The sequence below is a fragment of the Rhodamnia argentea genome, chromosome 6 (genome assembly GCF_020921035.1).
Source record: "Rhodamnia argentea isolate NSW1041297 chromosome 6, ASM2092103v1, whole genome shotgun sequence".
In the NCBI taxonomy this organism is placed as follows: Eukaryota; Viridiplantae; Streptophyta; class Magnoliopsida; order Myrtales; family Myrtaceae; genus Rhodamnia; species Rhodamnia argentea.
Window position 1 is genome coordinate 1,511,866 of NC_063155.1, and position 71,270 is coordinate 1,583,135.

General features: G+C 39.6%; 5 protein-coding genes across 9 annotated transcripts; 1 reads left to right on the top strand and 4 right to left on the bottom strand.

Moving 5' to 3' along the window:
• Nucleotides 1–17,861: 17,861 nt before the first annotated feature.
• LOC115726325 lies at nt 17,862–21,527 on the bottom strand. The gene is made up of 4 exons (XM_030656147.2): nt 20,210–21,527; nt 19,734–19,999; nt 18,818–19,021; nt 17,862–18,548 (listed from the first exon to the last, which is right to left on the bottom strand). The coding sequence occupies exons 1-4, from the start codon at nt 21,396–21,398 to the stop codon at nt 18,408–18,410; spliced, it is 1,800 nt and encodes a 599-aa protein (XP_030512007.1). The 5' UTR covers nt 21,399–21,527; the 3' UTR covers nt 17,862–18,407.
• Nucleotides 21,528–29,046: 7,519 nt separating this feature from the next.
• Nucleotides 29,047–31,628, top strand: LOC115726324 (translocase of chloroplast 159, chloroplastic-like). Of its 3 annotated transcripts, none has more exons than XM_048280178.1 (2): nt 29,047–29,740; nt 30,242–31,628. In XM_048280178.1, exons 1-2 carry the CDS (start codon nt 29,057–29,059, stop codon nt 30,695–30,697), a joined length of 1,140 nt encoding a protein of 379 aa, XP_048136135.1. In that variant the 5' UTR covers nt 29,047–29,056; the 3' UTR covers nt 30,698–31,628. The 3 variants fall into 3 exon arrangements, with proteins under 3 accessions (XP_048136135.1, XP_030512006.1, XP_030512005.1); XM_030656146.2 differs by having other exon boundaries at nt 29,047–29,312; nt 29,352–31,628; XM_030656145.2 differs by having other exon boundaries at nt 29,047–29,309; nt 29,349–31,628.
• Nucleotides 31,629–35,069: 3,441 nt separating this feature from the next.
• Nucleotides 35,070–44,263, bottom strand: LOC115726316 (probable histone-arginine methyltransferase 1.3). Of its 3 annotated transcripts, none has more exons than XM_048280165.1 (15): nt 43,841–44,263; nt 43,360–43,422; nt 43,036–43,138; nt 41,887–42,030; nt 40,802–40,905; nt 40,586–40,684; nt 40,428–40,497; nt 39,950–40,046; nt 39,039–39,093; nt 38,315–38,398; nt 36,820–36,897; nt 36,352–36,455; nt 36,057–36,229; nt 35,815–35,966; nt 35,070–35,687 (listed from the first exon to the last, which is right to left on the bottom strand). In XM_048280165.1, exons 1-15 carry the CDS (start codon nt 44,060–44,062, stop codon nt 35,625–35,627), a joined length of 1,611 nt encoding a protein of 536 aa, XP_048136122.1. In that variant the 5' UTR covers nt 44,063–44,263; the 3' UTR covers nt 35,070–35,624. The 3 variants fall into 3 exon arrangements, with proteins under 3 accessions (XP_048136122.1, XP_048136121.1, XP_048136120.1); XM_048280164.1 differs by having other exon boundaries at nt 35,070–35,708; nt 43,036–43,135; nt 43,841–44,262; XM_048280163.1 differs by having other exon boundaries at nt 35,070–35,708; nt 43,841–44,262.
• Nucleotides 44,264–49,161: 4,898 nt separating this feature from the next.
• LOC115726320 (xyloglucan 6-xylosyltransferase 2) lies at nt 49,162–51,097 on the bottom strand. Its single transcript, XM_030656140.2, has one exon. It carries the CDS (start codon nt 50,840–50,842, stop codon nt 49,457–49,459), a length of 1,386 nt encoding a protein of 461 aa, XP_030512000.1. The 5' UTR covers nt 50,843–51,097; the 3' UTR covers nt 49,162–49,456.
• A 12,922-nt stretch (nt 51,098–64,019) lies between these two features.
• LOC115726315 (translocator protein homolog) lies at nt 64,020–64,655 on the bottom strand. Its single transcript, XM_030656130.2, has one exon. It carries the CDS (start codon nt 64,653–64,655, stop codon nt 64,065–64,067), a length of 591 nt encoding a protein of 196 aa, XP_030511990.1. The 3' UTR covers nt 64,020–64,064.
• Nucleotides 64,656–71,270: the final 6,615 nt, after the last annotated feature.

The following is a 71,270-nucleotide window of genomic DNA, read 5'->3' on the forward strand; positions in this document are numbered from 1 at the left end:
CTGTTGAGGAATCGTTGTAATAGTCAACTTTCTATTCATTTTTCATCACATAAACATTTGAACTAATCGGATAGATTTTCTCGACCTCGATTGGATCCCTTCTTCTTCTTACTTTTTCTTTTTTACCGGGCTCATAAATTTCTCAAAGAAACTTATGCCTTAGATTTATGAGAAATAAAATATAACATATCCGAATAGAGTGTAATCATCTATCAATATGATGAAATAAATAGCCTCATGCCTTGCTCTCACATTATCGAACTATATATGTCCGAATGGATCAACTGTAAAGGAAACTCAACTCTTGTTCCTTTTCCAAATGGTTTCCTCATTTTTTTTTTTTTTGCGAGGTAATGCTCACAAATAAGCAAATTGAATTTTTTAATATTGCCCAATAAGCCCTTTTTTGGCTTATGTAAATATTAGTTGTAAGCCAATATGACTCACATATCATGCCATTTATTCACATCATTACAAAAGATGTAAATAGGGAATAACAAACATTCATGTTATTGTACTCAATAATCAGCACAATAAAACCATCTAGAAAAAGTCCGGAACCATAATAACTTGTTCACAATGACAAGTCATCACCATCGTTATGAAAGTTCAAACTGAAACTAAGTTTAACCAGTCCTCACATGGAAACTAAATTCCATCGAGTTTTTGGAGCATATAACACATCATGTAAGAACAAGGTGTGATCAGCACGCATATTGAACTGGCAAGTACCAATTCCTTTAACTTCTACTCATGAATTATTTTTCACATTTACCCACTTTGTTTCATGTGGAACTCGTTGAAATTCCACAGCACGCATATTGAACTGGCAAGTACCAATTCGTTTAACTTCTACTCATGAATTATTTTTCACATTTATCCACTTTGTTTCATGTGGAACTCGTTGAAATTCCATGAAAACATTTATGTCTTTTGTTACATGGTCTATGCCCCTAAGTCTACAATCCACAAAGGATGAGATTCAATTACGAAAATTAAACTAAAAACATAAGTAACACTCTCGAGTGCACAAAGGATTTCTAACTTCTTTGGCTCACCAAAGTCATGAGCAAAGTGACCCTTCTTGCCACAGTTAAAATATTTATTCAAATAGCATGTATATGCTTTCATATGGATCTGAATAGATCCTAAAAAAAGGCTCAAGGGGAAACAAGTGAAGGAACTCCTCGGTATGAAGGAGGAACTTTCTCCGTAAGTTATCTCCGTATTCCCTCTCACATTGACCAAGGAAGAATAAATTGGAGAGAACTTAAGATCACAGTAGGGAAGGTAGACTTCACATTATCTTCGGAAGGCTACCAGCGGGTAGGGTCATATAGTGACATCCCACGCATGGGGTGAGTGGTCTGAGCTTTGGCTCCTACATGGTTGACCCGTAGCGTCCCATGCATGATGTGAGTGGTCGAAGCTTCGATTCCCGCTTTGTTGACCTGTGCTTCGTACAATGTCATATAACCAACTTGTCAATAATGTACCCCTAGTTGTAATACACGTTATTCAAATAGCATATATATGCTTTCATAGAGTGCCTTGTTCTCTCTCCAAAAGATTATTTTCAAGTGAAAACCAAAATATTTCCTAAAATTCTAAAAAATTATCGAAGCAATGCGATTGGTGCTTCACAAAAAATAAAAAGCATATTTCAAAGGATAAATGACACAAATAATCCATGAACTTTAGCTCGATGTATAATATGGTCCATGAATTTCAATTTTGTTCAATGTGGTCTGTGACATTTAGCTCAATATGCAATATTGTCCCTAAACATTTAATATGTTCAATGTGGTCAATGAACTTTTGATACATGTACACTTTAGTACATGAATTGTATGCATGAAAATAATCAATATTGTTCCCGGACTTGAATTAAGAAATAACAACATTGAAAATATTCGTATAGTCGGACAAAATTGAGTATGTATTAAAAGTTTAGGAACCACATTGGGCAAATTAAAAGTCCAAAAACGACATTGCACATTGAGTTAAAGTTCATGAATCATATTGAACAAATTTAAAGTTCAAGGATCAGGAAAAATTACCCAAAAAAGTGATGGATCTATTACAATTACGCCAACTCGGTTCTAACTCTTTTTTATTTGTGTCAATTCAATCCTTTCAGTCTATCTTGGTCGTTTGGCGATGACGTGATTAATTTTTAATAAAATTACAACATTATCATTTTTCTTTTTCTTTTTTTTTTTTATCTTCTTTCTTCCTCTAGCCGGCCATCGAGCCCGACGACTAACTAGACGCTAGGGTTAGTGAGGCATGACATTGCCGTTACCCAAAGACGTGGCGAGGTCAAGCCTCTCCGGATCTAGTCACCGATGAGTTCCACCTCGCTAGCTCTCACCTTTGGCTAGTCAATCATAGTTGGCTGGAGGAAGAAAGAAGAAAAAAGGAGAAAGGAAAAAAAATCAAAAATCAAAAAAAGTATTAAATATACTTTTAAAAATTGATCACGTCAGCATTAGCGGCATCACGTCAATGTCGCCTAGCCAAAATTGGCAAAAAAATGGTTTATCACAAATGCAAAAGGTTTAAAATTGAATTGACAAAAAAAAATGACTTATCACAAAATTGGCACAATTATAATAGTTTTATGACTTTTTTGGTAATTTTTTTTAAGGGTCATATTGCATATTAGGTAAAGTTTATGAAACATTTGTGTGATTATCTCTTGACGTCCTGCTCGTAACTCCCGTTGCTCGTATGGTTAGGAAAAGAATAACATGAAGATAAAGATGAAGGGGATGAGGATTTGAAGGGAATTTGTGTTTATCAACTAGTTATATTGGCTCTATTTCTTTTGCAAAAAAATGAATGATTTAGCAAAATATATTTTTAAAATAATCTCTTGTATCGCTTATAAATATGAACGGATAAAAAAAGGTTCATCGTTCACAAAAACTTATAAACATTAATTGTTATTGATAATTGAAACATTTTCTATTGACTAATTTTTGCAAGTGAGTCCAGCAATCATTTTTAGGAAGTTGTGTACCGAATTATTGATTTTTCACAAAACAGATGGATTGTTGTGCCTCCAACTTAGCCAGGTTGTTGCGAGCATAGAGCCGGAGAAACTCTTTTGTATTGATTGGCTTAGTTGCTTATAATTATGGAATTGCTGAAACAATAATTGTTCATAATTAGTTAGGAGGAACCAGACCTTCAACATTTGCTTCATCCAGTTCCACATTCAGATGAAAGCTTTTTCTTGTCGTCTTCGAGTCGGCTATGCCTGTTCCCACCAGGCCGAGGCGCCGCCCTTCAACTTTTATGCCGCCAGTTTTACTTAGTGGCCCTCTTCGATGCGACTACCTCCCAAACTCGCCACCTGCTTGCTAATCACATTCTACTTTAATCTGATGTTAGATATATATAACAGAGGGCACATGTGGAAGGCGATACAAAACCTCACGGCCATACGGACATACAAGTGCATTCAAAAGACGTAGGCACGACACCTAAAAGTATGACCTTAATAGGAGTATCCTACTTTCACGCAATTCACGGGGTTCAATAAGCAATCGATATTTCACTATCAAGGGTGTAGTACTATTTGTAATAGCGGTCCTTATATATCGTATTAACAATCGAAATATGGTCGAAAGAAAAAAAAATCTCTATTTGACATGGCTTCTTCCTATACTTATGAATTCCATTGGATATGTCCCTTTTGATCTTTTCTTCGCATGTACCCGTAGTAGCATTCAGGTAATGCCCTTTGATTTCACCTCTTTCAACCTGTGTTTCTTCAGCACAAAATAAAATAAAAACGGTTCTCTTTAAGACATAAATGTTTATGAGTTCACTATCAGCACCCCGAGAATAACACTGTCAATATATAGATTATGAGAATATTAACTTTATAGTAGTTTTATATATTTTCCATTCCTATAACCAAAACAATAAGTGGGAGACGACGACAAAAAGCTAATTGCTCCTGTCCTAATCATTACCCCTGACGTGCTTCATCAACGCCATCCGTGCCCACTACTTTTCAAAAGGCTAGCTTATATGAAAAATGGTTAAATCCATAGGAGTGAGTTAATGCTAAGCAAATAAATGTCTAACCAAACCATTAGGCAATCCACTATTTCAATCCATCAAGCAAATCTTAGCAAACTACAGTACAACAGGATACCAAATAAAAAGCAACAGGAAACACAAGCACGAAAGGTTCACAAGACACAAAAAAAGGAACATGAAGGAGCTGCATGAATCCATTGGACCTTACTTCCCCATCTTATGGTCGAAGCTCATGTAGTCTCAATTAATGATAGTAGACGACAGTCGATCTACAACTTCCAAATAGAGCTCCTCGAGGTTTACGGCCAACACCCATCTCCAACTCAATCCTCCCTCCTCGTCCAAACCACGGTAGCCATAACAATCCGTGCATCAATAATGACTACTCAGGGCCTTGAGGTGCTAGACTATCTACCATAGCCGATATGCACTCAACATAACTTAATGAACTCTTCTAACTGTCAATGATCGAACACCCTCCCAAAAACTCAGTTTTCAATTCATGTCAATCCAAAAAAAAATCAAGACGTTTAAACCACATATGCGGTTTACCCATGTCCTATCAGTACTATTATGAGCATCAGATCAAACATGCATCACGTTCGCTCGTCCCCACAAAGACATCTACAACTTGGCATACTACCTTCAAAATACATCATCCCGAGTCGAATCGAACAACTAATGGACAGTCTAGTGAAAAGAGTAGAAATCTAATTGCCTGGGATCGAAGCTCGGCGAAGACGAGAGTCGAATCGACGATGAAACGGGCTTAAACGGACGTTTTCTTCTTGCCTAGCGCTGCGGCCACGAGAACTTGGGCTCATCCTTCCTCCTTCACACGAACACAAGCAAGAGCGAGGGAAAAAGATGGCATTGATGAGAGGTACCACTAAGAGAAAGGGAGCCATCGGGACGGGGGAGTAGCCGTCGCAAGAGAAAAAAAAATGAGGGTGAGCAAGAAGGTATCAAGGGAGTGAATGTCCTTGAAGGAAGAGGTGAGGCGGTGGGGTAAAAAAACAATAGGTTGAAGACACGTTGGGGGCACGTGGCCTGGGAAAAACGCTGGTACCAATTAAAATGCTTCGTGGTTCAACCGCGAGCCAAATTCACTCCAGAATCATTTCGTACTCTCATGTTCCATCAAATAAAACACGAGTCATCCAATATTGTCGTGAAATAAAATCCCCCAACGTCACTTTCGTTACTAATCTAGCCCGATAAATACTAATCCGCTCATAACTCAAACTGGTGAAAATTCGGGTCATCACATTCGATCTCCATCGCATCGAAGAATTTCTCAACTTCTCATAGCCACTCGAGAATGTCGAGAGCTCTTGGGCCTCTCTCATCCCAAAAATTAGCTCAAAAGATGAGGCTTTCCCTCACACTTATAAACCGATCACCAGCTCCTTCCACAACCGATGCGGGATAATCCCAACAATCTCCCCCTCACACATCGAGCCATGGTTTGGAGGCGTAGACAACCCGTATCTCTCCCATGTGACTGTTGGGTTCGGACTTATTAGTAACCTAGGCTGTGACACCGGTATTGGTTAGTCTTGGGCCACTCTCATCCCAAAGACTAGCTCTGATACCATTTGTCACGGGCCAACAGATCTCAATCGTAGAATTAGCCCGTGCAGCGTTTAGCAAGCCACGCCAAGCCAGCCTTCCCCCATATAGTTGTTCCATAGAATAGGCAAATAGTTTTCCCGTATTGGATCATACCATACCCAACTTAGCTCGGGTATCCTTTGTACGAGCGATAGTGAACTACAGTAGGCACTACAATTGGTTTCAACCTGCCATGACCTCATCGGGAAAATGGTATCAGCTCCCGATCGGTTTATACATAAGAGGCCAACCCCGCATTCAAAGCACCTAAGGGTATTTTCTATCTAACCTAGAACTCCTAGTACAAACCCATCCCGATACCACTCCTAGGGATCCAGTTATCTCTTCCCCTCTACAACGCTCACTCCCCATGAAGATACCACAAACTTCACCCATAAGGGGACCCGAGTACGGGAGAACTTGCCCACACGGGACACGGAACACATGGCCTGTGTCATTCTCCCCCACTCAATCTGCAAACGCCCTCGTTGCGGGCTGTTCTGTCACTTCCTTGCATCCTTCCCAACCATCAACGCTGCTTACATGAATGGCGGACGCTCAGCCGACAAAACAACAACACTCCACTGGCGGTTTCCCTCGATCAAAGCTGTTCGCAAATCTCCAGTTACTTATACCCCCTCGTCAAGTGTGACACCCCTCGCCAACCGCACACCCTTGACAGCACCTTTTTTCGCCTACTAGGCTTCTCTTGACCTCAACGGATCAATGGAGGTTCCCCCTTGGCCCCGGAGATCACTCTTCGCCCTCAAAGGACCGGGAAGACCATAGAATTTCCCCGAATCACTCACCTACTAGAGGGATCAAGCTCTTATACCATTTATTGGGTGGTCTTGGGCTCTCTCATCCCAAAAGTTAGCTTAAAGGATGAGGTTTTTCCTCACACTTATAGATCGACCACCAGCCCCTTCCACAACCGATGCGGAATAACCACAACAATCTCCCCATCACATCTGGCCATGGGTCGGAGGCAGCGACAACCCGTATCTCTCCCGCATGAATACTGGATTTAAACTTGTTGGTAACCTAGGCTCTAATACCGGTTGTAGGTGGTCTTGGGCCTCTCTCATCCGAAAAGCTAGCTCAAAGGATGAGACTTTTCCTCACACTTATAAACCGACCACTAGCCCCTTCCATAACCGATGTGGGATAACCCCAACAATCTTCTCCTCACACATCGGATCTTAGGTCGGAAGTAATGACAACCCGTATCTCTCCCTTGTGACTCTTGGATCAAGACTTGTTAGCTTTTGGGATGAGAGAAGCCCAAGACCACTCAATAGAGAAAGTCATTGATATTCAAGTTGAGATCAACTTTCAATTGATATTATTTGGGGTCTCGTCGATATTCTCCGTTCCGACGGCCTCCATGAACTGGCTTGTCTAGAAACTCTTCTTCTTCTTGGGAGTCCTTAACATAGGCTTGTTGCCTCTGTTGGGGATTTGCCCCACGTTTCATAGCTACTTTTAAAACTCGAATGGCCTGAACACGCTCGGCCAAAAGATTACCAAGTATAGGGTTGGTGGACAAATGCTGAATGGAGAAAAGTAAGTCTTGAGACCTTCATTCATTTGCTTCGCAAAGCGGTTAAACTCAACCTGTGTAATAGGCTTAATTCATAGCCTTCAACTACGAGGAAATTGACATTGACGTCATCAGTCATCATCACAAGAGAGATCTGCTCTGACACCAAACGATGAAGAGAAAAATATATAGACTTGAAAAAGGGTTCAAAACGGATAATGTTTATTCTGAATAATGAGCGCATTTACAATGTTTTAGGCAATAAATAGGTCACTCTTTGGGAAACAATAAAATCAAATGACATAATTAAGGAAAAGATGTATCAAGGGGAAAGTCTTCAAAACGCATGTGAAATCTCTAGATGCCCGAAAATCAAGGAAACGTGTGAATTTGGAGAGCAAACATTGCCCAAATCAACATTTTGCAACTTCAAAGATCTCGCACTACTCTTTGATTTGATATGTTATCCGCTCTTACGATGCTCGAAGATTTCCTTATAAGTATTTGCTAGCAGTTCTACGTCACTACCTTTGTCAAAGTGGTGCCATGGATTTGAAAGAGTTAAAAAGACAATATGATGCAATGATCTAGCAAATAAAAGGAGGAACCTTCTAACAACAATGGTAAAAACAATGGTGTCGGAGTCTTTTTGTGCGTCAAGTGTTTATAGCAAGCTAATTAACTTGTGTTTGCAGCTCTAAGAGAAGCAATGAGGCCTGAACATGGAGACTAGGCTAATTCTACTGCAAAGGTCGTTGCCTCCGTTGATTATATAGCTAAATCAAGATGTAAGGATGTTTGCATTGAGTTTTAGCTAACATAATTAATGGAGACAATGATTTCAAAATCTCTGCATCAGAATTGGTTAGTCTCCTTTGTTGCCGCCGTTGATTATATAGCTAAATCAAGATGTAAGGATGTTTGCATTGAGTTTTAGCTAACATAATCGATGGAGACAATGATTTCAAAATCTCAGCAACAGAATTGGTTAGTCTCCATGTTCAGGCCTCAATGCTTCTCTTAGAGCTGCGAACACAAGTTAATTAACTTGCTATAAGCCCTTGGACTTACAAATCATTGTTGTCAGAAGGTTGCTCCTTTTATTGGCTAGATCATTGCATCATATCGTCTTTTTACCTCTTTCAACTCCATGGCACCGCTTTGACAAAGGTAGCCCCAACAAGCTCCTGACACGCTCTCCACGTATGCCATAATCCTGGCTCTCTGCAAAAACCTGATCAACATGTTTATAGGATCAACTATCCATCAAGTAAGAAAACTATAGCTCCTCCCAAAATGGGCAACAAAAGCATGTCTTCTATACCTGATAGGCTAGAGTTTGAGGTCCACAGTTCAGATATAATGAAGTCTGCGCATATTGCACACAGACCCTGCAGAGCATCATGACGTTATAACTAATATGTAAAGTGAACCCAACAAAAGCATTTAACCACGCATTCTAAACAATATATATGGAAGTAGAATGCCCATAACAGCAAATCCGTGAAATAGGATGACAATTCTATTTACATGGAAACCCTTGAATGTGGAAAATTTACACTTGCTTTGACTTGTTAATCTATCAATCACAAATTTCTTCATAATAACAATCTCGAAACAGATTAGTTGTACGTTAGGCAAATTGGCATCAATTAGATAGCACCAAAGGATTCTTAATAAATGGTTTTTAAAATTGAAACGTTAGGTTCACTTGGTGTAAATATGGAGAACACCAAAGTGTGTGACGTACGAAGAACGGTAGGTGCCCAAGTAAATTACAATTGCAGATTGACAAGTAAAAAAGGAAATGAAATCTACAATAAAACCGAAGAGCAGTAGGTGCCCATACAATTACCCGAAGATCAAGAAAGGAAGCGGCCGCAAGAACACGGAATGCCTCATTAACATTAAGCTTGGGATGGTGCCCATACAAAAAACCTAATGACATTGCGCATGCCTCAGGGTTAACATTCTTGTCATCGACACGCAAGGTCACAACTGGAGCACCGACTACTTTCCAAGGACCATGCAGCATGTTTCTGAAAAGAGTAAACCAAGATAAAGCTGAGCACCAAATCATGCACTTTTTAGCTAAACTAAGTCAATTAGTACAGTAAAACTTATATATGCAAGACCGTTTGGGTTCGGTTACTCCGCATAAGATATACAACAATCACTGCATTCTCTGTTCATTCTATGCAACTCCATTGGTTGGCAAGTCCTTCAAAGGAGAAAATAACATATAAAGCTTGATTCCCAGACAGCAACGCAAATTTTAACATTCAACTCCACGGGAAAAGAAGAATAGCCAAAAGCATCACAGATGGGCCAAAAAAAAGCCAAGAGGACCAAAATGTCTAGCTACATAACCCGAAATGAATGGATAATGTATAGCATGGAACGAATGGAGGCACAAAGCAACTCAACCCATGAGTCTCATCTGTATAATGTGAGATGAAAGGGAGACGTATCGGGTTCGCTCATTCTAGGGCACGGTATAAAAATTAAGGTTCACTGGTAAACAGACAAGAAATCGGGATAAGTACACTATCGGTACCACAACTTTTGTGCAGCGTTCACTTGAGTGTCATAACTTTTAAAACGTTCACTTAAGTGCCATAACTTTCAAAAATCGTTCACTTAAGTACCATCGCCGACGTGGACATTGGAAAAGATGACATGCATGCCCGAAAAGCTAATGTGGCGTCGGCAAATCGATTTTTTTAATATTTAATGTACATGTGGAAATTTTCATTAATTTGTTTTTTTTTTTACAAATTTTATTTTTCTGATTTGTTTAATTATCGAAAACTTCAAAAAAAAAATGGCCAAACCCTTGATTTCTCGATGGTGGCCGGCGAGACCCTCGCTGGTGACCTCGCCGGCCACTACCGAGAAACCTAAGGGTTCCTATTTTTTAAAAATATTATATAATTAAAACATCAAAATGAATAAAAAAAATAAAAAAAAGTTTCATAAAATATTAGAAAATGTAAAGAAAATCCACGTGGCAATGATAAAATGATAAAATAATAGCAAAAAGTCCACATCAACTTTTCTGGCAAAAATGGCACTCAAGTGAACGATTTTGATCCGACATGACACTCAAGTAAACATTTTCAAAATTATAGCACTTAAGTGAACGCCGTACAAAAGTTATGGCACTTCTACCGTACTTATCCCCAAGAAATCAAAATCAAAGCAGAAAGGAACAAGACAACCGAAGTCACAAAACCTCGGAACCAATGTCTACACCGTTCAAACACGTTCCCCTCAAGTAAATACAAGAAACCGAGCTTGAAAATAAAAATGCAAATCAATTCAGGAAAATCAACGGAATGGGAAACCTCAAGCACCTGAAGTAGGAACCGCGAGAGAGGATGAGGCCATAGAGGTGGTAGGTGGAGCCCATGGTGTGGACGGCGATATCGGAGGAGGAGCCGGGGTTGAAGCCTTCGATCTGGACGCATTTACACGGGACGGAGAGGTTGCGGTCGAGGGTGTGGAGCTTAACGCCGCTTCGATCACTGTCGGAGTGCTGCGGCAGCGGTTTGGCCGCGGCGCCGGTTTGGCCGCTATCTTTGGATTGTTGAACTAGTCAAAAAGCATTTGTTTGATTTTTCCAATAAAGCCTAGTTAGTTGTCCTAGTTTATAGGAATCTGTTGCAGCATGTTGTTGCACACACGTTCAGCATAGTGGGTCAATAGTTGTTGCTATTTTTTTGGGATTGTCGGTTGGTGTATGGCCTATTTAAAAAGGCTAAGTTATTAGTTCAATAGAAAACATGAATGCGATAAACATTTTTCACTATCGTGTACTCTCTTTCTCTTGGCTTTTTAGTGCTTACAAAGCACAGCTAGCTTCCGCAAGTTTTCTGTAATAGTGGTATCAGAGCCTACTATGTTTTGAGAGTGTTGAGAGTTCAAACACGTGAGGAAAAGTGAGCCACAAAAGATTGAGAGCCAAAAAAAAAAAAAAAAAAAAAGAGTACATGAGAATACCACAGTATTGAAATCTATGGCCTCAGAAACATTTGTGCAACCAGCTATTCCACGTTTTGATGGTCACTATCATCATTGGAGCATGTTGATGGAAAATTTTCTCAAGTCCAAGGAGTATTGAGATGTTGTTACTTCGGGAGTTGTCGAACCTCAAGAAGGAGCTGTGTTAACAGCAACACAAAGAACAGCTCTAGATGCATCAAAATTGAAGGATCTCAAGGCCAAAAACTACCTTTTCCAAGCAATTGACAGGACCATCTTGGAGACAATTCTTTGCAATGATGCCTCCAAGCAAATTTGGGACTCCATGAAGAAGAAGTACCAAGGCTCAGCAAGAGCAAAGAGGCAGTAGCTTCAAACGCTTCGTTCGGAGTTTGAAATGCTATGAATGAAGTCGGGAGAGACAATCATAGATTTCTTCTCCCGGACAATGGCAATTGTTAATAAGATCCAAATTCATGGAGACAAGACGAAGGATGTCACGGTTGTTGAGAAGATTCTTCGATCTCTAACACCAAAGTTCAACTTTGTTGTCTGTTCCATATAAGAAGCCAAGGATATTGAAGAACTCTCCATTGATGAGTTGTAAGGATCCTTCTTGGTTCATGAACAAAAACTCCCACAGCAAGAAATGGAAAAGCAAGCTTTAAAGGCCTCAACTGGAGACCATTCTTTATCAGCAGCTAGGGCTAATCGAGGAAGAGGCAGAGGAAGAGAGAACAACGATCGCAGCAGCTTCAGCTTTGATCAAAAGCCTAAAAGCCATTCCTATCATGATCCTCAAGGGAGAGGAAGAGGTCGTGGAGGACGACATTCAACTGGTTTTAGGCCAAGGTTAGCAGACAAATCCGAAGTGGAGTGTTTCGGATGCCATAGGTATATATATTATAAATCTGAATGTCAAACTAATTTGAATAGACAAAGTGTGGAAAAAACTAACTTTGTAGAAAAAGAGGAAGAAGTGTCTCTTTGATGGTGTGCCATGAGAAGGAAGAAACTCAACCAAACATGTGGTATCTTGACACTGGCTGTAGCAACCACATGTGTGGAGACAAGAAGATGTTTTCCGATCTAGACGAGTTGTTCCATAACACCGTGAAGTTTAGAGATAATTCCACTATTTATGTTATGGGAAAAGGGAAGGTAACAATTCACACAAAGGGAAATTTTGTGTAAACCATTTCAAATGTTTTTTACGTTCCTGAGTTAAAAACCAATTGGCCGAGCGTTGGCCAACTACTATAGAAGGGATATGAAATCTCTATCAAAGGTGGTATGTGAAGAATAGAAGATGAAAAATTGGGCTTAATTGCCGAAGTCAGTATGACAAACAATCGGATGTTTCCACTGTAACTCCATAATACTACAAATTCATGTTTCTCTGCAAGATTGAAGGAGGAAGCTTGGCTATGGCCTTTTCGCTATGGCCATCTCAATTTCGGTGGGTTGCGAACACTACATCAAAAAAGGATGGTGGAAGGTCTTCCTCAAATCTCTGCTCCTTCGGAAATCTATGAAGATTGTGTTGTTAGCAAGCAACATCGTGCTCAATTTCCACAAGGAAAATCATGGAGAGCAAAGAACTTGCTGGCGTTGGTCCATTTAGATATCTGCAGTCCAATATCTCCAATTTCCAATGGAGGTAAACGGTATATCATTACCTTCATTCATGATTTTAGCCGACGGATTTGGGTGTATTTCTTGCAGGAAAAATTTGAGGCTTTTGCAGCCTTCAAGAACTTCAAAGCACTTGTTGAAAAAGATGGAGGAAATCAAATAAAGATCCTCTACACGGATCGTGGTGGAGCGTACAACTCACTTGAGTTTGTAGATTTTTATGTGAAGCATAGCATCAAGAGACAATTTGCAGCAGCCTATACACCACAACAAAATGGTGTATGTGAGGGGAAGAATCGTACCATTCTGAATATGGTGCGAAGTCTCTTAAGGAGAAGTAGAATTCCAAAGAGTTTCTGGCCCGAAGCGGTCAATTGGAGCATTCATATTTTGAGAAGAAGCCCCATCCTCACTGTTTTAAATATGACATCTAAAGAAGCTTGGAGCGAACGAAGACCCGCAATTGATTACTTTAGAATTTTGGGTGTATTACCTATGCCCATGTTCCAGACCAAAAAAGGAAGAAACTAGATGACAAGGGAGTCAAATGTATTTTTCTTGGCATTAGTGATCAATCAAAAGCCTATAAGCTTTATGATCCTATAACCAAGAAAATCATCATCAGCCATGATGTGATTTTTGATAAAGAACAAAGATGGCCGTGGAGTGAGCAAGGTGTTGGTGAGCAAATTCCAATGAATTTTGAAGATGAAGATGTGCTGGTGCAGCAACTCACGACAACCCGAATCACCATAGGTAGTGCCCAAAGTACAATTGCGATTGTTGAACTTGAAGATCGGCCTCATCATGTTCGTCGGAGGCCTGCATGGATAAGTGACTATGAAGTAACAGGAGTTGATCAATCTAAAGGTCCACTTACCCATTTTGCTTTGTTTTCATACTGTGATCCAACAACCTTTGATGAAGCAATACAAATGGAAAATTAGAAGATAGCAATGGATGAAGAAATTGCAGCTATTGAGAGGAATAACACTAGGAGTTGACAAAACTTCCCAAAAGGACACAAAACAATCGGGGTCAAGTGGCTGTTTAAGACAAAACTGAACAAGAATGGTGAAGTTGACGAGTACAAGGCGCGCTTGGTAGGGAAAGTTTACAAGCAAGAGTTTGGTGTGGACTACAAAGAAGTATTTGCGCCTGTAGCAAGACTTGTCACAATCAGATTGGTGATTGCATTAGCAGCATAGAATTCATGGTCTATCTTCCAATTGGATGTGAAGTATTCATTCTTGCATGGCGACCTCCAAGAACAGGTATTTGTTGATCAACCTTCCGGTTATGTGAAGCTTGGTAGTGAACATAAAGTTTATAGATTGAAAAAGGCACTATATGGATTAAAACAAGCTCCCCAAGCTTGGTGTAGTCGCATTGATGCCTATTTTTTGAAGGAAGGATTTAGAAAATGTCCATATGAGCATACTCTTTATTAAAATGGGTGATGGTGGAAAGTTGCTTCTTGTATGCTTATATGTGGATGATCTTATTTTTACTGGGAATGATAATGCCATGTTTGACAAATTCAAGGAGTCTATGATGGATGAATTTGAAATGATTGATCTTGGATTGATGCACTATTTTCTAGGCATATAAGTGATTCAATCTGCAGCTAGAATCTTTATGCCCCGAAAGAAGTATGTTCAAGAGATTTTGGACAGGTTTCAAATGAAGAATTGCAACCCTATGACTACTCCAACTAAATTTGGATTGAAGCTCTTGAAGGATCCTAATGGAAGCAAAGTGGATAGCACTCTCTACAAGCAAATTGTTGGAAGCCTAATGTATTTGATGGGGACAAGGCCAAATATCATGCATGCTGTGAGTCTTATAAGCAAGTATATAGAGCACCCAACAGCGTTACATCTGCAAGCTGCAAAAAGGATTTTTCGCTATTTGCAAGGAACTAAGAATTTTGGGTTGTTTTATAAATAAATAAATAAATAAAAGAGGGAGGGGGGGGAGGAATGTCGGATTTGTTTGGATTTACATATAGTGACTATGCTGGAGTTGCTGATGATAGAAAAAGTACTTTCGGGTATGTTTTCATGCTTGGTTCAGGGGCGGTTTCATGGTCTTCAAAGAAGCAATCAATTGTCACTTTATCAACAACTAAAGCAGAATTTGTAGCTGCAACTTCATGTGCTTGTCAAGCTATTTGGCTAAGGAAGATTCTCGAAGAACTTTAGTTCAAACAGCAAGAAGCAACTACTATCTATTGTCACAACAGCTCAGCCATCAAACTCTCCAAAAATCCGGTTCTACATGGGAGGAGCAAGCATATAGATGTGAAGTTTCACTTCTTAAGGGATCTTGCAAAGGATGAAGCAATAGAGCTTGTTTTCTGCAAAAGTAAAGATCAAGTGGCCGATATATTCACCAAGCCTCTAAAGTTAACCATGTTTCGGAAGCTGAGAAAGCTCCTTGGTGCCTATTTGCTGGTTACTCCAAATTTAGGGAGGGTCCTTTAAACCAATTGTTTGCAACATCAGTTTAAGGGAGGGTGTTAAATTAGTCAAAAAGCATTTGTTTGATTTTTCCAATAAAGCCTAGTTAGTTGTCCTAGTTTATAGGAATTTGTTGCAGCATGTTGCTGCACACACGTTCAGCATAGTGGGTCAATAGTTGTTGCTATTTTTCTGGGATTGTCAATTGGTGTATGGCCTATTTAAAAGGCTAAGTTGTTAGTTCAATAAAAAAACTTGAATGCAGTAAGCATTTTTCATTGTCGTATACTCTCTTTTTCTTGGCTTTTTAGTGCCTACAAGGCACAGCGAGCTTCCGCAGGTTTTCTTTAACATAGGTGACGGCTAGGGCGGATCCATTTCTAGGGTTCGATGATGCAGTGGGGTAGTGTTTGTGTAACTAGTGACCAAGGCCTTTTTTTTATAGTTAATACTTTTTTTTTTTGGTCAATTTTATAGTTACTACGGTTATATTCTTTTTAAGAACAATGGTCATGACATAATAGGGTTTTTCTTTGGCGAAAAGTAGGAGATAAGCCGATGGGTACAATCATTAAATAAAAAATTATGTACGCGCCAGCGCTTTAACTGTGACTCAAATTTTGCATAAAATACGCATAATTTCCATTGTTATATTCCCCCGCTTACTCGAATGGAGATTAACATAACATATACTTACGCAAATGTACGTGCATGCCTAATTTGTGGCACTAATTTGTGAGTCGTTGGGAATCATTAATTAAGAGTACAATATCTTCAAAGTTTTAGATAGTTCCGAGTGCATATTGTAGATTTTAGAAATCCGACCAGAGAATTGGCGATATAGAAAATGTAGTGTCTTGCACAACAAAATGAAACTGATTTGAGTAAATTTAATAAAGATGCATGGAATGACAATTCCATGATTTTTTTTTTTTTTTGGCAAGATAAAAGATCAATGGAAATGAAACTGGATGAAGATCATTTTGTGTTTGATTGTGAATCGCTATCATATATAATTAGTTTCTTTTCGCACACCTGATTGCGTTTTCTCATACAAAGTGAGGTTCGTGGTAATGGTATATGAAAGCAAGAGATTTATTAAGTAAATCATACTGTAATTGCCGATATCTAACTTTTTCTTAATAGTTTCATCTCGGCAGTGTTGGATATGTGGGACCAGTCAAAGACAGAGAGGGAAATGGTCCAAAAAAACCCTCAATTTTATTACGCTTTTGTGAATTCGGTCTTAAACCTTTTAATTTTGCCAGTGGAATCCTAAACCTTTTTACATATTGCCAATTGAGAATCGCGGAATGGGAGGAGTCGACGACCGCCATGGTCGCTCCGTATCGTTCATGGTTTAACTAATGTTCCTGCCACATTGTGCAACTTGATGAATGACTTATTCGTTCATTATCTCGACAAGTTTCTAGTAGTTTACTTAGATATTGCGGTCTACACTCTATAGTGAAATGCTTGATGATCATGCGTTGCACTTGCGCTTGCTTGTGTCTTAGATGCTCGAGCAATCTCTGTGAATGGAGAAAAAGAAGTGAGAAGAAGAAAGCAAGTTCCTCGGTCATGTGGTCGGCAACGCCTGTAGAGATGGCTAAGCGGAAGGTGAAGGCGGCTATTCGGGATTGGGCGACGGCAAAGTCAGTGAGCTGCGATAGTTTCTTGGACTTGGCAAAAGTTTATCAAAACTCACTCTAAATGGGTGGCTCCATGACTGGATTTGCTAAGGAAGTCGCATGATTCTCCCTGGGTCTGCATCGTTTGTCAACAGGACAAATGCTAAAGAAAACAAGGAAGTAGGATTGTTGGACCCGCTATCCATACGGGAGAGGCTGTGATATTCGGACTTCGATCGTTTCTCGAAGTATGTTGTGCTCATTCCTTTAGTGCCAACTTGTATGTTTGATATGTCCCTGGCGCCGTTCCCAGCCAGCTCCCTCGTAGTTCTCTCTCTTTTTATTCTAGACCTAGCCCCAGCCCGCATGGCCGTGACCAGGCCACCATGCCGGTTGCAACTGTGGATCCGGTTACAATCCAAACTCAGTGATTATTCCGACACCACTGCTCGATATTTTTCTAAGGGGATTCCGTATTGATCTGTCCACTCAGTCGTGCTTGTCAAACTCCTTTAAGGTACGCGCAGCTGGTTAGAAATGGTCGCCAACAATGTCTATTCCTATCGCATGCGTTGCCAACGATGTTAGATATCAAAGCAAAATTGTGGTATACGCATGGAGGGAGACCACAACGGAACAGAAGGTTTCAGTCTGGCTTTGAAAATCTGTTGGCAATCTCTTAAGAGGACTCAATAGACTTATGTCGATAAATTATCATTTCACTGATTAGTTTACTCAGGAGCAAATCAGGAAAGTTCACAGGCCTTCCCAAGGGTACTTAAATTAGGCATACTGAAGGGTTTTATCTGATTTCAGTCATGCATAGTTTTCTCAATTTGCCTGACGGGAAGAGACCACTTAATTAGCCCCTAACGACCAACCCAAACCCAACCATGACTTGCTATTACAGCCCTAACATGGCATTCGCTAGATTCTAACAGTCGTAAGTTTTAGGAACTCCAAACCTCAGTAGATTTGATTTGACAGAGAATTGCTGCTCAACTGAATTTGAGGAATTTCAACCGGTGTACATGCGAAACCCAAAACTGAAAATATCTGGTAACAAGAACCAGGCCATACCAACGAGACCATAGCATGCCGATGCTGCCAGCCACCTCGCCAGATGTAATTGGACATAGCGATTTTCTAAATCCATCATTGCGTGTTGCTGATCCAGAGTGAATTTACAAGATGGCTGAGATCCCCTTGCCCAATTATCTCTCCTCCACCGCATGATGCTTTTGAATATTCAAAATCAAGTTGGCCCCAGACAAGGCTTGCCCTGTGCTTGGACCCTTTGGATTTCCAAAATTCAAAAGCACGATGAGCTGAAAGAGAGATTATTGGCGAAGGAGAGCTCGGCCATCTTGCAAATTCCCAACCAGCAGAAGAGAAAAGAATCTCGGAATGGGAAGCTCTGTTCAGCAATGTTCAATGGCGGATTGGGAAAACCACCGGGTCGAATTTTTTATGTACTTCAATTCACTCCCTCAAGCTTTCTTCAACCAAAGACTGCAAGGCCAGCTCAACATCAGAAAACGGCTGTCCAGCGTAAAGCTTAAGCTGCCCCTTCCTCACAACCACCATTTTCATGGTCTTTTCTTTCATGGCCTCTTGAAGCTCCTGCAGATGTTCAAAATTTCAATCCTCAAGTTTACAAAGATCAATTTTAATACTCGACACGCCCTAGAAAGGTAGCATTGACTTTTTGTCATTCGGAAGGATAGCTAGCTTAGATCAAGGATACCGAAAGAAGAGAACGTATATGATATGAGGGATTCAATCTCCCCACAAACTTATTCTGAACCTCATAAAATTGTATTGAAGCTATAAATTCCTGCCAATCCCTATATAAGAGCAACAGTACTTTTCTGGAAAGTTGAGATTCTTACTTTTCTCAATAGAGGTACAATGTCAGCATTGAAATCACCCAGCTCCTCGAAGAAGGACTCAAGCAAAATGCAGAAATTGTTGGCATCAAAACGGTCCTCGAAAGCAACTGTGTAGGAAGAAGCATCACTGTCCTCTGGACCAGTCTTTACCGTAAAGAATCCACCTGGTTCTTCCAAATCAGAGCCTCTACGCATGAGAATAGCCTGAAATTAAACACACATTAGTCGGGGAGTGCTACAAGTTAAAAAGCAAAAAAAAAAAAATAAGAAAATGCTGTCGACTTCATCCAAAAAAGGAAACCATATCAAGACCGGCGAGTAAATGTCATACGAAGAGCATCTGTACCAGAAGGAATGTTTTGCATTGCAAATTTATGTTTCAATGAACGAATTGCACGTCAGGAGTGCAAATGGAAACCTTAACAAAATTTTGGTATAGAAAACCGACAGCATTAAAACGTAATAAAAGCCAAGTGCCTATGAGTTAAGATGACGTCAGAAGGGGGAAGTAAGGTATATCTATGTCTATAATTTTTTTACAGGCAGTAAACAAGTTAAAACCACGTGGCCAACATAGTATCATAAAAAAGAGTTGAGGGTATAATAAAATTTAACAGTATTTCACACTACAGAAAATCTTCATGGAAATATCTATAGTGCTGTGCAATCCAAAAGGTAGGTCAATCTGTTCAAGAGAGTGAGAAAATCAGCAGTGAGCGTAAACAAGTATGGAATGATGTTAAGATTAACGAAAAACAGGAAGCAATAAGCTAGTGTAGTCAGCAACTCTTTGGCATGCTATGACTGCAAGAATAGCAAGCAATCGCCTAGCTATACAAGTCAACAGCTGCAATCCCTAATTGGCCTCTCTGATATCTAAGTCAACGATAATGGCAGGCAAATGTTCAGAACGTACAAAAACACAAGGAAGCTTCAACCACCAAAACTGTCCGTTTTTATCTGATTGCTTATCCTTGACTCTCTTGCTCGAAGATGCGGCTTTAATTTCTTCATGCTTCAATGTGCCATTGATACTATTTACATCTTGACCAGCAGATCTTCTCGTAGCCTCCTCCTTTTCTTCCCCAAAGCTTCGAAAACTCTGCAACCCGAAATTTCCAGTTGTTCTCAAGTTTGCTCCTCCAACTGAACTCCTTTTCCCACTAGCATCGTCAAAAATGCCTAAAAATGCATGGAAAACTTCTAATTATATGGAACAGACAGTTATATTACTTTTATCACTCAAAATATTATTACCGCATCATCTAAACTCCCGATATTAGAAAGTCGGGATTCGTAATTAAGACAAACTATCTAATATACCACACAGCTTCCACATCGAACAAGCATTGTGAACCCAAATCTCATAAAAACTTGAAAGAGTTATTTTACCAGTTCTGCTTTGAGTATCTCCAACTTCTTCATCCTCACGAGGAAAAGATTGCCCTTCGCCTACCCCATCATTATGCGAATCATTCTGCATCTCTGTGAGAACGATGGTTTCATCACCTTCTAGTTTAATATCTTTCGAAAGACCGCCATATCTCTTACCATCAACCAGTTCCTCCCACTTTTCTCCGTTTGATGATTCCACGACACCATGATTAAGACCTCCATTCTGCCCTTCCACGTTGACTTCACTACTGCTTTTCTTCTTTGTTTTACCATTGTCTTGTAACGGCTGAAACCCCTTCAGATTAGCACTAGATTTCTCCACGAAAGGGCTTCGAAACTTTAACTTTTTCTTGAACATCAAACTACTAGCTCCCCCGAGCGGCACATTTTTACTTAGACCTGGTGATTTCTGAACCGGGCCCAGTTTCTTTTGCAGCTTATCCAACCGAGAACCAATCTCCTTCTTGATAGCCGTCCGGCTATCAGGAATCACCTCACCATCATCATCATCATGGCCATCATCGCTCTCACCATCCCCTGTATCTTCCCTCTTCAGTCCTCTTTTCTCGCTCCTCCGTGCCTCCCTAGCCATCGACCTTATCTCCTCGATCCTCTTCTCCAAGTCAGACTCATCCAAATAAACCACATTCCTCATTCTTGACGGCAACTTCTCCGAGACCGCCCTCCCTTCCCCATTCACCAAAGTTCTCTCCTTACTTTCACCAGCAGAATCGGAGCCATTGCTGCCAAACACCCAAACAGCACAAATCGTCTGGAACAAAAAAATCACGACCAAATAAGCGCCGAACTTTATCACGGACCTGGCCGATAATTTCCCGGCAACGCTGCCGAGCTCAGGACCAACGCCTACGCTCTCCGAGACCTGAGAAGCTTCTTCTTCTCCCGGAGACTCCGCTTCGACGATGTCGCGTAGGGTTTCGGAGGACGGTACCGGAATGACGGCGTCCGACTGGGGTTCCTCGGGAGTTCGGACAGGGGCGTAGGGTTTAGCGAGGGTCTTGAGGATTTTGGGGCGGAGGTGGTTCCTTCGCTTCACTAGCTTCGAGGGTTTGTGAGCGGTGGTGGTGAGAGGAGGCTGCGGCAACGGCTGCGAAAGAGACACGGTGGCTTTTGCAGGGCGAGGAGGGAGAGAGAAGACGGTGCAGCGAGTGAGAACGCCCGCCATTAGCGACGGATGACGTTCTCAGCCGCGAGCGGGGGTTTTGGGTATTTGGAGCAGTGAGAAAAGGGACGAAAGACCGGAAGTGGAGAGGAAGGATTGAGCCCAATGGGCTTTCTCTGTTGGGCCTCGGGCCCAAATTATGCGGGTCAAAAAAAAAAGTTGGGGGGGTGGGCTAAAATGGCGAGTTAGACATATCGCGAAAGATTACCCTTTTCCCGTATAAAAAATGTCACGGCAAGCGAGCTGCAATTTTTTTCATTAAGATTTCGTTTGTTTCGTAAAAACAATTACATTTTAAAAAAATTTAAAATATTTTTTAGAAATTCATTTGATCATATTTTTCGGTGTTTGTCCGAAAGTCAAAACTGAAAAGCAAAACTCCATACCAAAACCCAGCACTCGTGAATGCAATACATGTATCCTGTACCAACTGGTACGTGTTTACATGAATGGAACAAAGCAATATAAAGTCACCAGATGTCCTGATGTCCAACTCAATTGCCTAGGTTTTGATGCACAAGAGTATTGCTTATTGTTGACATAACAAATAATCGAAGTTAGGAGCACTGTTGCTCTTGTTTCTCCTCTCTGGGGCAATTCGTCGAACACTTTCCAAGCAGAATCAATAACCTCAGCAGTTTGGAAAATATCGAGGTGGCCGCCTCGAACACCATTCTGCAGGCTCCGTCTTCAATACTCCGTTCATTGCCGCCTCCAAACACAGAGAAGTGAGCCGAAGCAGGCGGGCCATGATAATCAAAGAAGAGGTCATGGCGAGATGACGCAATCTTGATTGATCTGAGGAGAAGGGCAACTGGCGGTCGAGGGAGTTCTGCAGCTTCCACTAGGGCGGGTCCGTGGCGGCTGCTTGTGGGCTGAATGATCGGGCAATGGGAAAGATCGACGAGCATTGGACGACTCGTCGCGGAGCTGGGGTTTTGAGGGCGGGGGAGAGAGAGAGGAGGACGACTGGTTGCAGAGCAACTGCTGAGAATCGGAAGCTGGTGTGGGAGGCGATCAAGGAGAGAGAGAGAGAGAGAGCGTGTGTGCGAAGGGAACTTAGAGAGAGAAATCGAGAGGACTGAGAGAAGGTGGGGGAGGGATTTTGGTGTCAGGAAGAGGACGAGAGACGCGTGAGAAAGCGGGAATATGATTTCCATTTTCAGAAACTGAAACTATTTTTTCCAGTTTTAGAAGGACATTTTTCGTTGACCAGAAAACATTTTCTTTGACCACATGTTTTCCGTCGCTAGAAATTGGAGAAAATATTTTTCAGGAATACCTTTTTCCGTGAAACAAACGGAGCTTAAGTTAAAAGTCAATCAAGATTCGACCAAAAAAAATCAAGATTTGCCCCCATTCAACCAAAAAAAAAAAATCAAGATCTGCCCCCTTGACATTATCCAAATAGATTGGTCAAGAGTTATTTGACCAAAATTATGATGATAATAAAATTGTCAAACAAAATTTGATGTTTGTAAAAAAAGGTGTTGTGCGCATCTTTTGCTGTTATTAGCAAAGTTGAACTACACGATTTAGTAATATGAATCTCTACCCATTTCTAAATAATTATACTAGTATGAACCTCAATCTTAATAGATTTTCCTTTTACAAAAAAAGGTAATTAATTTAACAAGCAATATATACAATTAGCATCATGTGAGTACTGTATAACTTGAGACTGTAAAAATACATCCTAAGGATTACATATATTATCATATAATCACCTTTGAGCAAAATATATGGATTGCAGTTGTATACTCTCCACATGACAACGACTACGGGAATTTATTCCAAACTTCGTGAATCATCACTTTTGAATGTTGTATAAGCCACTATGAATAACTCACTCCTCAACCACATGTTGTACACGTGACCCTCCATGAACAAGTGTTGTGTAATTTGGAATCAAATTAGTATACATCTTGAGAGTTACATGTATCATTATATAATCACCTTTGGACAAAATACATGACATGCAAATATATACTCTCCATATGACAATATCCATGAGAATATATTCTAATCTTCGTAAACTCACCACATATAAATCACTAGGATCGGTTATTTTTCAAGGATATGTGGTACAAGCATCCCTCCAAGAATCAATACATAATCACCTTCTTACTTCCTTTGGGAGTATGATCTCGCATTAGAATAGAAGACGCCCTGCGACAGTATAAGATCGATATTTCTTAAATCCAATAAAGTGTGCCACTTTGGTAGTCACTATACAATTGAATTCTTAAATATCTCTCGTACCAAGGATATAAATATTATGTCTCACAAACATTAAATAAAGAGACAACGGCAATTTGTCATCAAAAATCACATGCGATGCAAATTACATTGCTCCATTCATTGATACATATCAATGAATTAGCACTATACATTCCGTATGTGGTCATAAACATGTAGGCTAGCGTCATTATTTTCGAAACGGCAAAAAGACACCTGGAATTATAATATTTGTGTACGGCACTCACTTTAATGTCAATATTTTTTTTTTGAACGCGTAAGTGTTATTTTTTTTTTAAAACGGTTATTTCAGTGCAAACTACGGTGAGTTTCGTCGAAAATCTGATGTGGCAAGATCCAAGTCAACAATAAAAAAAAATAAAAGTTAAAAAAATAAAAAGTTAAAAAATAAGCTAAAAAAACTAAAATTAAAAAAGGAAAATGTCCTATTGCAACGACGAGGGCTAAAAGGGCTTCCAAGCCCACGCCACCACCGCCCACCATCGCTGGCAATTAAAATAGCGATAACTATGAGGTTTTAGCACCCAAAAAAAAAAAAAGGCCGGAACTAGTAGGGTATTTCTGTCATTATCAACCCCACTCCCTAGACAATCCTTAAAAAAGATCAACTCCAAGCGAAATGGCACAATTTTTCTTTTCTTTTTTTGTAGAAAAAATGGCATAATTTAGGATGGGAATCTACCTCTGCTCGAATCACGTCAGGTACCAAAAATGTACCCAAATATAACATTCTGATATAAATCTCATAAAATATATAAAACTCATGAAAGTGAAACTTTACATCATTTAAGATAACATAGATTTTTTGTTCCTTATTGTCATAGTATCTTTGTCATTAGCATCTTTCATTAAGTAATTTATCTCATCCAATCTTTCAAAATTTCTTCACGTCTAACTGTTTGTCGCGACCTAAAAATCAGCTTTCTAGGCTAATGGATTATTAGGTCAATTATTCAACTAACCTAACTCGGACTCTCCCAAGTCCATACCAAATCGCAACTTAACATGCAAATATTTGAATTGGAGTCGCCACTAATCGTTTTTAGTAGGTCGATTAGAAACCTAAGTAAATTAGCGGGAGAATTAAATTATTTCTATGAACCAGAGATTTTAAGTCTGGGGACTTGATTACGCTAGATTACTCTAACGTCCTTTCGAACCATTTTATTTCATGAAAAATTTTGTCGGGCAACATTAATTGATTTTAACCTAAGTCACTAACAAAGGTTATCATGCGATTACACAATCAATTAATTGAACATCCGGAAGTCAAGGTAATTGCAGAAAGCATACGCCAAGACAAATTATTCTCACTTTTGAATTTTTGCTTTTTAATGGGATAAAGACTAACTTATATGCAATGCATGAATTTAATCTAAGATGCAAATGAATTAAATTAAATGCAAGGAAATCCTAAGCATGCATATGAAATTAATTTAATTAACTACATGACTAACCTAGATGACATGCAATTAAATGAAACTAATGCACAAATGATGTTACGGTCTAATTAAATTGACTACATGACGTAAAGATCGAACCATGCAACATGCAAATTCTACGTATTCCAAACCTAGCATGCAAATGACATGGCAAGCTTATTTTATTTTTTCGTTTTTTCGGATTAATGAATGACCCTAAATAAAAATATGCCTAAAGATAATTATCTTTCATATTTTAGGGTTCAAGTTTGCCTAATCCCTAACTTATTAAAGATAAATTATTTTAGACATGAAAATCAATGCAAATATGCATACTCTATCCTAGAATGCAAATCTAAATTAACTTATTCTAAAATTAAATTAAACGTGCAAATATCTACATGATTTTAATTTAAGGGTGCAAATTTATCTAAAATGCAATGCAACATCTTTTAGAATTTTAAATATCACACAAGGGAATATTTATTCTAAAGATATTATGCCAATTCAATCAAGTGGATATCTCAACCAATTTTTGATAACATTTCGCGAATATCTGAATCCAATCTTTAATCCGTAATCTTACGGTTAACGGTTGAATTCAAATCCTTGCTCGTGTGGCAAGTTGCGGATTAGGAGATTTTCCTAATCGATCACATTTTGAAAGATTTTTTGATATCTTGAGTATCTTGGATATATTCAAAAGATTTTTTTTTTCGAATTAACTAGATTATTAGCAAGATTTCAAAAAAATATCTCAATCAAATCATAAGATTTATTCAGAATTCTCGGTTTCTAAATTTAACGTGCAAATCTTCCAATCAAGGCAATCGAATATTGAATCTTGCAAAACAACCTTCGAGATATGCAATCCTTACATTTTCAAGCACACAATTTCCGAATTAAAGATATGCTCCCAATTTTTAGATGCTCCAACTGGATAACATACTTGATAGTGCAAAGTATGACATCATTCAAATAACATGCAATCGAAGCACTAAATCAAACAAAAACGAGCAACATAATTTTCGGAATATCAAATCAAGAAATATACCTAAATTTGAAAATTCGCTTTCGGAATTTGATTTTTGCACTCGATTCGCAGATGACACTTCGAATTTGCCGCTAGCTTGGGGGAATGACTTTCGCGCGGATGAACTTGGCTCGGACGAGAGATTCCTCGGGTAAGGCGACGATGAGAGAACAATAGCTCTCGTTTCCTCAATGTCGTGACCACCTGCACCACGTATGGGCTACAATAGCTCTGGATGCTATCACAAAACGTCAAGGATGATAATGGCTCCGGATCAGATTGTGGGCGTCGTGGCAATCCGGAGTAAGGCCAACGTTGCAGGACAGATGCGTTAGACTTGGGTGCATGGGAGTGAAACCAGACCTATTCTCCCTTCTTTTTTTTTTTTTTTTCTAGCCCTTTTCTTTTTCGTCTCTTTTATCTCTCGAGGACTCCGAAGGCTCCCTCTCTCTCCACTCTCTAATCTCTTTTTCAATGGACGAAGCCTCTCCCTCACCCTTCTCTCTCTCGCTCATGTAAAAGACATGGTGAAGATGATAAAGGGAGCAATCATCATACGCCTAAAAGAGACTTTTCATGGCTGATCTCATTCTCTTTCTCACTCAATCTCTCGTATTTTTTCTCTGAGCGACCTCACATAGACCAAAACTCCCCCCCGACTTTTCTGCACTATAATACTGTGAACCTCCCTCGACTTTTCTGCATTCGTCGCCCTTTTTCAACGAAGCTCCCCCCCGTGTCAGACCCTTGAAGGATCTTCTTATAGGCGAGTAGGCTTGGTTTCGGTTCAGAGAAATCAGATTGCTCCCTCCATATTCGGCTGCCGATGCGAACGCGCCAAGATCTCTAACAACCCAACTGAAATATATTGCCATATCAAACCAAATCTTTTTCTCTAATTCTGTTAACTGATAAACCCCTTAGAGAATTCGACCATGAAGTGGGGTTTTGGGTTGAACTCCTTTTCATCATGCTTAGTCCCATCAATTTAATTAAGCTCAAATGCTTGAGTCCATCCGTCGTCGGTCCGAATTAAAAATGTAAATGTAAATGCAATGTAATGCTAAATTAAACCAATCTAAGTAACAACTAAATGATTTTAATATTTTTGTTAGAGACTAATATTAGTCCCTAATTTTTATGCAAAAACTAATGACTAAAAAGGATAGTCAAAATTTAGGTGTCAACACTATTGTAAAAGGAACTCCATTCACATACAAATCGGGCAAAAACGGTTTAAGCACATTCATTTCAAGAGAAGAAAAAAACAAACATTTTGATAAATAACAACTAAAATATGATATTCAAGTATCATCTCATCGTGTGTGGTTAAAGTGAATAAGAGAGTAGTTGTTTACTTTTCCGAAAAGAGAGACCAAACTTGTTGTCAATGTATACATATAAAAGCTTAGTCGATGTGTACGTAATTAAAGAATTGTAAGAATTGAAATTCACCATCTATATCTTTGGTATTCCTGATATGTACTTTTCTCATTTATCAATTCTCAAATAATATTTCCTTTTCTTTTTTTTTTTTTTGCTCACCTAAAAATTTCTGTAGTATTTCCAATTGAGTGTTTTTCTCTTTCCCTTATGGAGATTTGTTTTTGCAATTGAGAAAAACATACATACTCTCTAAAGCCGTTTGCGTCAAATTTTACTGCTCTTTTTTTTTATTGAAATTTTAGTGCGTGGAGAGTTTGTGAAAGGATAAGTAAATGGGGAAGGGAAATTTTTTTGCATCTGGTCTGTGGTAAATCGGACTTAAAACAACCGTTGATCCGACGAATTTTATGCGGAATTTGATGGATATGATTTCCCCGGAAAAACCCCCTCGGAAATTGTCGGAATCCAACGGTGTGTGCCTGGCCCGCGTTGGATTCCGACAACACACACCGTTGGATTAAGCAAACCTACTCCGCAGATTCTACCAAGAACAAGAAACCCAACAGTTCTCTGTTTTCTTCTCTTCCAACCCCATGCGCCGTAGATTCTACCAAGAACAAGAATCCCACGACAATTCCCTGTTTTCTTCTCTTCGCTTCGAAACACATCTGTCTTTGAGGGTCGCTGTCGGAAAGAAAGAAGAAGTGGAAGCAATGGACACCGAGAATATCCTTCCTTCCACAGTGCGAAGCTCCTCCCTTTCCGGCTCGTCTTCCACAGGTTCGCTTCTTATACGAGCTCCTCCTACTCTCGACGACCACGACGGCGGCGGCGATGACGACGCTGATTTCGAGCCAAAACCTCCGCGAATATACATTCAGGGCACTAGTTGCATCGACGAAAGCAGTGAGAGAGGCTCTGACTGTGAGCGCTTGTACGCTAGCGGGGATGACTTCGAAACAGCGTCGGAGAGGCCGTTCGTTGCGAACCCAGATGAGGAAACATTGGAAGGAGGTGGTGGAATCGTGAAAGATCGAATCTTTAGGCCCTTTGTGGCATACCCAGATGCGGACAAATTTGAAAATAGCTCTAGGGGGGAGACGTGTAGAGATGTTGATGATGAGTACTCTTCTGTGGCAGAGACTGTGGCAGAGTATGACGATGACCCCATTGTTGACCAAGTTATGCCCATTGCAAGGTTGTCTATGGATTTTGAGGATGAGGACGGCTTGATGGCCGTTGAAGAAGGCGGGGATGAGGAGGTCGTGAGAGCTGCGAGAGTTCCGAGTTTCGACATGTCTGAGATGATGGGGAGTGCACCTTGGATTAGGGTGGTGGTGGATGAAGAGGAGACAGATGAGTGTGAGTCAAGTTTGTACGTTGGGGATGAGATTGAGATACATAGCTCTCGTGGTGAGTACACAAGTGAGAGAAGTGGCCTTGCTTCAGTGAGGCATGCCCGAGTTACATCTCCGAAGGATGAGGAAGGAAGTTTCATGGAGCAGGATTTCCGAATGCTAGCGGATTTCAAATATTCAGTTGCCTGTACGGCTTCCGAGGCAATGCAACTGAATTTCGAGGGATTAGATTTCAGTAGGAGCAAAATTGTGAAGCCAAGCCTTAACTGTGCAGTTGAAGAACCTGTGGTGGGGAAAGTTGCTATCTATGGTGCAGGCCTCACTCTTGAAGACCACTTGAACGACGAGACACCTGATTTGCAAATAGTTTCGGATGGCCCCGAAGTTGCGGGGGAAGTTAAGCACTTGGTTGATACTTGTTACAAAAAGGGTACCGATGCAAGTCAGGAGGCTAGTGCAATGAATACAGAGGTTGCTGAAGCTAATGAATTGGGTTCACCGGATCAGGCATTGCACGATCCTTGTAATCTCCTTAGCTCTGTGTTTGCAGTCTCCCCTTCAGATCATGAACCAGAATTGGAAGGAGCAGATGCGGACAATGAAGCATTAGGTAAAACAAGAGGAGGTGAAAAGAGGGAATCCGAAGACGAATTCACATCCTCTATTCTCTCAAATTCAGTGAATTCTCAAGTTTATACAGCAATATATGGTGGCCATATTGTCTCTGAATCAATCAAAGAACAGGGTCCCTATGTTTATGGGGGACAAAATTTCTTAGTTGACCTCGACATCTTGGGAGATCTTCTCAAAGCATCTTCTTGCACTGAATCAGAGGAGAATCCCAGCAAAGAGGAAAAGAAGCGCCTTGAGGATCTGCATCTGTTAAAGGTAAAACTCTTCAGACTTGTCCACAGACTAGGCTATTCTCCTGAAAATTCCATAGCTACACAGGCATTGTACCGGCTTGCCCTAACCATAGGCAGCCACTCTAGTCAAGCATTTCGCCTCAAATCAGCCAACAAATTGGCAATGCAACTTGAAGCTGAGGGTGGTGGTATAGACTTGTCATTGAACATCCTGGTCATCGGAAAAACAGGTGTGGGAAAGAGTGCGACCATTAATACCGTTTTGGGAGAAAAGAAAGCCATGGTCAATGCATTTGAGCCCTCCACTGTCACTGTGAAAGAGGTTATCGGAAATAAGGATGGTGTGAAATTTAGGTTTATTGATACACCAGGTCTTAGATCTTCTGGTACCGAGCAATCTCTCAACCAGAGAATATTATTGTCCATAAAGAAGTTCACTAAAAGCTTTCCACCTGATGTTGTTATGTATGTTGACCGTCTGGATTGCCCAACAAGTGATCTTATTGATCTGCCAATCCTGCGGTCTATCACCAATTCGCTTGGTTCAATAATATGGCGTAATGCCATGATCGCACTCACCTATGCCTCATCTACTCCCCTGGATGGACCGACCGGATTACCTTTCAGCTACGAAGACCTTGTAGCTCAGCGATCCAGTGTTATCCGGCAATGCATCAGCTTAGCAATTGGTGATACGCATGAAATGAATCCATGTCTTATGCCTCCGGTGTTTCTGATCGAAAACCATCTTTCTGAAAAGAATGAGCTCGGATGTGCAGTTCTTCCCAATGGACAATGTTGGAGAACAGAGTTGTTGATCTTAAGCTATTCACTGAAAATTTTGAGCGAAGCATTGCCTCTGTCGAAACCACAAGAATCATTAGACCTCCGTAAAATCCACGGCTTCGGTGTCCAGTCATTTGCCTTACTCGTCGTCTTCTTTATTGCAATCTCACATTCACCCAAGACATTCCGCTGATCCGGGAGAAACTGACCTGAACTTTGAGCTCAAGTACTTGTCCGATTTGGATGAAGGCACTAGTGACTATGATCGATTGAAGCCCTTGGGAAGGTCTCGGATGGCAACACAGGCAAAAGGATGGACAGACATTTATTCTGTTAAGCACATAACTCCATTTGCCATTCAGAATATCCTCTTTGATTCCTCCATTGCTAGAGAGCAGTGAGAAAATGGACAAGTATGCATGAGCTAACGTGCAAACATCGTCGAGGGAAAGGGCAAAGTGAAAATCTTGGAGAATTATAGAGAAGTTGCAGCATGTCCAGAACTTTATCAGGCGAAAGGTCGCTGCTGGTCTCCAATTTGACGACCTGATCGGATTCAGAAGCTCCTCTGAGAGGCAATTCTCCATGCAGAGGATTTGCAAGTTGTCCATGTCTGTTCCATTAAACAACGAGCGGAAGAGCAGCGAAGCTCTCGAGGCCATATTTATTGCGCTCGTTTTAGCCGGCGCGCACAGTGTTGTTCGGTTTCGCAGGTCTGTTCCCATGTTTTTGGTGATTACAAGATAGAGAAAAGCAAAGGGGTCCTAGAGTGGTGGATTTCTGTTTTTCACTCGGATCGAAGGGGAAAATTTCAAAGACACCCTGAAGTTGATCTTGTCTTCGATCGTGATCGTGATAGTGAAATGTGTCTCGATCAATCCCTCGGCTCATCGACGGCCAAATTACTAAGACTTTTACATGCTGTTTTCGCGCCTGAGCAACGGACATTTTTGTTCGGAAGTTAACGAATTTGATGCGAATGCACTCGATGGGTCAAAATCCCCAATCCATGCCGAATCCCAGGATAGATTATGATGTTGTTCGGAGACCTATTGCCACGGCTAGTGAGCATATCTGCGACTCGGATTAGGCATGGCCTCGTACCAGATGAAACCATTTGATGGGTATTTAAGCTGTCATTTTCGATATTCAACCTAATTCCCCATTCGCAGGCTGCGGTACCACTTCTCAGGGTAGTACGGCCACTGCACAGGCTTGGAGCATTCTTAGATAGGAAAGGTGCCAAAAAAATCTAAACATATTATATTGATGTCAATTCAGTCTTAAACCTTTTATTTGTACCAATCAGTCTTAAATGTTTTGCATTTCTTTTAATTGAGTTAATCCGACCAATTTTGATAGGAAGTTCGGCGATGTGGACATCGATGTTCCTACGTGGCACCGCTGGTGTAGACGTGGATATTTTTGAATATTATTTTGATATTTTAAAATAATTTTAATAGTTTTTTAAATGATTGAGAAAAGAAAAAGAAGAAAAAATCAAAATATTTAATAAAAATCATTAAAAATATTTAAAAATATAAAAAAATATATACATGTGAGGACAATCGACGTCCATGTCGGTGAATTTTCAACCAAAATTGGCTGGATTAACTCAATTAACAGAAATGCAAAAGGTTTAAGATCAAATTGGCACAAATGCAAAAGGTTTAACATTGAATTTGCATCACTAAAAGATTTAAGACTAAATTAACACCAATGCAATTTTCCCATTCTTAGACATAACGATCCCGAAGTGTGTGCAAATGGACATTAGTTGATCCGATTTGTGTTTTGCGTCACCCAAAAAATGAATCTAGAGATGATTTATTTTTGGGAAAAAGCCATTAAAAATCCTAAACTATGCGTATTGCAACATATTTACCCCAAAGTTTTTCTTGTAACATCAAAAACCCTAAAAATATATCTATGTGACTCTTGTACCTCAAAATTTGAGATATATGTGTCACATGTCTACAAGCTTGGGTTTTTTCGCATCACAAAAAAAAAAAAAAATTGGGATAAGCGTGTGACGCGCATGAATAAAGAAAAGTTTGAAGCAAATATGTGTATGTCATACGTGAACAAATTTGGGGTTTCTGGTGCCATAAAAAAGCTTGCAGTAAATGTGTCAGAGTGGGCACAGTTAATGATTTTTTGTGGCTTTTTCCCTTTATTTTTTGAATGAAAATTCCAGGCAAATATGGTAGCATTTACTTGACCTCTGTTGTCTGGAAAGTGCTATTGCTGATTAAAATCTTAGCTGTATTTGGGGGGTAAAAAAAAAGGAGTTGGAGGGTAAAGAGTTTAGGTAAATCCTTTAAGAAAGTAGCTCGGAACCGGTGTGCGGACTCTATTTGGAGAGCCAACAACATGGTTTTACATGGTGAGTCCCTCCCCTCCCTCAGCTCTGGCATTGAATTTGATCAAAGTTTGCTGTGAAGACTAAAACTGAGTGCTCGTTCAATACTAAAAGAACGTGACTTTTGAATGTATTCATAGAAATTTATGCTCAAATTAGGGCACAAGATTGTAATAGCATGAATGTTCCATTATTCGCAGCTATGGCTAAGGAAGCGTGAAGGCATTCGAGAATCGGTATTTTAAGTCTTATAACGTATCCATTATAATTAGTTGTTGCTTTGAACTTGTGATAATACGGAAGAGACGAAAGACAAAAGCAGTTTATCGCGAAATTATTCTTACAAACAAGCATTGAAAATGACTTAAATCTATCTGAAGGACCATTGCTTCCCTTGTCTATACGAACAAAATGTTCTCTCTTCCTATGTCATTATTCGCACATTATCGTTCAAATATTCTCACTATATCCTCACTATAAGCACCCACGTCTCATGTGAAATCTACGTCATACACATTCTCCCCTTTTTTGCCATTAGCCAAAAAGAACAAAATGACGAAAGCAGCCATCGCCATCAAGCAAATATGTGTTAGCGGGGCTAAAAAGGTATGACGTTTAAGCTTTTCTAGGTCGCTTTCTTTGCTAAGAGGATCTGGTGGATTTGGTAGCAACAGAAGGTTACGGAATTGGCAAAGAGGATTATAGTAATTTAAGGCCCTGGAAAGCCTGCTCTATCTTCAGGAGATGTCGTCCTAGTGGATTGGCAAAGCCCTTCACATCTCATCTAAAAGAGTCCTGTTGTTCATTGAGGAAAATTACCCAAAAAATTTTAAAACCCAATGTAATTATATAAATTCAATTCATTTTTTTTTAGCAATTGAGTACTAAAATTTTTATATTTGTGTTAATTCAATCTATCATGGTAATTTTGATTGGTCAGCCATGACATGTCAATTTTTAATATAATTTAATTTCTTTCTAAATTGTTATTTTTTTTCTTTTTTTTCTTCTCTTTCTTCCTCCAACTGGTCGCCCTAGAGGCGAGAGCTGGTGAGGTTGACCTTGTCGTAACCGGGTAGGCTCGACCTCGCCAATGGCCGGCGAGGTCGCCCTTGCCTCGGGCCGATCACAATTCGGTGAAAGAGGAAAAAAATTAAAAATTGCCATATCAGCGTCGCTGGTTGGTTAAAATTGGCCGGATAAACTAAATTGTACAAATACAAAAAGTTTAGAAATCAATTGGCAAAAAAATAATAATTTAGTACTGAATTGGCACAATTGCACTTGAAGCTATTTGCTCCTGGACAACTATAGGCGCCTTCGCCTTTTTCTTATTCTACTTCTCCCGGCCAGCCTCTTCAGCCTGTGCGTCAAAACAGACAATCTCATCATGCAAATTCACCCAGCCCTCAAGTCTCTCAATTGCCAAAACCATCGTCGATGGCTGGGTAGCCACGTTCAGATCTCCCAATTACTCCTACTTAATTCGTCCGACAATGCCATGAAATTGTATAATGATACTCTGCTCATACTAACACCTTGATGAGGCGGCTGTGACAGGCTCACTCATTGTGAATACTAGCAATAGGTCAAAATGATTATTATGTGATGGGTGTAAAACTCCTCTATTAACATTCACAAAGGATCGCTGATGCTGATCGCCCCCTCCCGCTTTCTTACTAAACGAAAGAGTACAATATGCTGGCTCACGATCTAAGACAAGCATTTTCCATCTACAATCAGCCAGAGCTGCGAGACCAAGGAATCCGAATTGAACTTTCACTAGGCAAATGTTTATTTTGAGAGAAACGAAATGGAGTCGTCACTTCGGTAAAATCTGCCAAATAGTTCAATCGAATATCTCCAACCAGCACAACATAAGCCTGGGATACCTACTCCAAACTTACAACAAAATCGAACCATCTCGGACCGAACCAGAGTTTATCATCAACTGGCGCAGTGAATCTACATAGCACAGACACCCCCGGCAGTGGAGTGGATCACAATCAAAATCTATGTAGCCTTGAAAAACTGAATGAAGGAATATAGCAACAGGGGCAGTCTGGCAACGTGATGACACTACTGATTAAACAAGAAAGTACGATTTATTAATGTGTAAAATTGTACGAAAAACTTGGCTCTTGCCACCGCAACTCGCAAGGGCAAACTAGTACAGAGATTGCAATTGCACGTTCTTAGCATAATGCAACCAACCCAACACGACCAGCAAACAAATAGGATTTGTATTAGGTCTTGCCAAATTACGTGAGCAACATACTGACCTGTCACTTGACGTAAATATATATTTATATGAAAGACAAAAAGGCAGATGGACTTGTCACCTGAATGAAGCAACAATCTGCAAAATAGCTCGACAGAATGTTCTCAACAAGCACAACTGAAACCCATGCAAAATACTTGGAACTTGCAATAAATACGAACCATTTCGAGCATAACTGAACCAAGTTTATTATCGATTGGCTAAGTGAATCACAGTAGAAGTTGCGCACGTTTACATAGCACAACCACACTGGCGGTGAAATGAATTGCACAGAATTTACAAGGAATTGGCACATGGGATGGCTTAGGGGGGAATACAAATGAACCGGAAGAGGAAAAGACCGGCAAAGGCAGCCATAGGGCTATTCGGCAATCTCAAGAATGGACGCCTAATGCCCTGCTAGCAAATTGGAAGAAACCGATAGTGCCCAACTTAACCGCATGATGTGCAATTCATCACCTAGAAGACAAGGTGCTGTTAACTGAAATGAGCACCCGAATTTTGTGCTGGTTGCTCCAATAGATCGGTTTCTTCTATGTCCTGTGTTTGGACGTTTAATTCCTATTCAAGAAAAATGACGTCATTCTGTTTAACTAACATATGAAATTCTTGCTTGAAACACTCAATATAGCATCTAAGGAATACTTAGTATATAAAGAGAGAGAACCTGTGATTGAAGCAGCTGATGTGGTTGCTGATCTTGTGCTATCGTGTAAGCTTGGGGCTGAGACATTCTATAGTAAGGTTCCTTTAAATCAAGTTTGCCAGACGATGTTTGAAGTATTCCTCCTTGTTCAGCCCCAGGGCCCCACATCTTAGCTAGTACCAGGTTTGAAAAAGTTAGTTAGGAAACACAAGTAACAATCATCATTCATCATCACAAATAGAAGAGATCAATGAGGAACTCACTTGACAATGTCAAATATATGGTGTAACTCTGGGATTTGTGTGCGACCAGGTGAAGTCGACCAGTGATCTCTTGTCCAGCCATGACATAGAGGGGTTGAGAAAGAACACAGCGCAGTTGGTACCAATGAGTTGTTGGAGATCCAGGAGCAGTTGTCAACCACCTTGGCACAGTACTGTGGATCAAGATAGTTAACTAGTGATGACAATAAGCCAAATTGAGATGAAATGTAGAATACAAGTCCATATGATGCACTGAAAAGCTTGGTGGGGGGGGGGAGGAAAGACGGAGATTTACCTCCCATTGAATAGCACATCAAACCAGCAGGCCAACCCATGCACTCTGGTACCAACAGCTGCTATAAATCTCAATGGAACATCAATCTCATATAAATCTTCTTCCTATCAAACACAGCCATTATGAAGCCACAATAAGTAACAAATTCCTTTTTCAATGATGTTATGAACCATTAGCTGGGAAATATTCTGATCAAAGGACCACTACCCTGAATGCTGCAGGTAGGAATGAAGGAAGGAATTTGAAAATACTCTTCCAGTGTAGTGACGTAATATTTCTAATAGCAGCCTTAAAAACTTATGAAGTACATGTGAACAAGAACAAACTAATGATACTGATAGACTGTAGATGGGCATGATGGATCAATTAAACGTGTGGTTTTGCTGTGGCAAGAGTTGTGTTTCAAATTGCATGCAGCACAAAAGTAACAAAAGCTTGTCTTGACAATCAAGTGAACTGGGTCAGTACCTTCACTTTCGTAAAATCTATTACATGAAATATTGGGGGAGCCACCAACAACCTTGGATCAAAGGCATCTACAACAGGCTGCATGTAGAAGAAATGACCAGATTAAGATAGTGTAGTTGATGATGCCCTAAACAGATAATACTAGACAAGCTAGCAGAGGATAGCCAGCCAAAAAACATAAACAGTGAAAAAACAGAGTATAGCAAGCAAGCAGATGGGCGAAGAGAGATGTAGACCTCTGTTTCCACTCGCCATGTTCAACTACCAACAGCAATAAGTCGCAGATCTCAACTGGAATAATCATTTGGCGAAAAAGAGATGGCCAGAATTGTGCCACTTAAGACTAGACACAGACACCACAAACAAAAAAGTAAGTGTCGGAAAAAACAAGAATTTCAAGGCATTGAATTTATTTAATTTTCCCTTTGTTAGATAAATTAAAAGGTTACTTCATTGGGACCAGAGGTCACAGGTTCAACCATGGAAACTCTCCGGGAAACCAGGGATAAACAGTGTACATCAACCCCTTCCAAACCACGCTTGGATGCCCTTTTAAGAGTCATACGTTGCAGTGCAATGCAAGACCAAGAAAGCTGGTGGTTCTTGTACTTAACTTCTCTCATTAGTATTGGAATCAAATTAAAAATATCACCAATTTATCCTATCAACCTCGTATACAAACAAATCAAATAATGTAGTAACAAAAACTTATATGATAATTGTTTCTAACGCATTACGAGGTATCTAATATCAAGGATAATGTTCATTCTTCAGTTCTGCATAAGATTTTCAATGTGAAACACAGAGAGGTAGGGGGGAAAGCCCAACCATCCACAACTGCCATTTATTCTTGAAAAAGAAATATCGGATAATGAATAAATAGGGAATTCAACCATGACCACATGTGATCCTTGCGCACAAAACACAGAAAACTTAAAAAGAAGGCAAAGCCCAAAAGAAGCTTGGGCTGTCTGATGCAACTGATGCAACAAAATCGTCAATAACATCATCCATGAGCGCTACATCTTCAAGCACAAGCTACAGTTGATCCAGTCGATATAGTATAAGTCCAAAAACCAGGAACCTGCCCAATTCTTAACTGAGATTAGATCCAACACATCAGACACCAAATCTTTCCCACAACCCATAAAATAGCTGCATTGCCTAAAACTCATCAATGCCTGCTGGTTCCAAGTGTCGTGCAAGTGAACATTTCAACTTCTTATTTTAGACAGTTTCAAACAAGTAGCAAGCCCCTCAGTAGGAAGATACATGAAAAAGTTGGAAACCCTAACTTGCCTTGCATGTCCTTGAGAACCTTCTCCAAATTAACACTTAACTTCAATTCAAAGAAAGTAAGCGATCACTAACAGGAAATGCATATAAGCAATAGAAAAATGCATCCAAAACTCAACATCAAGTGCCAAATTCGCTGCGGCCTTTTTAAAATAAGTACAGCATCCACTATTCCAAAAAATATGCAGAGACTATAAACCTGAGAGAAGTAGCCTTGAAACGCAGTTCCGTACAAGGGTGTCAAGTTGACATCATAATAGCTCTGTTGTTGCCAAAAGAGAGCCTACATTAACAGATGGAGGTCAATACAAAAAGTTAACCAAACAGAAATCATAAGAAAAAAGGATAAGAAAACCGAAACTAATAGCAACAAACAAAGGAACATCACAAAAATCGCATAATGTGGCATTCCAACATCCAGAAACAATCAGAAGAGATTACTGTGAAAGACCAAAAATGAGAATAAAATCAAGATCCTTAGGACTGCAACTCATCAACTCCAGGGGAAATTCATAGTCAACAGTGAATATCACCCCAAGCCAGAAAAGGATCCTTTTGAAGTGACTTCATTGCTTTATAACAGATAATAATCTCTGATTACTGGCCAACACAACAGCAATTTCTCTTGGTACGATAAGTGTAAGTGAAAATGCTAAACTGCTATATACATTTCAGAGAGAGCAATTTTGGGGGAAAATACCATTAAAACATTATTGCATAATTGCAAGTAAATCATATGTGAAAGTCATAGGATACTAATTAAAAAAAAAAAGTTAAGCAATGCCACTAATAGATTTCCCCCACATCTTATAACTGGTTTCATCATCTTTAAACTAGTTCAGTTTGTAACCACATCTATCTTACTACAATTACACAAAGCTGACCACGAAAAAAACGAGATCATCTATACCACGAGTAAGTACCTTATTTGCAATTTCAACAAACAAGTACTCATCGCTGAAAGGGGCCATGTGTATCCTACAGGAGCAATATTCAGAAACATCAGAGATATAGATGATATACGTATCCAAGCTACGTAACAATCACGTATATCCTCTCAAATACATATATCACCACAAGAGAGACAAGAAATCCTGATTTTAATAGCAGAAATGAGGGAGCACCAATCAGGGAAAAAAAAGCATTCAACAACTTATAGTGAAGAGGGGTAAAAATTAAAAGAATAAAGAACAAATGCCCAACAACTCCAACAGATGATATACTTGATATAGCTAATCAAATTGACAATAGTAGGATCATAGAGAAAAACAAATTAGAAACAATATCCACTTTAATCTAAGTCAGCACCTGAAAGAGTCCTTAGAACTACAGATAGATGGATAAACATTGCCCATTTTACCATCTCTTACAATCTCTATGCACAGGACGTGTTTGTTTTTGCTGTTCTTTGTTTAAGTAAAAAGTTACTTTCCTGTTAAAAATTCAAAATTATTATAACTTTAAGACGTTATAAAAGAATAACATATTATTCTGTATGTCAATAGCTGTCTTTTAAAAGGTTTTAGGTGTTTTGTGTCAAATGCAAAATCAAAGTCGCAAGATTTGGACAAAGGGAAAAACTAAATATCACTCCAAACAATCACTAATTCAATAAACTACATAAGCGATTTCCAGAAATGGAGAAACAAAATCAAAATTCTACTCGACACTGCCCTGAAACATCTTTCCAGATAGTGCTTCTCAACTCGTTAACCACAGCTTTAAATTCAAAGAAAAAGAAAAATGAAGGGACAAATATGCCACCATAATCAGATAAAAAATGGCGAGGTAAAAAATGAAAAACCATAAATAGAAGAGGGAAACAGCCAATCACCTTCCAACAGTGGGAAACATCTTTCCATCAGGAACTAGAAATCGGTCTCTAGCAATTACGTAAGATTCCAGCATTCTTTCGTTTACCAACAAAGTGCCTAGGGCAGAAACAATTGTAAGCACTTTAAGCACTTCACAAATGTCACTGTACAAGTATCCATAAGCTTCAATATACAAAACCAACTCAACATCAAACGTAAAAAGAAAAAGAAAAAAAAGATGGGGGAGGAATGGTCAAAATAACATAAAGCTATTAACAAAAGCTATTAACAAAGATGAGTTCATAAACTCAACAATAGAAGCAGATGAATAAGCACGCCATGACATTAAATCTCACTAGCGATGCTTTAAAAAGCAGAGCATACTTTAGTACAACTTTTGCTTAAAAGGGTTTGCAAACATAAAGTTTCTTAAGGGCTTACTAGGAAATGACTCTGGATATCAGCAAATTTAACAGAAACGGAAGTAAAGATAGATACCCATTGGCTCAGAAATCAGAATGTCAGCTTTCTCCGGCAATTCAACTTCTTCAACTTTGCCTTTAATCACCTGCATTTTTTAGTGAGATACACAAATGGCTCCTGAGAACAATGGGATAAAGACCCTCAGATATCTGACTGAACTAATGAAACCTCACCGTAATTCGCTGGCTGAGCGACGGGTTTCCAGCAACAAGCTTGCGAGCATATTCAGCCATTTCAGATGCTTCCACAGCATAAACATGTTTTGCCCCAGCCTAAGGGTTTTGAAAACAGAACAAGAATAAATAGACTGTGCTAACGCGTGCAACAGATGAAAAGGAAACATTAATCATTGCCTATGAAAAAAAGAAATGCTCAGAGAACATTTGTACCTGAGCAGCAAATAATGACAGGATACCACTACCAGCGCCAACATCAACAACCACTCGACCAGTGAAATCTGCACGGTTCTCGATGACAGCAGCATAATAGGTTCCTGAACATAAAATGCATCATGATAAGATAACTATGTGCTTGTCTGGTGGTATAATTGAAGCTTCAAAAGTGTTATCAAGACATAAATAAAGAAAAAAAAAGCTTTTTATTGTTCTTAAAAACAAAACTGAGAACAGGTTCCCGAAGAAAGGAATATTTAACAGTAGATGCTTAGGTGCCTATATGTAATGCCCTTGAAAGTTAGTCTTAGAAACTTTATTTTCAAACTGATGGCAAAACAACTTCGTGTTGTTCTTATCTGGAAAAATAAGAGTCTGTCAAGTTTTCATAGTAGAAAATTCTTAAGTTTCCTCTTATACATTTTGAATTGGAAAGTGTTATATATAGCTAGAAATCTCGCATCCGATTCTTCCAATACTTCATTGGTATGCTTCCCAAACAAGTTTATCTTTTCTTTTTCATCTCTAACTCTTACCATGTATTTCTATAAATAGTCAACACAACCACAGGATGATCTATTTGTAGCTATGCTTGTGAGAGAAAGAAGACAGCTCAAATTCAAGCGTGCCTACCGCCCGTGAATTCTTCCTACCAGGCCAGACATAAGTTGCATATTTTCTTCTTATATATAGAACATACTTCTTCTTATTGACCATGTCACAAACGCCTTGGTCAAAACTGCCAAAAAATTTTAGGGCAATATAGAAGGGACACATGTCTCCAATTTTTCCTGATCCTGTAAACTATGTTGCTGTGACATTGGTCATGTGATTTGATTGGATGCCTATTTATCCAGTATTGATAGAAGGAATAATTTCTTTCACTCTGTGTCGAACACCTTATAAATATCCATCAGAACGATTGCATTCACATAATACATCTTGTTCCTAGTTAAATTTACTATGTGTGTTTTAACTGAAAATTCGCAAGTTTTACATGTTAGCCTTTCCATTTCAAAAAGTAACAGGTAAATTTATCATACATAACATAAAGGCAAAAGAGGAAAGCTCAGAAGTAGAACCTGTCCTCACATAATCCTGTAGCATATTTTGCTGATGCAGAAGCTGTCCATAATAATGAAAATACATTTTGGCAGAAGACGCCTCTATCTTGTCATCAAATTTGCATTTAGAAGTTGAAAGAACTCCATTTGGTAAGCGTGTCCCTATATGGAGTAGTAACATAAAGCTGAATTAGTAAGAATGACAAGCAAAAGCTTCACACCTCATAGTCAAAAACCTAGAATAACGACGAACAAAGGTATAAGAAGGGGAAAAAATCACTAAGAAACTTTGTACAATAACAGAAGTTAACAAAGATATTAGATTGCAGGGCATGTAATGAAACTAAGGTTGCCCCCTGCACCTCGATGGCACATGATGAATGCAAACAACCTCAAGGGTAAGTCCTATGTTTTCTTCAATGAGCATCAATTATTTTTTTTTTCTCTTTTCTTAGGGATGTATAGATATCACAATTCTATATTTATGAACTCCCGAACGATGATGAAGGTTGGTTCAAATTATTTCTACAAAAGGGCTTAGACAAAAGATAACTTGTACGCCAATGAAGAAGTCAATGAAATAGTAAAGAAGGCTTCTTGCTGTTTTAATAAATAAAGCAGATCAAGACAAGCTTAGCTTCGACGAAAATTTGAGCAAAACTTTCAAACTACCAAAAATCTGTGTCAAAGCTTGATGATCCAATTCCTTGTACGCAGGAAAGGCAAATTTAGACTTCCGCTGGACTCAAATGCACACTAAACAGGGCCACACCCACATTGCATAACCCAAACCGTAGATGCCAATGAGTACTCTTACTTGACTAACAACACCCTTCTTTGCCTAAGAACGTAGGGACGCTAAAATCTGCAATCCCGTGAAGAACAGAGCAAGCCTTTTCTCTAAGTTGGCAGGATCCGCAACCAAGCCATACTAAACCACAAATTAGTTTATTTCCCTATGGACCTCCAAATACAAGTTCCATAACGGGCTTAAATACATCCAGATGCAAATTAAAGTTACAAACGTGGGAAAGATAAGCTCAGAAGCATTCTTTTCAGGGTATAGTGGAACTTATTGCTAGATATGTAAGAAGAAAGGAGAATACAATAGGTCAATCTCCATGACATATCAAAAGATGCAATTATCACATCATCAAAAAGCGGCACCTTTAATACTGCCTTCCTTCTTCAATTGCTCAAACGTACAGTGGAAGGCCTCGCTCTCCTCTTCCGTTTTAAAATGAATATTAAACCCTTTTGAATATGACTTCTGGAACAAAGTCATAGCATTAGAAGGTGCCAACATCAGCCAGTACTTCGCAACAATTAAACCACTTTGTATATGAGAGTATATTCAAAATGAACCAGAAGGAATGCTAAGAAGAATAGATCTACATAGACATTGAGAAACCTTTTCCACCCAAGAGTTCAGCACAATTTTCGCAGTATATTAAAGATACAAGCGTTTCAGATATTCCTCATTACACATACCTCTTTATTGGTTTCAGAGCCTTCGGACATGCAAATTGACTGAACTGGGCCCAGCTTAAAAATCTGGAAACACAAGACACAGAATTAGCAATGATATAATAATCTTCAGGCTCAGATTTAGCACTTCAGATTTTACCAATATCTAAATCACCACTGCAAAGCCACTCCATTTCAAAACCAATGCTAGCTCAGTTGTCATTAGCAATCCTCCTTGTTATGTTTAGGCTGGCCGATGAGAACAGTCCAACACGGGGATTGAAGGAAAAAAATTGCAGAAAATACTTCAACCCAAAGCTTCAGAGAACCAAAAAAGTCGTGATGCGTTCAAAACAGAGTGTAAACACAATGCGGTGCGGCAATTCACCATTTTTTTTTTCATTGCCAAATAGCCGCTCAGCAAACAGACAGAGAGAAGGCAAGAAAGAACGAAACCAAATGAAAACTGAAAAGAAAAAGAAGGACAACAATAAAACAGACAAACCTGAGCGTCCGCGAGCTCAACGCCGCCAACATCGCTCGCTCCATTGTCTCGGTAAAACCGAAGCTCGGCGACGCCGGAATCGCCGCCGCCAAACCGAGCCACGGCAGGCGAGGACGGAGCCGAGTCCGCCGAAGAGGTGGAAGCAGCAGGAGGAGGGAGGTCGGAGACGGAAACAAGGCCGAACTCGAGGCGCCTCTGCCTTTGACCCGACGGAGCCTCCATCACTGAGCTGGTCCGAGCTCAGGCGAGCGAGCCGCGCGCGTACGCAGAGTCGCCTTCGCCGGTGTACAGATCGCGTGACGACGGTGCAACTGTGGAGAGAAAGAGAGAGAAGGGGGGAAGAGCACGTGAAAGGAATTAGGGTTTTATGGTCAAGATGAGAGAGAGAGAGAGAGAAGCGAAAGGTAGCTGCCAAGTTGCGAGTGTTGCTGTCGCCTCCAGAGAGGAGGACGACAGCCACGGTGCTTATATAGGCGCGTGTCTTTCACTCGCGCTGTGGGCTCGGAGCGCGTGTGCACGGGGACGGGGGTTGGTGTTGTTTGTGGGATGCAATTGGAGGGAACACGAGTTTTCAACACGCGTTTCGCTTTATGCTTTTTTTTTTTTTTCTTCTTTTTGCTTTTACTTTCTTTTTTTCCCCCGGCTTTGGACTTTGCTGGGCCCACTGGGACGACGTGGCGAGATGTGGGCGGGGGTTGTACCCGGCTTGATGCGATGTGGTCCGTCCATCTGACGAGATTGTTCGGAACCCAGAATAATGGGTGATCTTGACGTGATTACGCCGCAATGATCTCCCTTCTCGGAGGCTTCTCGGCAACATACTTCCAAATTTCTGCCCCCTAAAAGGGGCCAAAAGCTGTTTCCACTGCAATTAAAAACTACACCGGTGAATTGGTTGGATCGAGTCGGGACAAATCATAAATAATCCAATTTAAATAGGCTCTTTTGACACATTTATTGTAACACAAATTTAGTATCTTATATCCAATCCATATTTTTAAAATACTTTCACATTTAATCGAATCTAGAAAAAACTAATAGTCAAACTAAAATGAGTGAGCGTAAGATCGAGTAAGGACGAAAGAAAATGAAGAGGGAATCATAAAAGTGAGTTAAGTCCGAATAAGTTGTAAACTCTTTTATGATCGACTTAGGACCCATTTAACACTTGTATTATGTTTAAACTATCTTATGACGTACTTGGTAAATATAATTAATTCATATAACGACTCCGCCTATCGTATAAGCATTAAAGAAATGGGCTTAGACCCATTTTGACAGATGGTGCTATTTTACTTTCTCACCAAATTATTCATAACTGAAAAACCTAGAACTTACATATTAACCTACTTATCCACGCTTGCATCTTATAAAAAATTTCAACAATTTCAAATCTTTAAAAAAAAATAACAATCAATCCAAACGGACTCTCAACTTCCGGTTTTCTATTTTTAGTGGCTCGTGCTAACAAATGGTATAATTAATAAAGCAATTTATTGAACAGGTTTTAGATAAAGAGTTTGTTAAGATAATATTGATGTTACATATCGCGGAAATAACTATATGTATTCGACAAAACAAAGTTTTCTAGCAATGATAATTGAACAAGTGCTTTTTTTTTTTTTTACATTAGATCTTTGGTTATAAGTTTAACATAAGATGACTATTACATAAAACCGAATCGATATCTAATTTAATATAGTTCTTTATTATGCCAATTCATATTAAATAATTATGTAATTAATAGTCTAGATAACCTTATTTAGTGTGTGGAAAGATGTATAGGCGGATGAGAGAAAATTGGAAGAGAGGAGGAGGGATAACGAAAGTACTTAAATGGAAAGAGCGAGTAATGATTAGTGAAGGTGAAGAAAGTGGGCGGCCACATACGGATAGGAAGGATTAGTGGGAGGAAGTGAAGGTGTGCACAGTGAATTTACCATAATGGCCTCAGCTATCTAGCTTTTTCCAATAAAAAAATTACATAAATGATCCATGAACTTTAATTGAATGTGCATTGTGATAATTGAATTTTTAATTTGTTCAATGTGCTTCCTGAATTTTTAATCCATGAAATAAATAAAAATATTCAATGCTCTTCGAGTTTCAATTAATGAAATGATAAAATTGGGCATATTTACTATAATGTAGGGACTAGATTAAACATTTTTAAAAAATTTCAGAGATTATATTGAATAAATTAAAAAGATTAGGGATCACGTTGCATGTTTGGTAAAAATTAAGGGGTCGGTGGTGCAATTATCCCTTTTCCAACTGTAGTCTAAGGTCAAGATGAGGGATGAAAATGGAATTACATATGCTCCTTCTACACGGGGTGGGAAGATTGAAACGGCGGGCCCGCCCCGAATCATTTGTTTTCTCCCTTCCAAATAGGCACTCCGGTCCAACATCGGAGTAAAACATGTTTTGGTCTAAATAGGTAAAAACCTAATAACACCCGGGTGGCCGGTTCCCTTTTGGTAATAGGTTATAGATCAGGGTTCCAATCTCTGCTTAACTCGCCTGGCGAATCGACGCGCGAAAAGACGGTGCCGTTTCCACCTCTATTTTTCCAGTATCGAGTTTGAATCCATCGTTGCGTACGCAGCACTTTAGACTTGTCTCGGGGAGTTACTTGCCGCGTCGAGCTGAAGCAAAGGATGACGCGAGTCTTGCCATGGCTGTAAAAAGAAAAGGAGAATCTAATGACACTTCAATTAGGACACACAGCTTTAAATAAGAAAAACAAATCGAGATAGGTGTTATGTGATTTTGGTTTATATTGCTTATTTTGTCATTTTAATGAAAAGAAATGAAGAGGCAGCAAAGACAAAAAGGAGATTTTGTTACAAATTAAGCCCATGAAATTGTTTTTTTTTATTCTCTAAGGATTCAGACGATTTGACCGTCGAACCTAGCCAGGGTAACTTTTGCAATGTGGATGCTAACCGTGGACAAATTGGCTGAAAAGTGATAGTAAAAAAAATAAAATGCCTCTCTCTCTCTCTCTCGCTCTCTCAAATCCGGTCAATTCCAGCTAGTTTGATCGTCGAGTCGAGCCTAGTCGGTGCACCACGTGTGGACTTTTGCCGATGTTGGATACTAAATCCTATCTATCTAAAATCAAATTTGCTAAAACATGCCCAATTCATCACCGATAAGAATGAGTATATCACGAGGACATACCATAATTGTCACAGACTAGATGCCCCTTTGCAATCTCGAGAGTTTCTTAATGTCAAATGCGATTCAATCGTGAGGAGAGCGTGTCGCCGTTGTTTTCTCCGACGTGTGACTTAATCACAGTGAAAGGGGGAGAGACAACGTTTTTTGTTTTACATTTGCCGAAAAACTTCAAAATAACGACGTCTGACAACTGCAAGCAATTATTTCTAGTGGGCAGGTGTGATTGTCCACATGAGCGCATACCGTAAGCTCGATAAACCTACAGCCGATGTGGATGCCACCATGGACAAAACGACGGAGCAGTTCGAACTCGGCGAAGCGGGGCTTGCCGGGCTCTAGGCTTACCGGTTGCCGACAAAGGAACTGATGCAAGGTGTCTTTTCGGTGAGTGCAGAGTTCAGGATCCATCTACTAAAGCACAGAACAAAGTCGGGCATCTTCCATGTGCGAGCGGGAAAGGGACTGATGAATATATTCCCCTTGAAGCACGCTTTTGCACTTTTCCTCCCTCTTGACCGACACGGCGCTCATGAGCACATCAAGCACGCCACGATTTCGTGGCACCAGCAGCAGCAGCTTCAGAGCGCCAACATGAGCGCTTCTAGTCCTTGGCGGTGACTCAAGAGGAACTGCATCTTCAAATTGGTACTCTGGCACTCATTAACCAAGCTATACTTCTGGCCTCAATCCTCACAAAGGCATCACATTTTTGGCATGCACGCCAAAATTGGCAAACCTTCTGAGATACGAACCAGTCGAGGAGCGGGTCGTCGAGATTTTTAACAGTGCCGCAATGGCCGCACCGTCTCTCGGCTTCTCCAAACTCCGCTTGTTCACATTGCATCACTATGCAGATATCCCGATCTTATGTCCTAGAAGTGAATTTTCTACATTTACACCATCTAAATCAGCAAATTCGGCAGGAAACTTATCTCGGTCGAAACATTCGGATTCTTCCAATCCACTGAAAATTTCTCACACATCAGGCCGACTTCCAATCTGTCTGGTAAACAGAGCACACTCTCACACAGGACAGAATGAAAGATGAAGTATACCTCCAACTCCGTATATCACGGAATACATATGCATGTGTATGAATTGTCTGAGAAGATCAACTATACTTCTTTTTACAATCAAGAGAATCCACATTCTATCTCTGGAGCCTTTTTGCCCTTTATGTCTTATGGGAGCAAAAGAACTACCACCGTCAGTGGTACCAAAATAATTGAAACTTCAATGTTCTCATGCAAACAAATAAAGGGCACGCATGGTAACACTTCTTTACCAGAAATCAACTCCTAATTAGAAATTGATTTCTCTACTTCTCCTCAAAAGCGGAAGTTGATTTTTCTACTTCTGCTCCGGATTGACTTCCGATGAGAGAAATTAGTTTGGTAACGATTGAAAATTTCTACTTTTGAAACATTATCAACAAAATCTTCAGCGGCCAACGACGGGGCGACGGGCGGTCGACGGTCGGCGGAGGTCGGTGTGATTGAAAAAGTGATTATAAAGTGGAGAAGTAAAAAAATTTTATTTCCCAAAGTTGGCCAAAAACCTTGCCGGAAGTTAAAAATCCTACTATAAGTCAATTTTTTTACCAAATGAATTTCTACTTCCGCAAGATTTTTACCAAACGGATTTCCTTACCGGATTGACTTCTGGCAAAGAAATCCAGAAGCAGAAGTGTTATCATGCAGCCCCAAAGTTACAGTGAAAACTCCAGAACTGAACAGCATAGTATTTTGGTTCGCAATGAACAAATCAAAACTTGCAACTTTCCTTTCTTTTTTGGATAACTAGATTGTTTCAATGAAGGACATCTCCCAACATTCTTGATGCCCGTGTCACATCATTTTGTCTATTTGGGGCACTTTCTTGTGCGTTATTCCTCTCCGTTCCGGGTAGCATCAACTTAAACTACTCCTGCCCACCATATCAATTCTTCCAAAGGGCTTGTATAAACTTGTCAGCTCATTGACCATTAAAAAATAAAAAGAGAGAGTGAAAAGAGCACCATTATAATCCACAAACAGAATTGAGACCAAAGCATTTCTCATGACCAACAAACAGATGATCGAAACGGGGGTCTGCCTTCCTTCAAGTTCAGACCACATGATTAGAAATCTACATACGGGCTCAAAACCAATCTCGTTCTTCTTGTACCGGGTTATTTCAATATACATGAATGTTCACATTCTGCAGGTGAAGAGTTGGGAACATAAACTATGAAGACTATATTCACTAAGGAAGAATTAGTACAAGAACAAGTACAGGGAATACGACCGGGAGAGCTATCACAGGAGATTTATAACAACATCATACAACTTCACTTGTATTGTATCTTAGAACTCGAGCCGACAAAAAAGAACATCAACTGAATAATAAATGATGAAATCAATTAAATCTAAGCAACAGGTCCAGAAGCCATCAAGATGTAGAAGCCTTAACTGCTTTAAATGCAGGGTGAAGCAATCCAAGCTCATCTTTCACTTCGACTGGATTGCCGGTCTCGTTTCTAATCCTCTTAACTCTCCTGCTAGTGAGCGACTTATGCGTGAAGCCATACATTTGCAAAATCTGGTTATCGCCAAAGTTAAACGCGCGATCCATCTGCTTCAAGCACCTCTCAACCGGGTAGTCACCAAACTTACCACACGGCTTGCACCCAACAAAGTGAGTCACGAGGGGCCACCGGTGATCGCCCAGGCCAGGATGATAGTTCTCAATCATCTCCTCATATCTATCCACCAGAATCCCCCAATAACCGTGCAAATAGTAAGCGTTCTCCAAGTACACCTTCTCACCCCACTTATCTCTCTGGGTAGCGAGCAAATACACCATCGCAGACTGATCGTCGGCTTCAAAAACCGGCCTATCCTTAAGCTCCCTAGTCAAAACCTTCCCTGCCTCTTCCCTAATCTTCCCCTTAGGACCCATTGGTGCCCAAGCATCAAGAATGTCCAGGGACCACTGACAATTCCTAAGTAAGAAACTACCAGTATTCAACCCAATCCAGTTTTTCTGATCATACACCATCTCATTCCAACCATGCAGCACAAAGTTGGAGTCTTTATACCTCTCCCATGGAACCTCAAACGCCATATCAGTGAACATAGCATCACTGTCCATCCACCACAAGAACTCAATCTCCGGATGCGACAACAACAGTTTCCTAATCAAAGGCAATTTCGCCCAAAACCCAGCCATCTCAGCATCTAAGAGTGCCATATTGTAAAAGATCTCAACACCGTGCAACCTACAGTAATCTATCTTATTCTTGATCGATTTCAGCAAGTAATGATCACCAACCGGGTTCTCGCACGGTTTCGGAGACGAACCAGTGACGAGCAGAACCCTAGGCTTGTTTGGCCTGATGAAATTGGGGTAATCCGGATTTTTCCTCAGCCACTCAGCTCTCTGCTCGTCCCAATCGGATATCCTCGGGCCGAGGGTGTACGGCTTGCTCGGATCCCGCTTCTCCTCCTCGCCCTCGTCGACGAGGATCTTCGATATGTCGAACGTCTCGTAGCTATTCGAGGACGACAACGACTGGGTCGACTCGGACTGGCCCGACGACCGGCCCGACTCGGTGGAGACCTCCTCGAGGACGCGGTGGGGCTCCACGCGCTTCCGCGAGTGGAAGTGGCCGCGGAGGTCGTTGAAGTCCTGCTCCGGCGTGCCGAACTTGCCGGCGCCGATGGTGCCGCGCAGGACGATGACGGTCATCAGGAGGCAGAGGACGGTCACCTTGCCGTGCCGCATCGCCCGCCGGATCTGGTAGCCCCGGCGAGCTCCCAAGCACTTGTCGAGCATCCTCACGCGCCCGAGATTCGGGATCGGGGGGGGAGACCAGAGCGACGCGAAAGATACGGAACCGAGTGAGGAGGACGAAAGGAGCTTCGGGGACCCTAGAGATGGAATGACGTCGCCGAGATGGCGATCGACTGTGGCCTCGAACGAGAAGAGAGAGAGAGAGAGAGGAGGAGGACAGTGAGGAGCAGAAGAAGAAGAATGAAGATGGAGGAGATTTACAGGGAAGGAGACAAAGAAAGAGGAATACAGAGGAGAGACAGAGGAGAGAGAAAGAAAGTCGTACCGACAACATTTTTGTTGTTTTTATTCGTTTTTTTTTTTTACTTTCTTTTGAGGAAAAAAACAAAGGAAAAAGAAATATCGTTGTAACTTTCCATTTTCATAGTTTTATTCGTCGAGCTTTCTTCTTTTAATTTTTATCTATTTTTTGACTTCGTCACATTTTCACGTCCGATTTATCCAAAAACAATATTTTATTTTTATTTTATTTTTTAAACCGGGTGCGATCCCGTACTGTTTGCGGTCTGAACCGGCACCCGTTCGATTTTGGTAATCAAGACAGGACAACGGACCGGCGTCGTTTTATTTATTCCTCGGTCAATGGGTCGGATCCGGATAGATCCGACATTAGCGAAAATCATACCTTTTTAATTATCTCAACAATTCTTTTGTGGGGATGGACGGACGAGCTTGGGAAGGCTACTAAAAAGTAAATTCGTTGCTTTTTTTTTTTTAGTTAATTGTTATTTCGCAAAAACCACATCAAATCTTTCCGCGATGTCGGACATAAAGCAAAAAATCTACCTCATTACAATAGTATATGGTTTTTTTTTTTGTAAGCAAATATCTCGTCATTCATATATGATATGTCGGAATAACTATTTTATTCGATTTACAGAAATTATAGATCTCGAGATAAATAATTGTATAAATTCGATTTAAGTATCCTACATTAAAAGGTAGGCTCAAAATGGTGACGATCATTAGAAATCTCATATCTTAATTATATTTTATTGGGATTCATGATAACTCTGTATACCGCAAGAAATGGCATATTAATCATCAATAATTATCGGGTTTTTGATTTCTTTTGGTAAGAATATGTCCGGGAGAAAATGTAATCTCGACCAGATTTTGTCAAAGTGATTCATGTGTCTTCTTTTTTTTTTTTTTAAAGGAAAACAAAAGGTGCTCATTTATATGGATTCACTTCTAAATTGCACCGATTGATCAATATAGTCGTGGAACACCACCACTGCTGCGATATAGGACTTAAAATCCGGCTCATTTAAATAGTCCTGTCTCTATAGTATATTACTAGTAAATAAATATCTCATAATACATTACCGTCTCAAATATGTAAAAAGGTTTAGAAAAAAGTAGATCTCAAGATAAAGAATAATTCTAAAATAAGAGTTGGGTTTTTTTTTGTCGCAAAGAGCTGGGCTTGAAATGCTATGCGATTCTTAAAAATATCATCTTTCAATTAACCTCTTTGTGAGGGATTCACAGTTTATTTTTGCGATTCTTAAAATCATAAATTATGCTTGATGTGACGTATTTACTTTAATTTTTTTTGTGACACAAAAAATACTAAACTTCGATTCATATGACACGTTTACTCCGAATTTATACCAGTGTAGCACATTTTTAAAAAATTAAGATATCAAAAATCCCAAACTTGTACCCGTGTGATTCATTTACCTCGGTTCCGTTATAATGGTACAAGTTTAAGATTTTTATTGTCACAAAAAAAATTAAGAGGAAATATGTCATAATAGATATAATTGAGAGTTTTTGATGGTTTTTTTTTATTAAAATAAATGCTCTCTTTAAAATGTTGACCTTTCTCTCTGTCACATCTGCATTCGCACTGATTAGTCAATGTAGTGGTGGAGCACCACCTACACAGGGTGCTAAATATAAATACACATACACATATATATGTAAACAACAAGTAATCTTGTGCTCAACACATTGATAACAATTTTCACTTACGTCGGAGGTCCGGTCATTACCATATATATCTAACATTATAATCAAGATAAGGGTTTTGGTTATAATTTCATAACCTATACAAGAAAACCCTCTTATTAAAACAAAAGAATCGCTAATAAAAAAAGCCGTAAAATTGTACACAAATTTGATTTAGCTTTTGTTTATTTTGCAAAAAATAAATGATATGAAAAATATTTTCCCAAAAACGAAGTTCATATAGATTACAAAAATGAATGAACGAAAAAGATCCTCATCGTTTATGAAAATGTTCCGGCATTAATTTTTTTTTTTTTTTTTTTGGTAAGGGTCCGGCATTAATTTGTTGTCTACGATAAAAGCATTTTTTTTTCTTGATTAATTATTTAAGCGATACAAGTGATCATTTTTAGGAATGTATTTTTCAAACTATTTATTTTTCGTGAAATAAAGTTGTCGTGAATTTCCATCAATTGTAATCGAAGACAAGTAAGTGAAACATTTTCAGTGAGGCAAATTAAATGGTCATGCACATTTCGGCTCACTCATTTGGATAGTGAAGAGTATTCTTATACTTAATGTTGGACAATAACTCAACATTGACGAGAATTATCAATTCGGTTACAAATATATTATACAGATATCAATTCAATATTAAAGTTTTCAATTTTTTCCTTGTAATCTTAAAAATTTGAGCGAAATTTCGTTGTACTTTTTTTGGTTAATTGCCATCAGAAATCTCTAACGTGACAATTCATAAGTTGTTCAATTCAACATGCCACATAGGATGACCGGCAATGACTGGGCACCATGTCCGACCGAAAGGATTATGTTAGAATTTCGCACAAAGATTTATGATTATATTGATAAAATAGAAAGTTTTTGATCGAATTGATATTCGTATAATAAATTTAGGACTGATTTGGTAATACTCCTCTTAACAAAATAGGTATGTTGTGATAAAATATCGAGTGCGTGGGGTGGAGGCATAGAAAAAAATTTGGAAAATTTGAACTCAATTAGTATTAAAAGACAGCGAAGGCTTGCCCCAAGCCTCCCATGCTGTAAATAAGAGAAGCTTCCATAACAAAGTATAACCAATTAAGGAACGATAGTCCGTAAAAGATATCGTATTTAATAATTGAAGTTTGTTACTATATCATGGTATCTAATGATAAATCTCAAGAACACTATATTTACTCATGTGAATATGACGTCATATTCGTATATGCATATGAAAAATTGACATATGAGTTCATCAAAATGGGAGCGATTATCATGAGAATTATAATAGTACACATGTGTTATACGTGTATAATTCATTTTATCTCATCTGCTGGACCAATTAATAATATTTGCATAATTATTTGCTTGTGAACTTAAGTAATTGATTGTGTTTAATTTGAATTAAAGAATTTATACCATTTAGTATGTTATATGCACATGCTCATCCGCGCACGATTTTCAATATGCAATACGAATACCTTAAGACTGCGTTTGGTCGTCAAGCTATAAACCATGATAGGATATGTTTTATCCTATCTTGAGTTTAGCAGCCGTTCATGATATGATAAAGGGGGGATACGAGAGGATATAGCCGGGATAAAAAAATCTTAGGGGAGGGATTGAGATAGACCAGGATAGGATTTCTAAAGAGAGTAAATACGAAGAGAACCAGGTTTTTCTCACAATCATTACCTCTCCACATCATTGGGCCGCTTCTCTAGCCGCACGTCAAGTGTGGTCGCCTCTTCGATGACGCCAAGCTGGGGTTCACGGCTGCAAAGTTGGGTATTTCCATGACCTTGTTCTTTAATCGATTGTTTGGTGTGGTATCGGATCACGACCCTCGTTCTTTAACCACTTAAACATTTTCAACATTCGAAAAGGGTCTTGACATATTATGAAGAACTTGAGATTGGTCATCGACTTCCAAAAGGGGTGGTCTCAACATTCGAAAGGGCTCTCTTGAATAATCTGCATAAGTGTATCTTCAACTTGTGAATAATTAGATTGATTAGCACTTGTTTACTCACTCGACAAGATAACAAGTAAGGCCAACATGTCATTCTCAAAGGATTCGACTCCAAATCAAGACCCCCGATTCTATGGGGTCTACTCTATCGATGTTGTGCCTAAATTCAGATGACACAAACCTATGCTCAACAATAACTTACTCATCAAAACTCATCATTGAATAATTTTTAAAGTGTCCCGATATTTCAGCAAATGGAGTTGATTTCAGCCGCGCATTGTCTCTGCTTATTTAACTTTAAATTTGTAGTTCATCAAACAATAAATAGAATATGATAAAATCCGTAGATTTCTCATTATATCCTATCTAGTTCTATATTGACTAGAAATCTGAACGACTAAACGCAGCCTCAATTTTAATCATTGACGAGGCAAGCTGTAAATGGATTTCATAAGTAGAACATATTAACCATGATAATGAGTGATTAAAATAGTACTCATCGCTTGCTCACGGAGTTTATACATCCTTTATATGCATGTGATTTACCCCACTTATATATTTAAGCTTTTAGAACTTTCGAACATGGCACCATAACTAGTGTTGCTCGGTTTAGCGACCCTCATTTGTCAAATTTCACTTGTTACTCAAAGGAGGTGTGAATGTTTCATTAAATCATTTCACATGAGATCTCTTTCCACATATAGCTTAAACTTTTAAATTGGACATTCTTGGATCGAATTGATAGCAAAAAGATTGGATGCATTTGTTTCACTTAAAAACTCAAGCTTTGAAATTTTTTTTTCGAAAAACGATAACCTAAAGGAAAACATTTTCGTCATCAATAATATTGGATGCCTTCCCGGTTAATAAATATATTTTTCATTCCTTTTCGTGGTTAATCCAAGTAAGGGGCTCAAGTTCAAGCTCATCAACATATCCAGTTGGACTCACATATACTCAAAAACTTAAGTCAATGAATTATAAGCCAACTTAGATATATTAACTTCTCAACACCATATCAATTCGCTAATGTGGGATTTATTTAACACAACTCTCACATACATTTCAAAACAAATAAATATTTTTTAAAAAAACTATTTATTAAATTTTAAATTTTTTGTGAAACAAATGTACCCTTAATTCAGTAAATTAATTTCGAGGAGATATAGAGCGAGCAAAAGCAAATGACGGTGTTGGCGTGCCATTATTAGATTGATGAATCTTGTCCAGTCCAAGCACGTCTCTAATAAAGAAAGGGCAAATCATGCAACTGGCAACCTAAATCGGCTCACGTTTTCGTACCTCATTGACCTAGGTGTGACCCCATGTGTAAAGTTTTCAAATCATAACTTTTTTATCTTTAGTCAAAAGCTTTGTGTTAGTGAGAATTCTTTGCTCGCGTAGATGATATTGAAGCCAAGGGATTGAATTAATGCCAAAAAAAAAAAAATAACAAGTGCAAAAAAAATTCTGACAGGCAATTATGTTTTGTCTTTCGCGCCAAATAAAACTAATCTAATGCGATTCATAATATTATCGGGGGTATTCCGCACGTTTGAAGTTTACTCACGGAAGATAGGTTTTGTTGTAATACTAGATAAAGTACACAAGCAAAATGATGAAAAGGAATTTAGTAAAGGAAAAAGTGAAATTTCGGTTTAAGGAGATCGATCTAAATTCTTTCAAAATGACGATACTAATTCAAATTTATAACAAACGAGATTCACAAGATTATCAAATTGGCCAATTGTTTGGGAATATAGGGTTATAACTTATCATGTAGCAAGTATGGGCTTTTCATGGGATTCTTGATAGAAAATGTTTGAGGTTCAATGCTTTTTTTTTTTTTTTTTTTTCAGTTTTCTTTCTATTATGGAGACATAAACTACAGGTATTTGGGAAATTCGCGGAAATCTTTCTCGTCACTTGATGAAAAGCTTGTACTAGATGAAACTTTTTCATACAAGTGTGAAGATTAAATTTTTGTCCATTGTATTTACTCCATGTACACTAAAATGAGATTTCGCTTTGCTAATTTGCCAATGTAGTCTTTTCTAGAAAATTTTGATCGGAAAATGCTGGCATGGTAGTCTAGTGAGCGCCGACCGCCACATAGGATGGTCGGCGCTGATGTGGATAATTTTTTAAAATTATTTTTCTCTTTTTCCTTATTTTGGTTTTTCTTTTTGCCTTTTCGTCATGGGATAGCAAGGGATGGGAAGGTCGTCGCCCTCGCCCGAGGCCAACTACGGCTCGCGGGCCCTTGCCTAGTGGCCGGCGAGGGCTTGGCAATATGGAAAAAATAAAGAAAAGAGAAACAAGAAAATAAAAAATAAGAAAGTACATAAAGTTACAAAAATTGAAAAGTTATAAGAATTGCCCACGTCAGAACCGGTGGTACCACATAGGACGCTCGGTCTCCACATAAGTGATTTCAGGCCAAAATTAACTAGAAAGACTACGTTGGCAAATTTTCAAAATGCTTAGTACTAAAATATCCAAATTAAAATGTTTACGACTGAATTGCTATAATAGAAGAAATTGTTGCAATTGGACGAGTAAAGAGGAAAAAACCATATGTCATTTTAGTTCCCAAACCAATAATGTCTTCCACCAATTTTTTGGTTCTTCTTTAGTTTCGGCATCAGAGAAAGGAAATAAACAGAAACAAAACCCAAAAAGTCAAGGAGAAGAAAAGAGCGGAAGAAGACGGAAGCTGCCATTTCTCCGAACAAATATTTGAAGCTTCCCTGATTATTGCAGAAATTGAGTCCTTGATGCTACAAAAATTGATGGAAGAAGACGTCTTCAAAGTTTTCAAAGTTTGACTTTATTTAAGCCTAGTTCTTGGATCCAGGAATTAACCCGAAAAACCAGTTCTAGATTTATGAAACTGGAAAGCGGATCGATCCACCTTGGGGCTGGCATGGAGTCGAACCTTTTGCCTCGCCCAAGAACCAGGTCGATTTATACTTTCTTGGATTGGTGTACTCAGTTTTTTCTTCCTTTTACTTTTTTTTTTCATTTCGTACAATCGCAACAAGTAGTCACAACATCATATTATAAATACAGAGAGGGCTCGGAGAAATCGAGTGATCAAAAGAGATAACCGTCCGTGAGGCAAGCCAGCAAATTGAACTGGTAGACAAAATTGGTATAGGCTAGTTCGGTTACTCAAGTTAAACCGGGCCTAATGCTCACCCCTATTTTTTTTTTTTAGAGAAATGAAATAAACGAAGTAAGCTCATATTTTAGACGGCGAAATCTAAGACTTTTTCATATTTAATTTGTGCTCTTGGTAGATTTAACTTAGGGTCAATCAATCCAATACATGTACCACAAGGTTTAGAAATTCGACTTAATTTGGCAATAAATGCAAACGTGAATGATTGAAAGGAATATGAGAACCGGGTCAAGTCAGGCCCGACTCATCACAGCACAACCTAACCCGATGCTAAATGACAGATTTGACATCATGATGCACAAAAACTAGTTAATAAAAGGGTCAAATCATATAAAAAAGTCAAACCATCTTAAGAGAAAACTCTCATTTAAGAGTTCCATCAGATATTCTTAGCCTCACATCGCTTGTCCGTGGGGTTTACATGCTCTCGTATGCGCGCGGTTTCTTTCTACCTATAGTTTCAAGGTTTTGGGTTTGATGTGATAACATCAACTCCTTTCGTGAAAAACCCATTTTGAAAAAATATTTTCATAAAAATGATTATTTGTATCGTTTACGAAAATTAAAAAAAAATAAAGAATATTTTCATTGTTTACAAAAATATAAGAAATATATTGTTGCCGAAAATGAAAACATATTTAGTGAGCCAATTATTCTAAGCGATATAACTAACTATTTTTATAAATTTTTTTCGAATAGTCCATTTTTCGAAAAACAGACAGACGGACAGAAATCGGGTAGCAAAAGATTTAGTGGTGCTTCGGTTCAATAATTGATCTGTCTCTAGTACTTTATGGCACGAGAAAAAGCACATGAAGGTGTTGGGATGCCATTATTACATTTGTTGAATCCGGTCGTTCGATCCATGCACGTCTCCAACAAAAAAAGTGCTCATCATGCACCTGGTGACCAGAACGAGCGCACGTTTTATTGCCTTATTGTCCTAGGTGAGACCCCACATATGATGTCTATTGATCAAAGCCATTTTTCAGTAGCTCAAAAGCTTGTAACAATGAGAATTCTTTATCATGTAGAATTGTAGATGATAAAGCCATGGGATTGAATTGATGCTGAAGATATGTACATGTATATTTCGTGGGATCCGCGGAAAATGTGATCTTTCTGAAAAATATATTTTAGAAAGTTGTTTTATAAGAAAAATGATAATATTTCTCCGGTGTTTGACTGAAACCCGAGAATGGGCTGAAAAATATTTTCTGGCGTTTGGTATAAAAAATCATATTTGATTTTCCTAGGTGCACTCTTTCTAATAATTATTTATTTATTTGTCTTATTTATTTATAATTATTTTAAAAAAAATTATGTTTTCTCTTTTCTTTTCTTTCTTTTTTTTTTTTTTTTTTCTGTCCTCTGCCGCGATTGGCCGACTATGACCACATGCGAGCTCAAGGCTTGCCCAGCAACGGCCCCGAGCTATTTGGGATCGACCGATCTCGAGGCTCGGTTGGTTGCATTTGTGTCTGGTTGCCGAGCCTAGCGACTAGCGAAGGAAGAAAGAAAAAAAAGAAAGAAAAGAAGAAAAAATAAAAAGAAATAAAATTATTAAAATAAGAAATATCTGAATAACAATTAAAAAAAATACACAAATTCATAGCATGTAGATAGAGAGAGAAGAGAGAGATTACTCTTCAAGGAAATTGATTTCATTTTTTCAAAAAGAGGAAATCATTTTCCCTACTTTTGAATGTGTTTATTCCATTGACAATAGTACCACGTAGGATGGCTAGTGGATGGCTAACGGCCATGTCATCACTTTCTAATCAAAATGGGCCGTATGTACTCCATTAGAAAAATATGGAAAGGTTTGTGACTCGACAAAAGGAAATGTATAGGACTGAATTAGCACAATTACGATAAGTTTATAACTTTTTTGATAAATTTTCCTTACTTTTATCTAAATGATTTTAAGAGACATGATAATCATATATAAAATAGCGGAATCATCCGTTTGCATAGGAAAGCGGTTAATAAGGATGCTCTAAGGGGGTCTTTGGGAGAGTATTTCGGCAAAATAATCCTTTGCATACGCAAAAGACTTTTTTTTTTCGAAACAAGGACTTTAAATGGAAGGGTTTTTACGACGTGCAAATAATATTTGGTAAAGCATAATCGAAAAGTGCATTTGAAAGAAACTTTAATTTAAATTTTGTTTGGAAACTACATTTACAAACGAATTTACTTATATTCTAGAATAGATAAGTAAAATGAAGCTTAGTAATCAATGGCGCCCAGTTGTACAGCTTAGGCAACCCTGCTGAGGCACTGAGCCACCGTGACCTACACAAATCAGATCTAGTCACCGACAAGCCAAATCTTATGTTAGTGAGTTAGATCTCGCATCAATTTCCTGAGGTCATACGACCACAGGCAGAAGGTCAGGTGACCTTGCCGAGGGTTGCCTAAGGTTGGGCGACCCTGGTGACCCCATGCTAAGGTCGTGCGACCTCCGCCGTTGCTATATGTGGCTCGTCAGTACTAGATCTGGCTTATCGGCACCATACTTGTCTCGTCGGCGGTCAGATTTGACCTCGCCACCAACCTCGTGCATGGCCGATCTTGGTGAGGATAAAACTGGAATTTCGAAATTCTGGTGAGGGCAGTTGGAAGAAAAAAATTATTAGCATTCGGAAAATGCTCAAAGCCTAAGCTAGGCAGAAAATGCATCGTGTAAGGGACTTTGGAAATGTTAGCTTACTACACAAAGGCTTTTGAAATTTTCTTGCCAAACACCTAAATTTTGATGCAAAGGCCTTTAGAGGCTCAAAGCTCATTTCCAAATCCACGGCAAATGCAGCCTAGCTCCAATTGGTGACCCGGCGTAAATTTTCTTGGCCACAAGTCAAACTTTTCTCTTAACAAAAAGAAGACCAGTTCAAGAGCGTGTTCAGTTATGAGATAGAACCGGAGATTCAATCCCTGAATTAGAAAGTGAACCAACCTCGGTTGGTTCCTAATAACCTATCCAGTACAACCTTGAATCAGTTTATAAAGCCGGTTCGGGCCGCTTCGATTCCCAAGTCGAGCTGGGATCGATGCTCACCCCTCATTTTTTTTATTTTTTTTGGTTTGGATAAAGGAAATAACAAACTGAGCTCATAATTTGTGCTCTTGGTAGATTTAACTTAGGATTGATCAGCCCAATACATGTACCACAATGTGTTAGGGTTAGAGATTCATGGGCATCATAAGAGAGACTTAATTTGGTCAACTAGGACTGCGGGAACTAAATTTGAAATTCCGCCAACGAAGCACTCTAGGCATTCATGCTAATTAATGGATAATAGCATGTTCTTCCTGCGTCATGTCTAGACTCCAGGCATATCAACCTCAACCTCGGAGAGGGAGCATGAAGAATTGCATCAGACTAGAGGTGGCCAAATGGATCCGTGGGCTCGGAACCGGCCTGGAACCGGCCCGTTGGCCGGCCCGGAACCAGCCCGTTGACCGGGCCCACGGTTACAACCCAAAATCGGAACCGGCCCTCACGGGCTGGTTCCGGTTTGTAAATTGTTGGAACCGGCTCGGAACCACCGGTTCCGACCCAATTTTTTTTTTTTTTTTTTAAAAAAAGGAAGTAGGCCGGCGGGTGAAAAGAGCAATTGGGCCTTGGAACCGGCGGTTTTGAACCGGAACCGGAATCGACCTGGAATCGGCGGTTCCACCTTTTTTAGGAACCGGAACCGCCGGTTCCCGAATTGGAATCAGCCACCTATACATCAGACCCACCTAGAAGTGTCAAATGGGTGAAAAGGGTTAGGTTTGGGTCGCATCGAATATGATCCGATCCATATTGACCCACTTAACTCTTTTTGACTCATAGTTTATGACCCATACCCGACTTGAACCATATTACCAAAACATACTAATATTCTAGAAAAATCTATACAACCCATTTAAGCTCTTCACATGTATATATTATCAAGATAAAAACTTCACGTCAAATAAAAAAAATTAAACAACAAAAAAATTAATAAATAAAATAAAAAATGTAAAAAAATCTATACATTAAAATGCTTATAAAAAATGAGGTTAAGCACACTATAAGTGCCAAAACTTGTGTATGACGCTCACTTAGGGCCAAAACTTTCAAAACAATCACTTAAATGTCAATTTTTTTTTAAAAACGATTACTTAAGTGTCAACTCCGATTTTAGGCGACGTGGCTTGTGGAAAATCCTACGTGGCTCTTTTTTATTAATATTTGAGTTGACGTGGCTAACTAGAAACGCTTGTGGACTTAAACTTAAAAATTAACTAAAAAGGTAAAACTAAAAACAAAATAAGTTCAAAATTTTTTTTTAAAAAAAGTGTAGGTCTGTTCATTAGGCGAGGTTCTCCAAGCCCCGCCTAGTGGCTGTTGACCCTCGCCAAGGCCGGGCGAGGCCCCACTTGTCGACGACAAGGGTCACCGGCCATTGGCCGAGGCTTGGCGGTGAGCGCTGGATAGACCTCACCCGAATAAAACCCCACCTTTAAAAAAAAAAATACAGCTTATTTTTTTTATTTTTTTATTTTAAATTTAGAAGTCTACTTGGCAGTCCACGTGACCAGAATTTTATTAAAAAAAAAATGCCATGTCATATAATAAATTTAAACATAAAAGCCATGTATTTCATTTGGTCGGACTTTCTGCAATTTAACACTTAAGTGATTGTTTTCTTCGATTTTGACACTTAAGTGATTGTTTTGAAAGTTTTAGCATTAAAGTGAGCGGCAAACACAAGTTTTGGCACTTATAGTGTATTTAAACCTAAAAAAATGGCTGACAAAATGGGTTGCAATCCATATTTACTGAGCCAAGTTAACATGTGTTTGATGAACTTAACCGATTGTCAAACATGTTCGACCCGAATTCCGTAACTTGCTTTTCGACCAAATCTCAGTTCTCGAATTCATGTCCTGGAGCAAAATCACGCATCAAGCCCTGCCCCATCTTCAAGGACATCATCAGAGAGTAACTCGTGCAAGGCAAAGCAATAAGAACTCATTTGGCATCAAATGTCCCACAAGACGAACCTCGAATCTATTTCATCAAGCAAACGAAATTTAGCAGGCAATGCCCATCATTAATATGAGCGATAATTAAACAATTAAGAATCGTCACATATCCTATATGGTCCTCAGAATCATGCACTGGTTTTTTTTTTTTTTTGGTTGAGTCAGGGCTTGTTTATTGAGGAGTAAAAACTAAGCAAGACTGAACAAAGGGGTCGACGAATTCTTCCAAAAAAATTGGCGTCTAAAATCACTGGTTGATTTCAAGACAGTAGGACGACGGCTTACCTCTGGCGAGTCCAAAAGGGGTGGCGTCGGGAAAGAGAAGCAGAAACTCCGCAGAAACTCTCGGGATAGTCTTCCGCGTTGATGGTGATCGGACTGGACTGCTAGCTACGAAGCAGCGGCATTTCGACGAGAACTCCACAATCGTGCGCCGTGATCTCATCAACACTAGAACTAAAGAAAAAGCTTGCTAGAATTCAGGGGTTGACGACGGTGGCGATCGAACTTGAATGGGGAAGGAGAGGACAAATACCTGAGTGAGGGGAAGAGAGACACGAACAGAAGCGGGGGCGATGGAGGCGGGCGATGGCTGCTCGCGAGCTGCCAGGGCAAGAGGTGCTCGTAGAAGCTGCGGTGGGTCATGCACGCATTGCTTGACCTAACCTTTTTGGATGACTTAATTTTTAATGGGTTGAAAATGGATTTTATGTGTGATATGTTTTTGACCCATCAAATTTAACTTCAATTTATTGGACCCTCTGAAAACTAACAACCTTCATATAACCCATTTATACAAAATATGGATCATGTCATGAATCTATATTAACAGCTCTAGAGGTACATAACGTGATGTTTTAGTTAGGTGATTTTGTCAATTGATACAATCAATGATAAGCAAACTTTATTGCCAATTCGCACCGAAAAATTTGAACGCAGGACGGCATTTTCATCTAATGATACTATTCTAATTGACCAAAAAACTAAGAATAGCTGAAGAAGAAATAGAGAAAGAAAAGCTAAATTCTACTATGTAATGATCTCTATATTAAACTAAAGTGTAGCTTAAATCAAGAAATCGCAAGGCTAAAAGTAAAAATCGTAAGAAATCCCACCCACACCACGCAAGGCCTCACAATATCTCCGGCGAGAGGATTCACCTTCCCGAACTCGCGCTTGCACGCCACAAGAGTCCCCAGATGCACGAGGCAAAAGGCCAGCCCGACCCAATCCGCCCCCATCACAAGGACCAGCGGGTCCCACACTATGCCGAGCGATGTCCCGGCGAGGTAGAGGGGCAGCGCTTCGGATTGGGCACCGAACCCACCCTCGGCCCACACGAGCCAGCTCGCGAGGCCCATGAAGAAGGAGGAACCGAGCGAGGCCGCATGCACGAGCCAGAGCGGGGGCGACCACATTGGCTTGGGCCTCGCGTTGAACCTCTTGCCCGACCCGAACAGAAGGATGATGGCCATGGTTAGGGTCAGATTCGTCCCAACGCTGACGACGAAGGTCTTTAGGGCGCGCCTTGCCTTGACCATTCTCCTGTCTCGGTGGGCTTTCGACGAGGATGCGGCCGCCGCCGCCACCGGCAGCACGGGGTGGTCGTTCTTGATTCCATTCTTGAAAGTTTGCGAAAGAGGTGGAGGAGGAGGAGGCATGACTAAGTAATTGGAAGATGAAGAATTGGTGGATATAATGTGACTAAGAGGAGAGCCAAATTGGCAAGTTATTGAACGGCATGGAGCGAATTTAGGGGCTTAAAAAGCTAGGAATCGATTTCCTAGGCGACACTTTTTAATTTATGTTCCTTTTTTTTTTCCCGAAATACTGAATAATGGTACGTAGATAACTGGGATTTCAAGTAAGGTTATTTTTTTACCAAAAAAATAAAAATAAAATGAAATAAAATAAGGTAAGGTTATTTACCAAGATATTTATGATTTATTAAACTAAGATGAGCCTGCGGGACACCATGGAAAGACCGGCTTTCTAATGCGATTTCGACCCAAATAAAAAGATATGATTTCTGATTAGATATATAAAATTGGCTTTATTATTGTTATCTTAATTAGCTTTGTTGGTTCGACCAAAAAAAAAAAAAAAAAGCTTTATTGGGGTTTCTTTTTTTCTTTTTTGTAAAAACTTATTTTTAGTATTTGATATGTTGTGATTATGATGGTGGACCATCTTAGAAAACGCACTTATCTATTTTACGAGGTTCCGAAGCGACACAGATATTTCAAAGTATGGCAATATACGCTAATCAATAGTAAATCAATTACGCAAGTTAAATGTTAAGAAGAAGACATTCTGTTATAGAGTTTGATGGAAAATGAACTTCTATGTGTCTTTTTAGTAAATTAGCTTTTTTTTCCTACCAAAAATAGAAGGGAAAATTCCAAATAAGTGCCCGAAGTAATCTCATTTTCTCAAATAAAGGCTCAAACCGAATCTTGTTTTAAATAAAGGCCTGAAGTGATCATAGTGGGTGATTGCAGGGGGGGTTGGTGAAGGCCAAGAACCCCGTCGACCAAAGGCGAGGGCCCGTTGGCCCTCTCTCGGATCCGGGCCAGGGGTGGCGACCCTCGCCAGAATCCTAGAGAGGGCTCAACCCTCTCCTTGTTTTGGTGAGGGCCTGTTGGCCCTCACCACTAGTCGGTGGGGTCCCTAGCTTTCGTCGTCCCCACTTTCGGCTGTGGGGCGCTGACCATAGGCAGGGGGTTGCCCTTCCCGCCTCTGTGTGTTGTTTTTTTATTTATTATTTTTAAGGAAACAACAAAAAGGAAAAAATCTAAAAAAAAGGAAGGAAATCAAATAAAGGAAAAGGACAAAAATGCCATTGAAATCATGCCCCTTTTTATATTTTTTTACCACTTCGGACTCTTATTTGAAATAAGGTTCACTTGGGTAGCTTGTTTGACAAAACGAGAGAATTTCGGGCCCTTATTTGAAAGAAAGTTCATTTGAGGCTCTTATTTAAGAAAATGAGAGTACTTTGGACCCTTGTTTGGAATTTTCCCAAAATAGAATCAGTTTTTTGTGGCCAAGGTATGTCATTGTAAAAATTTACTCCATGGAGTTTTTAAAAGAAAAGTAACTTTTTTTTACCTTTCGAGACCGCTTTTTAGGGCGTGCATGGCAACATGTATGCTTCAAAATCAACTTCTGGCTACTTACGCTCGGAGGCAGAAGTTTATTTTCTACTTCTATTTTAGAAGTTGATTTCTTATAAGAGAAAAACGTTTGATAACAAGGCAAAATTTTTGCTTTTAAAATAAAAATTTGTTTGGTGACAACTGAAAATTTCTGCTCCTGGAATATTATTAATACCAAATATTCTATTAAAAATTATTATTGGCGGTCGGAAAATTTCTACTTCATTTTTAATTTTTTCTAATTTCTTTGAAAATTTTATTATTAAAAAGTTTTATTTACTTTTTAAATATATAAAACTAGTACTTGTTTTTTACTCGGATGGCGGCGTAGTGATCGGCGATGGACAGCAGAGGGCGGTGTGGTGGTCGGAGCCGGGCGGCGGCGGGAGGCGTGGTGGTTTGTGATTGGCGAAGGCGAGCGAGGTTCGGCGACGGGCGACGGTGGGCGGTGGTCGGCAGTGGACGGCAGTGGCCGGCAAAGGTCGATGATGTGCGGTGGGGGGTAGTAGTGGGTGGCGACGACGAAGGGGTAGTTTTGAGATAGAAGCGCTGAAAATGAAAAGAGGCCGAAGTGAAATAGATATTAATGTTGAGAAATTTCTATTTCAAAAAGAAAAGTAACTTTTTTTAACTTATGGAATTGGCTGAAAAATAACTTCAGAAGTAGAAATTTGCTTGAGAAGTATAAATATAATGTTAGGTAACCAAACGGATTTCTATTTCAAAAGTTGTATTATCAAACGGATTTATGCTTCAGAAGCATTTTAGAGCAGAAATTCATTTGCAAAAACGTTACCATGCGCCTTTTTAGTCTCTAATTGAACATGTTAAGACAACGGTTGCAGATTGGCTCCTGATCCACGGGATCTATCTTAAAATGGCAAGGGGAAACGTACTCGAATTGACAGACACATGCTCGTATCATTTTCGTCGTTGATTTATATGTATCCTTTGAACACTGTGCCTATGAAAAGAAGGGGTTTTAGCTGAACATGGCTAGAGAAAGAATGCAGATTTTTCGGGCAAGTTCCCATTTATTCGCGATCCTCCTTGCCTTTTATAACTAGTCATTAACGGAGAATTACCATAAAATCCTAAATCTATTATAATTATGTCAATTCAATTTTGAATATTTTTTTTGCCAATGCGATCTTAAATCTTTTACTTTTGTACCAATTCGGTCCAGCTAACTTTATCGATTGGCACTAATGTGGACAAATATCAGTAATTTTTCATATTTTATTTATAATTTATTTTTTTATATTTTCTTTACTTTTTTTTTTTTGGGCTAATGCATTTTACGTACGCCAATTGAGAACAGTTTCAGTTGGAGCTGGACCTTTCTTTTTTCCATGTGGGTCAATCTCGGTTGGTGCGGGTATCTTAGGAGCATGATAATACTGTTGCTGAGGGTCAGAGAATTTTCTGAGTGGTGGAAAATTTAAAGTGGATGAGTGAGATTCATCTTCGGGCCGGAGTGGAGGAAAATCGTCAGGTTGAAACATACAGATGCTTGGAAGTGGTTCGGGGATGGGAACACATGTGTATGGTTTTGGGAGATCAATGGAGCAAGTTGGATTTTTCTTGATCCATTTTTGGATGGGTTTATAAAAGGGGCCGGTAACAGGTTTCTGAGGTGGTGTTGATGGGGATTTTGGGGTTTCTGGTTTACAAGAGGATGGAGAGGGTATTTGGGGTATTGGAGGAGTACCATACCGAACAAGGTATTGCCGGTTTCCGCCATCTTCGCCAAGAGGACCTACGGTGGGATCACCGTCAAGGTACCATTGGTACAGAGGGTCTTTCTTTTTTTTCTTTTTCTTTGAAGAGGGTCCGTCGTCTTCTTCAGCAAGAGAAGTACAAGAAGGACAGCTACATTCTGGATCCCAAAAACAATGTCCCGAGGAATCTTTAAAGGCATGGATCGGTCGTCCATCAGAGTTGAACGATTGGACAAACTTTTTCGGATCTGGGTCTTCTATACTCATTGTTTCGGATGGACATGGAGTGAAACAGAGAATAGTAGGGAAGGAGGGAAAAAGGGACGAAGAGTCTTCTTTTTCTTTTGCAAACTTGATGGTTACAGTACCATCTTTTTTCTTGGTGAACTGGGGTTCGATCGAAATGGGCCTTGTGTTTTGATGAAGTTTTTCATAATTGGTGACCCAACTATCGGGGAGAAGTTTAACGAGCTGTTCTCCGGGTATTTGCCTGGGAACATGAACACGGGATGTCCGGTCATGGTCTATTGAGATGATGAGGGCATCATCCGAGGTAGGATGGTTAAGATCAATGGCATGATTCTGGACCCTATAAACCATCCGATAATGGAGTGTAGCAGCCAAAGAATTAGAAGTCTGAGGAGCTCCGGTAATTTGCGATTGAACCTTTAAGGCCGACGGTAGACACGGGTCCGCTAGTGCCATGTTGAAATTTGGAAACAAAGTAACAAAGACTGCCCCAACATTTAAAGTGGTCCGGATTGTACCTATACGGGCATGCTGGTAGTCTAAGAACCGTGTGTCCAAAAGGGCAATTCTGGCTACAACAGGGAGACCTTTACGGCCATGAAAGGAAAGAGCAAGTCTGATGGCTCCGAAATGAAGATGGGTGAACCCTTGTTGGATCCATTGGAGTGGAAATTCGGGAGGAATTTGGAGCGTCACAAACTGTTCTTGTTGTGTAGCGAGAATATGATATTGGTCAAACTTGGAGGATCGAACATACTCTTTAACGGAGCGGGGAGTGTGTCGGATAAGGTGTTTGATGGAGCGAATTGGAGAAAAGGAGGTGGGTTTAGCAAAAGCTAAATATGGGTTGATGAGAAGAAGATGTGTTTCGGAGATCTTCTTTGTCTTGAAAAAGGCTACCTCATAGAGATAGTCTATTTTGGATGCAGTGGATTTTCGTAACTCGGGGGGTGATGCGAGAGAGAGTGGAGATTGATGCTGTATGGGAGTGAGCATGCTTTCTTCTTGTGGAGTTTCCATGTTGTAGAAAGTTTCTCTTCATCACGGACCTTCGAGCGCTAAAATATCAATACAAATCTATCTTTAATGGCAATGGCTCTGATACCAAAAAGGAGCGGAAGCAAGAACTTAATCTGAAACAATTATGCTATCCCACACGGGCTCTCTGGCCACTCAAGGGACTGCCTGTTAGTTTCCAGATCTCGCTCTTGGAACTAATTCTTTAAGACATCGATTTCTGATCCACAGGATCCACTATCCATTACCACCATAGGTTTATCCCGATCAAATATTGGATAGATCCAGCACTCACTTGCGAAGTTAATCAACAAGTGGAGAGAGGCCCCGCCGGACTCTACACGTGCTTTAACCCAATACTAGATCTAATAAACTTTCCGGATGATTACGGAATTTGTGGCAAGTTGAGAGCATCTTGAACCAACCATTGTTATAGAGAAGTAGAGACATTTTAGCACGAAGTATATCTCGTCAAGAGAAAAGAGGAGTGTTTTAGAAACTCATTAGGAGGTAAACTCTTACTTGGATTTTACAAAGGAAGCCAAGTCTTGGCCTTTACAAGGGGTAAACATGCCTTATATAGGCGAAAACACAAAGGAGTCCTCATAATTGAGGTCCGACAAGCACACAACCAACATTGACTTCTGAGGAAGCCATTATTGCTACAAAGCACACATACAAACAAACTCTGCAGCCTTTCTTGACTCTTTACAAAGGGAAGCAAAAGGAGCAGGTAAACACACGACTCTTCGGGCTTTTGAAAGCTGATGAAGCGCATGGCTTTGTGCGGTGAAGCAGGTGGTGTCGGATGGAGGAAGTTGATGGATCCGATGGAGTAGGTGGCATTATCGTCTCCTGTCCGGGTCGGGATGATAATTGGTGTCGTCCGAGTCGAGCATGCGGTCCATCATAGTCGAGAGGGCCGTCTTTCGACTTACGTAAGCTCGCACAATGCTGCTCTTTTTCGTAATCTGAGATAATCTGATCTAAGTGTAGATCATGAGGGACGCCTGGGGTGCTTCTGGATGAGGAAGGGACGTCGGGCATGACGGGTTGCGGATAGTTGTATGGATCTTGTGACAGTTGTCCGCTCCATGGGTCAAAGGACTGGGTATCTGTATCCATGGAGGAGCTTGGTTGATTGCTGTTGTACTCCTGGAGGCCTTCGAATACATGAGGATGGGTCCTGGGTGTATCCCAAGAGTAGCTCGGCGAGCTATAAGGCCATATTTCAGGTGGTATAGCCTTATTCTCTTGACAGAGTATTCGCTGAAGTTCTCTGTTTCTGCAGCATTGGATCTTTTGTCTCCCGAGGGTCCGATGAATGACCAGGGATGATGAAAGAGGACAACCGTGAGTTCGCAAGGTTCGGGTCGACCAACTTGTCTTTGAAGAATGAATAAGTGTTTCCATGCTTGAAGGGGTTGGAACCAAGTAAGAATATCAAGGAAGAACTTCTGGGGATGGTTCCGATAATTTCCAAAAAGCGAATCAGATAAAACCTTAATGATTTCATCTAAAGGGAACTCTATGGCAACTCGGTAAAGGTGAAACATAAACCAAAACATCCATTTTAAATCAGAAGGGAAAGGGATGGTAGAAGACCATCTTAATGGATGTATGAACGGGTAATCACAATTGAGACCTGGTTTGAGGAATAATCCACCATAATCTTTAAAGGTGACATAATGATAATTCCAAAATAATCTGTGAAAATTATCGGAGAGGGAATTCTGTTTGAGGAGTGGAGGGATATCGGGTGGATACTGGTGTGATGGCCATTGGTGTTCACGCATATTTTGGGTTTTGAAGGATCCCGAAAACTCTTTTCGAATAAACATGTTTATGGATTCAAAAGGTTCTTTTGGCCTAGAAAAGAAATCAGCCAAAATATTTTTCTTTCCGTAAATGTGTTTTGAATCGAAAGAGTATTTGGAAAACCATTCTGCCCATCGCAAGAGTTGAGGATGAGGAACTTGCTTTTGCTTGAATTTGAGCATATGAGGAAAAGAGGACATGTCCATTTCGACTAAAAAATGATGACCAATGAGATGAAATTCAAATTTTTTGATTCCATTTTTGACTGCAAGAATTTCTTTGAAAGTGGAGTGATAATGCATTTCCGCTGCCG

What these genes read in the sequence shown, in the direction of transcription:
- LOC115726325 (XM_030656147.2), bottom strand. Translation starts at nt 21,398, where the DNA reads ATGGCGGGCGTTCTCACTCGCTGCACCGTCTTCTCTCTCCCTCCTCGC. An exon ending in TGAAGCTTCCTTGTGTTTTT is followed by an intron (nt 19,022 to 19,733) that starts GTACGTTCTGAA and finishes GTTTAATTTCAG; the next exon opens with GCTATTCTCATGCGTAGAGG. An exon ending in TTGTACCTCTATTGAGAAAA is followed by an intron (nt 18,549 to 18,817) that starts GTAAGAATCTCA and finishes GAACATCTGCAG; the next exon opens with GAGCTTCAAGAGGCCATGAA.
- LOC115726324 (XM_030656146.2), top strand. Translation starts at nt 29,057, where the DNA reads ATGCAACTGAATTTCGAGGGATTAGATTTCAGTAGGAGCAAAATTGTG. An exon ending in AAGTCAGGAGGCTAGTGCAA is followed by an intron (nt 29,313 to 29,351) that starts TGAATACAGAGG and finishes AATTGGGTTCAC; the next exon opens with CGGATCAGGCATTGCACGAT.
- LOC115726316 (XM_048280163.1), bottom strand. Translation starts at nt 44,062, where the DNA reads ATGGAGGCTCCGTCGGGTCAAAGGCAGAGGCGCCTCGAGTTCGGCCTT. An exon ending in TTGAGCTCGCGGACGCTCAG is followed by an intron (nt 43,423 to 43,840) that starts GTTTGTCTGTTT and finishes TTGTGTTTCCAG; the next exon opens with ATTTTTAAGCTGGGCCCAGT. An exon ending in TCTGATTTCTGAGCCAATGG is followed by an intron (nt 40,047 to 40,427) that starts GTATCTATCTTT and finishes TTTCTGCCCTAG; the next exon opens with GCACTTTGTTGGTAAACGAA.
- LOC115726320 (XM_030656140.2), bottom strand. Translation starts at nt 50,842, where the DNA reads ATGCTCGACAAGTGCTTGGGAGCTCGCCGGGGCTACCAGATCCGGCGG.
- LOC115726315 (XM_030656130.2), bottom strand. Translation starts at nt 64,655, where the DNA reads ATGCCTCCTCCTCCTCCACCTCTTTCGCAAACTTTCAAGAATGGAATC.